This window comes from Sciurus vulgaris (genome assembly GCF_902686455.1).
Source record: "Sciurus vulgaris genome assembly, chromosome: 10".
Lineage (NCBI taxonomy): Eukaryota > Metazoa > Chordata > Mammalia > Rodentia > Sciuridae > Sciurus > Sciurus vulgaris.
This window is the reverse complement of record NC_136470.1, coordinates 39,802,118-39,874,206: the sequence shown is the minus strand read 5'-3', so window position 1 is coordinate 39,874,206 and position 72,089 is coordinate 39,802,118. Positions and strand designations below refer to the sequence as shown.

General features: G+C 32.5%; 1 long non-coding RNA gene across 6 annotated transcripts; it reads left to right on the top strand.

Annotated features, from left to right (window-relative positions):
* Positions 1 to 17,401: 17,401 nt before the first annotated feature.
* Positions 17,402 to 65,233, top strand: LOC306637751. Of its 6 annotated transcripts, XR_013757253.1 has the most exons (7): positions 17,402 to 17,589; positions 26,216 to 26,251; positions 29,806 to 29,925; positions 33,422 to 33,464; positions 34,102 to 34,190; positions 40,558 to 40,686; positions 42,169 to 42,652. It is a non-coding gene; the product is annotated as an uncharacterized lncRNA (long non-coding RNA). The 6 variants fall into 6 exon arrangements; XR_013757251.1 differs by lacking the exon at positions 33,422 to 33,464; XR_013757252.1 differs by lacking the exon at positions 34,102 to 34,190.
* Positions 65,234 to 72,089: the final 6,856 nt, after the last annotated feature.

The following is a 72,089-nucleotide window of genomic DNA, read 5'->3' as shown; positions in this document are numbered from 1 at the left end:
ACCTGCCGTCTTTACTGTTACTTATCAACTTAGCTGTGCAAATGAATGGAAAATTTTGTTATAGAGCAGTTTTAGAGTTATTAATTAGCAACAAAATTCAGATAAACAATTAGAAATGACAATTTGGGATCCAGAAAGTAGAAAAGAGTTCAATCACACATATTGACTCAGGCACTCCTTTAACATCTGGATCAGTGAGTCAAAAAACATAAACCAGAACAATGATTTCATTTTTCCATAATCAGTTAGCAGTATTTCTTGAGTTACAATTGCTGCCTTTGTTTGCTTTCTTTTCACTCTTGAACATGTTGTGACTTTTTATCCTCCTGATTGCATTATGAACATTGTTTAGAAAGGTAAATACACTAACATCAAATTGAAAGGGTAGTGTCTTTGAATACAATGGCCAACATCCTTCTACCAATTCCTGCTTCACAATAATGACAGAAAACAAATAATTTCTACACTGAAAAGTCTTTGCAAAATACAATTGAGTCAGGTGTGGAGGCACACGGCTGTAATCCCAGAAACTCTGTGGAGGTTGAGGCAGAAGGATTCAAAGTTCAAGGTAAGACTAAATGAGATCATGTCTCAACATAAAAATGGAAAAAGATTGGAGATGTAGTTCAGTGATAAAGTGCTCTCCTGGTTCAATCTCTAGTACTGTAAAAACAAACACAAAAACGTAATTGATAAACCACTGATAGTTTTTGTCTATATTGGTAGTGACAAGAAAAAGAAGACGCAACTACAAAAATACCGTTAATTTATTCTGCTTATTAGCATATATATTTTAAAATATGCTAAACTTTGATGCTTTAAATGAAATGAAATGAAATTTATTTATTTGCTCAAGAAAAAGGAATTATGAAATATAGTCATTCATATGTCATTTGACTGTACAGAAAGCATTTTCAACTGGGGGATACATGTTGATCTCTAGAAAATATAGTTGATCCTTTTTATTTTTTGCATGAATCAGTTAAAATCCAGAGAGGTTAAATGACTAGTCTGAAGATAATTTGTGGCAGAGTCAGAGAACTGCACTGACTCTAAATTTAGTGTTTTTTTAAAAAAATTATGAATATATATGTATGTATGTATGTGTATAAAACATTTAGCTAACATTTAGGACCTTGTAGATACCAGAGAAAAGTTGGGAAGTCATTTTAAAACTGTTGAATGATTTGATAATTGTCTTATGTATTTCAAGTATTTTAATTGTATTTACATATTCTATTTTTTAAAATCTGTACTTGAGGTACATGTTAAAGAGAAGGGAAATGTTGTAGCTTAGAATATCACATACTCAATTTTTGTATGTAGCAAGTGAACCAGTTCATTAAATATAATGTCAAACTTTCATAAAAGAAAATAGTGATCCACTCAAACTATTTTTTTTTTTTTTTTTTTTTTTTTAGCAAGGTACTGTAATTAGTTCAGTACAGAGTTATAAAATCCTAAATCCCAGGTACTATTCATGGTATTAACTGATAGCAGAGATAAGATAAAGAAAAATTTCTGCCCAAAAAGAGCTTACCTTTTAGTAGAGGAAGTTAGATAATAGATAAAACATTAAGAGAAAGCATAGTATGTAATATGCATGAAGATACTAACCTTTCTTTCAAGAAAAGACTTTAAATAACATGAAGGTACAGTTTCAGCTGTTTTGCTGTATCTCAAATGACTTTCCATTCTTCACACTTTATCCAGTTTTAAATCTTTTGGGGCTCTAATCCATATGCACATGTGAAATAAGACAAAATTTGCTCTAAATTAGATAAATTAAGTGGAGATATTAAGGCAAAAGATAAAAAATAGGAAGTACAGAAATAGTGTGGGATGTATTTAAAACTGAAAAGTCAGGAGGATACTTGGAAACATGTAAAAGATGTGTGAGAGGAAATCATATGTGTTTCTTGGGTATATGTGTTTTTAAATGAATAATGATAATAACAACAAAAATGCCCCCAGGAAAGAGAGGACCTAGTGTGTTCAAGGGGCAGAGAGAAGTCTGCATGGCTAAAGGAGAGGAAGCCAGAGGTAGTATGGAAGATGACATCAAAGAGGATTCCAGCCATTACTGCCTTTTACTTTTCTCTCCTGGACTCTTCTTTTCCCTTGAATTAATTGTATATAACCATCTGTCTTTCCACAACCCAGTTGGGATCGATTGTTGAGAGACAAAGGAAAACAGAGACAACATAGGAGGAGAAGGCTTTACTGAGAAATGCTTATGATCCAGTGGTGATAGGCTGAACAGATAGCACCTACACCCCTCCTGGTGTTTTATCCAGTGGTGAATGACTGGCTGAGTGACAGGCATCCTTTCCACAACGTCCTCAGGTCTGCACCAGTCACCACTGCGTGAGGGGTTTTATCTAGTAGACTTCAGAAGCAATAGCTTGCTTAGTTTGCTTGTGTGAGCAGCACCCCAAGGAGCAACTGTTATGGCTTAGGTAAAAGCGACTTTCCAAAGACAACGTTAGCTTGCCCTGGTTCCTAGTGTGCAGGAGAGGAAGTCACTGACCTTCAAGATAACATTTACCTAGTTATTCTGGCCTGGGTGCTCTCATTGTTCCACTGGCTTGGCTAGGCTTTTGGGAACTGAGAGGGGAACACGGTTTTTCACTGCCTTTCTTTTCTTTAAGGATGACACAACATTATATCAACTCATGCACCTTAATGGTCATACCTCCCGTTGCTAAGGTAGGCCTGGAAGCCTAAGACATAGATCAGATGAAAATAGCTATGGCTCCAGCAAATTCCCCAGGTTCTGCAAACTTTCAGAGTTGACCCAGAAGAATTCCTGGGGTTGTTTTCTATTTAAACTACATCATTTTACTTCTATCTAATTTTATTCCAGCATGTAATCCTTGGACTAATTTTTTAAATTATGGATTCTGGGTATTAAATTAAAATTTTGATCTACACAGACAACAGATTCAATGCATATAGCTTCCCATGATAAGCTGATTGCTGATTAATTTTTTAAAAAAAGTGTTGGAAGTGTTTGTTGTAAATTGATGGTAAAAGTCAACTGATACCTGCCATATAGAAGTCACAGGAAATAAGGTACATTCTCAGAAATGCAGCTAACCTCTGTCCTGACTTTTTAAAATCTTAAATCTAACTACTTATTTTTGGGTGTATATGACTAGTGCACATGACCTTAGCTTTAGATGTAATTAGGGGCTTTTGAATCACAAATACCTACATTTAGATTAAACATTTGCCTTATAACCTCAGGAAAGTTGGATAACCTCTGTACATTGTAGCTGTTGAATTCATTGAGTTCATACAAAATTAAAATGGAGTGATATAATAATGCTATCTACCTTTATTGTATATGACAAAGATTAAAAGAAAAACTACATTTAAGTAATCATCACAACATACATGTGTGGTGAGCATTTTGAAGTGCTGCATGATAATTAATAAAACATTGTTTGCTAAATACTGAATTTCTTCTAACATATTAGACATGCATTTTAATTGTTAAACAGATATACATGTTTTCAGAAATGTAACCTTCCTTTTAAGTTCTTTTTAATTTAAACCAGGTAATTTCCTCTCACAACATCCTGGCCCTTGAACTCCACCATAAGTTTGCAGAGGAGAAGTTGACTGAGAGTGACAGTGACTCAACCTCACGGAGTAGAATTTGTGACAAATCTTAATATTAGGGCAACATTTACACTTTGGGAGTGTCAAGGGTTCTAATTTTCCCAACAAATTATTGCACTGTTAATAACAATGAATTAATACCTCTCAATAGGAATTTAAGAACTTTGAAGGCACTTTCATTTGTGCCTTTATTTTTTTCCTGACAGAAACTCCAATGATTTCCACTGCTCAAGTGTTTTCAGTTTCTCAGTTCTTAAGTTAATGGCCCCAAACTGAACAGCAGCAAGTTTAGCTAACACAACTCCTACCTGCCAATTCCCAGTGAGGGACTTTATGCCATGGTATCCTTGGACTAATTTTTAAAATTCTATGGATTCCAGGTATTAAATTAAAATTTTAATCTACACAGACAACAGAGTCAATGCATATAGCTTCCCATGATAAGCTGATTGCTGATTAATTTTTTTTAAAAGGATGATAACTTTCACAAAAGACAATAACTTTTTCTTATATAAGCACAGGTACTGTGGTCTTCATTTATGCTTGGAAAAAATCTGAGAAAGGTAAATCTTAACCAACTGTTAAATTTTATTAGTTATCTCCAAAGGATATTGCTATGTATGTACTGCAATTCTCAGGTTAACTTTGAATTAATGAAGGATAATAAGAACATAGCAAATTAAATAGTTGGAGTCATAGAAATCCTTAAGAGATTTGTTAAAATTATGATATTTCTAATATTTATCTGAAAAAATATATACATATCACATATATGCATATAGTTTTACATAAAATCATATTGAGATGAAAACAAATTATAAATATCATTTCCCCTTCATAAAGGATCTTCCAACTTTCACTAATTTTGCTAGAGTTAAAAGTTCAAACTTGGAATTTTAAGTATAGAATTTCTTTACAGAAATATGTTCAGAATCTTTATTTAGGGTAAAGGATCATCTTAAGCAAGATGATAACATATGTGCATATTTTTGTCAGTTTGTATGGGTGTGAATACAGCATACATTTGTCATAAAGGTGGGGAAAATAGCAAATAATTTAAGGTAGTTGAAAAGAGGTGTCCAGAGAAATTAGGCATGATTGGTCCAGATAGAGAGGAACCAGGACACAAGTGCAGCAATTGCTTAGTGCTCTAGGACAGGAGAATTCACAGAGGTAGACTGAGGGAAGAAGAGAACTCTCTTGCCAGCTGAGGAGAGGCAGGAAAGAAAAACAATAGAACTAAGAAATGAAAAGAAAAAAAAAAAAAAATAGGAAGGAGAACAGAGTTTGGTTGAAGCAGTGACTTCTGAGGGACCCTTCCTTTTCATACTGTAAAAGCAGTAAGCAGTTGACTCTTCCCAGGCAGTTCTTGACTACACCCACACAGATTATTTTATTTATTTTCCCTTCTTAGAATTTGTTTGAAAATACTCTAAGTAAAAATGCACATAAAAAAGTATAAATAAATACAGTTCAGGTTGAATCACACTTGGCAGATAAACAACTCATTGAATGAATCAATTACGAGTTAGCCTACTGAAATTCTTAATTACAACTACTTTTAATGAAACATGATCATCAGAGCTTGGGTACATCTCATCTATTAGAAAGGAATGGAAAAAATATAAACACTATGGACATTATATAAATTTTTATAATTTTTATGTTTTTTTTTTAATATGAATCATAATGCCAATATCCGTTAGCTGGCTTAAAATAGAGCAAAACCTTTCAATAAACCAATTCTTTAAGCAGCAAATCTTTAAAGATACTCATCAACAAGAATTTCATCAAATAACCCTTGAAAGAATAAACTGCATAATGAGAATTAAAAGTTCCAACAATACCCACTAGGCTATTCTACTGCACCATTGATTCCACTGTATCAATTGCTTTCAGTTAGTGAACTCTTGAGTGGTTATAGGGAAGGGCTAATAAACCACAATCAATTTTCTTTTTAACCTCACAAGGGTAGCTTTCATAAATTAAATGATCTTCTCTGCTTTCCATTTGAGACAAATAACTAATAGGAATATCTCGAATAATAACTATTATAAGTCTCTTCTCTCAAAACTGAAAACAAAGAAAAACACATGAATTTAATTGGACTGTGATTCAAATATTGACACTTTCCCCCACACTTTAGATCATTATGATTCTTGTGAAGCTCTAAGCATGTGACTTCCTTTTGTTTGTGGTTCAAAGAAACATCAGAGTCAGCTATTAAAGGCATTTTGTGTTGCCCGATAACAAATGCAAATTGCTTCAATTAAACTGAGGTGCTTATATTCATAAAAGCTAAAGAATAGATAGATAGTAGATAACAGATAGATAGATAGATAGATAGATGGATGGATGAATGGCTCATATTCCAAGACCAATGCTCTTAAGTGCCTATAATTTCAGAGAAAATTTATTTTAAACTAATGATCTCAACTCTTAAATCTTTTCTTTCAGGGTGCCCTGTCATCACATCAAAGGACAGATCTATTGTCTGTATTTATAGATAAATATTTATAAAATGAAATATAATAAAGATAAAAAAGATAAAAATTTATAAAATGAAATATAATGTTAGACTAAAATTTGTAAAGAAGAGTGATGTGTAAAGATTATAAAATTATCAGTGTTTGACTCTTGATTTTCAAACCAAATTTACTCTAAAAAGTATTTAATAATTAAGCCCAAAGCTTAACACATATTTTAGAAAATACTGCAGAGATTTAGAACAGAATTAATTGGACATTTTCATTTTGTCCCGAAGGATATAGTTTGTTTGAAAAACTTATAATTTGAGTTCAATTATTTTCTGCTCCAATTCAAATGATGGCATTTTGTTGAACTGGAGTCATTTTCCAAATTTACCTGGAAATATTTCTATTATAGGCAATTTTGAAGAATATTAACACAGTATTTCTATATTGTAAGTGTAACTACAAAATAAAACACTTTCTATTATTAACTTAAAAACAGAAAATAATGACTTACTTCAATCAAACAAAAAGCTTCAGTCAAAATCCCAGCAAACACCTTCTGTTAAAGGAGACAAAAAATTTATACATCATTATTGGAATTTGGGATGGATAGATTTCCATTCAGAACTATCTGAGTTTAGATAGTTCATCTTGCAAATAGGCACCCTGTGAATTTATTAGAATCCTGAAGTACATTGAATTTGCTTATTAAAATATCAGAACTTTGTGAATGAGTTCAAAATTTTGTATTCCTGGGACCTAGAATGTGTCTGGTCCATAGTAAATTCCTGTAATTGCCCTTGGCTTAGACTTTCAAAGCACTGATTATCAGTGATTGTTTTATAATACTCTGAGTATGTGTGGTGTAAAATGGTACATTTACAATAATATGTAATAAATCATTAAAAAATATAATGTAATAAATTGAAATACAGTTTGATTCTCAATCTGGGAAATCTTGATGGGACACATTCATTTTTGTGTTAGAAATTTTTAACAACTGGTTCTCCCTATTTACCTCTTCCCTCTGATTTCTTGGTTTTATATTCAGTGTCCTTTAAATGAAAGATATTTTTTCTAAAATTCATGATATATGTATATATCTTGATATATATATATATACATGTAATGTATTGATATACATATACATGTGAATGTATGTGTGTCCATATATATATATATATGTATATGTATATTATGAATATATATCCAAATGTTGGCACTTTGTTGAATTGGAGTCCTTTTCCAAATTTCAATTTGGAATATATGTATAAGATATATATGTATATATATATAAGAAATACATGCATATATATGTATTATATATTGATATGTTTGTCTATCCATGTATGTGTGTGTGTATATATATATATATATATCCAAATGATGGCACTTTGTTGAATTGGAGTAATTTTCCAAATTTTAATACATATATATATATTTATACATTCATAATTTAAATGTATATTTAAATTAAGAAGTATAACATCAAATGAAAGCATATTAAATGTGTCATTGATGTATTATTAGGTGTGATTTAAGCTTTCACTAATTATCATAGAGAATATATATGAATTTTTATAATCCTGAAGTATAATCACATGAAGTTTATATAATTTACTAAATCTGTTGGCAACTAATTCCAAAGAAAACTTTCAAGGACAGTAAGCACCACACAGGACAAGGATTACCACTGAGAATTTACTCATTGAAATTGAGAGACTTCATCCACTTTCCATAAATAAATATCACAGTGGTGACTGACAGAAATGTAAATTTCTATCTAAACTGAATGATAAATTTTTAGGAAAACTGTCATTTGGTAAAATGTAAAGCAGTTCATTTAAAGTGAACACCGTCTATGAGCTGATAACTTTAGGGAAGTTGTCAACAACTTCTTCAAAGATGAATTTATCAGTCTTTAGTCCTCTCTAAAGCTTTCTTGTTCTCTGCAGCCCCATAGTTTGCTTCTGCCTTTAGGGAAGAATATTAAGATGACTACAGAATCTTGAGCTCTTCAAGGAATGGCCACTATAATAAGTGGATGCCCATGGTCAGCCCCTCCTGCAGTGGATGCAGAAGACTGAATCACAGTTGCGATAAGATAATGACTCTGCCTTACATTGTTTCAGGTCATGCCCTGCATGTGTTCCCTTTTAATTCATGCAGGCCAGCAACCCATGATCCACTGTGGTGTCACACAGTTTTTCTGAGTTTGTTGAGGAGGGCCAGATGGAAATAGTAACTAATGGTGCATTTACTCTAATAGAACTGAATATTTAATCTAACCTCAATCCATTTGACAGAAACTTGCATTCAGATGAGCCATTTAATCCTCTGTGTGTGTGTGTGTGTGTGTGTGTGTGTGTGCACTGTGTGTGTGTTTGTAGACTTTTAAAAAACTACAAAATATGCACGAAAATATTTCACAGCAAATATCTCTGCTTCCTTACTTGTTTACCTTCTTTCCTCACCTTACACACAATAGACCCGTGAACATTTCCCCCGACTATTACTTGAAGTGGAAAATTAAAATCATAGATTTTCTCCCATATTGCTACCAAGGCAGTAATACCTTTGGTCTTAAAAACTGTCTCAGAGGACGTGCTGGTAATATTAGTTTGGTAAGTTAATACAGTCCTCAGCATGTAAATTTTTGAAGGCAAAGCGTTTGAAACAATGCAATTTGCATTGTCAAACCAGGAGTGGATTTTTGAAAAAAATTTTTCCATGGATTTAAGCAAAAGAACAAGCTGTAACCACTATAAACCATTTGTGATAGTTTAATAAAACATTCATATTTTATATAAATAAATGGAATATATATAACAAACATAATTTATCCAGGTGCATTTTACATTTTAATGTATATTAAAATACACTGATGTTTTCATTCATTCTGTAAATATCTGACACCTATTTATTATGAGAGTGGTTAATAGACCACAAATTTTTACAGAGGACCCATGACAGAATTAGATGCACAGGGCTACTTATAAAGGAAAGATACAGGAGATTGGGAGGTGTGCTGCTACAGTTTCTAAAAATAGTTGGGAGTGTTAAAAAGAGCAATGGTCAGAGAAAATCTCACAGAAGAGGTGGCATTAGAGCTGAGGATTTAAATAATACCTAACAGAACTCCAAATGGTCAAATAAAAGATTACAGGTGGTCAAGTTACACAAGACTGGAATGTTTATGCCACATTCAGAAACTATAATTGATTAGCTGTCATTGGAGTTGGAAAGAGAAGTTCCAATATGATCCAAGTTTTGTACTCAATCCTGTGGTCATAGAAGAAAGAGAACATGTTTTTTTATAGGGAAATTTAGGTAATTAGTTCTTTTTATTTTAGAAAGATTATTTGACCCACAGGAGAAGTAAGAACCGAAAGACATAAAGCATAGTTAAAAAGTTATTTTGACAGCTCAGAAAGGAGACAATGAAAGAAGTCCATGGAGGTGAAGAAGAGTCTAGCGCAAGAAGGGGAAATGCTGGAAATAGTGAGGTGTAAAACGATAGCAGATGTCAGCTTGCTTTTACTAGCAAGTAGGCGCATTCCAGACACACATGCCATATGACTGCACACATGAACAAACCAATGTGTGAAAGGAACAGTGAAGGAGTTTGAGCATAAATTGGTTTTTGTTTCATTTTGCCCTACATATAGTCAGGTTTTCTGTCTTAATGGTGGATTCAACCAAGTAACAAATATTTATGGTAAGTTGTGTGCAAAGATCCATTCTAGAAGCTGAGAGTCAGAAACTTAGAATTCCCTGCCAATATGGAATTTACATCCTAGTAGGATGTCATTGACATTGCTTCACTTTAAGCCTAGAAGATAAATCAATGGAGGAAATTTAATTTAGAAGACTTTGCTCTGTAATAACAAATAGGATCTACTTTAATCGGACTTTTCCCTAAGAGAGCAATGATTTCCTTGTAACTATAAATAAATAGTATCCCATATCTGTAGAAAAGACCTGCAGAAGCAAAACTCTTAAAATTTTGACAAGATAGGAACAGAAATAATAACCCTATTAAATTACTTTATAACTAAAATTCATCTTTGAAAAATTGACTTGATAGAAATGAGAATTGTAAAGGAAATTTTATTAGACCCCTGAATAATCCAGCTTGAATGTGATCTAGAAAACAAATGGCCTGAATCTACAGGTTCTATTGTAAATATTCTAAATAAGACCACCTGCATTAGAAATATACAACCAGACTTCTAAATTCCCTTTCCTATACATGAGTACTATATGACTAAAACAATTTTTATATACTTAGTTTAGATAAATCTATGTATGCATATATAGAGATATACAATTTCTCTTTCCTGCTCCTACAAGTTTTTGTTGGATTTCCTTTGTTCAAGTATACCAAATACAAAAGAAAAAAAATCATTTTTACAGACCTCAGGCCAGTGACCCAGGTGAAAAGAGAAATGAAACAAAGCTTCCTTGATGGAAGAATAAGAGCTTTCTCATCATTCTTGGTCAAGCTTTGAGCCATTTATAAAAAGTGATTTATTTTTTTGAGAAAAAAAGCATCCAAATTACTCAGTGGAGAAAAGATAATTGAAGAAGTAGAATTTGGGAAGACAGACACCCAGATATGTGGCCTTTTGAATCATTACACATGACATGTCTAGATGCTAAGAAATTGAAAGGAAATTTGAAAGGGTATATGGAATTCCTGAAGGTACCTCTTATTTCTCAATTGTTTTCACTGGTGAAATATATCTTTTCAAATCACACGGTGGGGGCTTTCATATACCTTGAAGCTAAGTGAGAAATTTTACAACAAACTGTCATTGAGTACTTCCGTAAACACACCAAATGGCCTATATGTTTCTACCCCATTTGAACAGCTTACTACCTGGATTTTTGAATTTTGAGTAATTAATGAATTTGCTCATAATTCTTTACTCATCTCCTGTCCTCTCTTCAAGAAGTTCCAAATCTGCTCTGGATCTCTGAGGATTATCTACTTCATTGCCACTTCTATTCCCATGTTTTCAGTGAGTACTCTGTCAATACTTAATCTAGGAGATTTTACACATGGTCAAATGAGGTAAACCCCAAAATGTCTCTCACAGGGGGTTCATTGTGCAAGATAAAATGTCAAAATATCAGAACTTATGAGATGTTCAAGTTAAAAAAATCTTGGAATGGTACTTTGTATTTCATACATATTCATTACATACAATAAAACATAGCTTTGTGTAATTGGTATACAGAGGAATTTGTATGCATTAGAGAATGAGATCAAAACACAACAATGAATGGTATTGCATTGATGCCCCTCCAGCTTTGTCTCTTTTGATTTCAGTGTTTAAATAAGTTTCCTCCCAGTAAGTTTCAAAGTGAAACATGAAGAATGAGCACAAATGTTTTTGTGCATTATCGAATAGATTTTCAGATTAGTTTTGGATGAATGCTTTTTAACATGAATACTATAGTTAGGTGCTCAGTACAAAAGGTCAGTCCATAAGCAATGCTTGACACAATGATTTGTCTTATGCTTAGAGAATGCAGAATTCTCTTGCTATCTGAAATGACTTAATTTTGACTTGTAATTCTATTGTCAGACAAAAGGAAATTATACACTTCTCATAATATCTTTAAGATGCTAAAATTCATCACAGCCATGTTTTGTTTGATTTTATTTAAGGACTGAATAGTTTAAGTAAAACCATTCACTATCATTTTAGTTAGCATTTATTTAGATCTTGTGCATGTTTTCATAATTCATGCAATGCCAATGCCATTAATAACCAGTAAGAAACCTAAATTAGTATCACAGTCTTTTTATTTAATTTTTTTAAAAAAATTTACCAATAAAGGAAACAATAGCGACAACTTGAATTTTGAAATAAATTTTGTAAGGATAAAAATAGAAAAAAGTTACCATGTGATTTTGAATGTAAATAAATGGTAGCAGTTAAGTTTTTTTTCATAATAGGAGTTATGAGACAAATATGTCACCATGTTATTTAAATCTTGTGTCTGATATAACTTCCTATCTGATTTTGAAGAGACTAGAGCAAATAGAAAGGTCAAATCTCAAAGTGCTTTTTAAGTCAAAGAAGAGCAAAAATGCAAGGGTCTTGAATCAAAAAGAACAGGACTACAAAATTTGTGGCCTAATATTGATTGGCTATTTAGAATTAGACTGTGATAAATCTTCAGTTCACACATATCCAAGGCTCATTCAAGTCTTACTTGACAATCTTAACTGAGTAGTGGAGTCGTCATAGACACAAGCTGTTTTTGTATAGATGGTGTTATTTATGTATGTGTTCTTAGTGTTTAAGCAAAGTGCCTTGCTTTGTATATTACTGATGTCTTACTGAAGAAAGAGTGGATAAATTTTTGTTTCATCAAGAAATAATTAAAATTAAAATCAATTTATGATAAAAATCACAAAACATTATCATCTTTTAAAATCAATTCATAATAGTGGTAATGACCAGTGAATTCTTAACTCTGTAATTAAAAGGACCTTTCCTCCATAGGTGTGTCTGTGTGTGTACATGCAATAATACAAAAAAATTTTTACTTATTTGTTACATTTTATAAAGTTCAATCTAAAATGATATTCTCATTTTATTTCAGAAAATTAAAGAAATAAATAAAATTCTTTAAAAATAACATTGAGTGTTTCTTATTATGTTAATAATGTTAAGGTTGATAACATTCAAAAAACAACCAGTTACTGACAGAACCAGATACTCTGATTTACAGGATCAATGATTGCATTCAAAACCCTATATAATTCTTTTAAAACTTGTGTCTTTTAAATAATCAAAGATTAATCTTTTATTTCCTCTTTCTAATAATAATCATATCTACTTTTCCCAGGGGTTTAGGCAATGCTAACTGACTCTTTTTCCCCCATCAGATATAATATGAATATTCATGCTAAAATGAAACTATTAAAATAAAGCATGAATTATTTACTGCTGCCCAGAGATGTATTAACTTCACGGAATATTACTAATTCACAAAGGCTTTGAACATCTACCTGAGGTCAGTTGCACATTCATAATACATTATTCTAAAAATAATGTTCCCCAAAGTATGCAATTTTCACTTGAAAAAGTCAATACAAATATACTGTAATGAACGGTAAGATTGAATCTGGGTCAAAAAATGTATTTCTATTCTCTCTGTAGGTTAGGAATAAAATGGTGGCTTAGATACACACCACTTGTGGAATGGAAACAATGTCCCTGATCTGGGGACAGTGTCCTCACACATATGGATATTTTATATCAACTGTGAAAGGTTGGGATTATGTTTTGTGCTGATATGCTAATAGCACTAATGTCTCATCAAAACGCGGAAGAGAAACTCCAGCAGTGTAAGGTTAGAGAACTTTGCACAATACAATAGAGGAAATCTCTTCTACTGGTTCCCAACCAATTCGGAAAGTTGTAACTGTGCCAGAAATCTTCCCTTCCCTTTAGAGTTACTGTAGTGCACTGGGAAAGGACACAAGTCTAAAGCAGACCATCTCATCATTTTTTCAAATTAATAAGTGTCTCTCAATTCTCACTTCCATTCATTACATACCTACATCCTAGGGATGATGAGTGTATGAATGAATTAATGCATATTAATCACCGAACGTTTCTCCTAGTGAGTTAGTGTGAATTTAAGGAATTCAACATTGGGATCATAGAATCAATCTGCCTTTTGGACAATCTTATAATTTGGGGAAGCTACTTCAACTTTCTCCATCCTAGTTTCCTCAGCTATGAAATGTGGACTGAGTGAGTGGTTCTTTGCTGTATGATTTAAGGGAGTGGACACATGTGACGTGTTCAGCATGGTGAATAGCATACCATGGCATCCAATCCAGGTTCTCTGATGAGGATATTAAATGACTAGCTAGCAGTCAGCATTTCAGCTTTAGGGGGAAGAAAGAAGTTCTGTCTGATAAATGAGGAATGACTACTTGGATGAGTGAAACATAATGAATAAATAGGATGAATGATGGAAAATCCACATTAAAATTAAAGTACCATTTATTTCAATTTACTGGCACAAATATGTGTCTTTAAGAGGCAACAAAACAAAACAAAACATGGTGACTATTTTAGAGACTTTTACAAAATTTTTAAGAAAAGCATGGGACAAATTGTCTATTTTCAATTTTACCAAAGAAATAAAAGGTAAAATTTATATGGAGCACTTTTGTGTCAGTATTATCAAATTAACTGAAGACATACATTTGGAACTACTATGAATGAAGCATAAAATCCAATTCATTTATCCCATCACATAAAACTATTAAATGTCTATCTATATATTTATCAGGTACTTCTAAAAAAAATTAGTATATTGCACAGAACAAAACAGACAAAATATATTTGCATAATATATTTTTGTGTAAGAGTATAATAAATAAGGTAATTAAATATGCTATAAGTTAGACAAACTTAGTTTATTAGAGGAAAATCTAAAAAAGAAAGTTGATAGGATATGTTGTAGCAGAGGGGGGCTGCAATTTGAAATAGCGGTGCTGAAATGGCCTCACAGAGAAGGTTCCCAGGGACATGAAGGAGGTGAGGGAAGAGTCTGTAAATCTCCAAGAAGTGTGTTCCAGGAAGAGAGTGCTGCAGATGCCAAGTCTTCAGGGCAGTGTGGCTCTGATTGTTGAGAAGAGTGGCTAATCCTGGAGAACAACTTGGATCTGCAGCCTTTGTGGGAGTCCCCAAGCTGCCAATCTTTGTTGTCTGCCCTGTTTAATTGAGAGCTGACCACTGGTTTTGGAAGTATTTCTCTGGAAATCCCATTCAGCCTTGGCAACAGGTTAAGACCACATGGGGGCTCATCCCAGGACCTTTGCCATAACCAGCCCAGGGAAAACTGTTGTGTTTCTCATTTCCCTATAAGCATACAAAAGTCCTATTACCAAACCATTCCCAGATCATTTTGTTCAGGAGCTTCTCAAATTATTTATAGAATCTTCCTTTTTTTTTTTTTTTTTTTTTTTCACAGAGAGAATATTGCCTTTTAAAGAAGTGAAGCAAGAAAAGGAAATAGAAATAGCTCCTGAGGGCCACAGGAGTGAGGTTGTTTGAAAGCTTTTTCAACTTGATGTTAATGTAGTGATATAAGGATTATTTATTATAGTCTTATGTGGCCTTATCATAAGGAAGGAAGAGGAAGATGAACATTTTATCTTAGATAGCATAAAATAGCTCACAAAACTGCAGAGCAATAGAGAATTGTTATCAGTGGTAGGAGCTTGCCTTCTGGGTAAAATGCCTTATTAAGAAATCCTCCTGATATTATTATAATTAGTATCCCATTTAATAGGTTCCAAAATTCTAATTCTTTACCAAGTATATTAATGACCTGTATAATATGGAACTTTCAAATATGTTTCCTTAACTAAAGAAAAAGTCCAAGTAGAAAAATAATGTTTAGTTAAAAGTTGTGAAACGATAGAAATAAATAAAAACCACAAAGAGTTGGCTGCCAGGGGGTGGTGGAATTTGGAATGCTTTTCTTCCTCTGTAATTTTCTGCTTGTGAAATTTCTCCAAAAGGAATGATTAAAAAAAAAGTATAAAAGTATTTAAAGAACTTTATGTCAGAGATGTGTATTACATAAGTAAGTTTAAATCTAAATAAAATAAAATAAAACAAAGCCTTCTACATGATTCTATTCCAAATGGCATTTTCTGTGCATAGGATTTGGAAACTACAACTTTTTACATAAATTAGTGTTAATAATATTCGTGGTTACAACAACAATCTCATGAGTCACCTGATTCCAACTGGGTGATTTGGGAAGGAGCAAAAGCAAAGCCTGCCTGGTGCAGTTTGGGATCAGTTCGGGAACCATTGTTATCGCTGCAACAACCAGATGTCACTGCAGACTGTGAAAATGTCAGAGAAAATGAAGCAAATCTAAGTAGTGGTAGAAATGAAATCACACCCTTCAAATGTATTCTTTCCCACCCTGAAGATTGTCAATTTGAAGTCTCTTTTGTTCATTTTCAGCATTTACTCTGACTGCAATCCGTGGTCTGAAAATATTTCCATTTATCTCGACCTAGTATCACACTCCTCCACAGGCTCATTAGGCTCTGAGGGGTCTGACCAAAGCAAGGTAACTTCAATCTGATAAAAAAGGAGCAGGAAACCTCCTCAGGTACTGAGGGTTTGGCAGACAGGGGAGGATGCAAGGGGGGGAAATGGGGAATGTTATTAAGTCGCAGCACCGACTGTGGCATATCATTTTCTGGGTAGATGGATAGAGTAATGCATGTGCTGATCTCAGCTCTGCAGGAATAAGATACTTTTAGTGCAATCTGTTTTTCACCACCATTACAAACAAGCCTTCTGAGGGCTTTTTCATTAAAAGTAAAAGCCAACCATCTCTAAACTTAAGCTTGGAATTTGAGAGTACAATCCTCTAAAATCAGACACTTTATAATAGGGGAGTGGAATCCTCTTTCTGGGACTAGTTTTCTATCCACTCAGGCTGGAGGGTATTTAAATTACCACAGTGAAATACTGTGACCTGAAAATAGAATTCTATTCTTCAAACAAAAAGAGCTCCATATTACATCCTTATGATACCTTATTATTTTAAGACTAAAACCAATCACATGTGCATGAATCATTCTTGTTAATTTATTTTATCACTAATTAATTCAATTTTAAATACAATTTAGATATAAGCATTATCATAATATCCCTGTGCATCACATCTTTATTGATTTATCTTATTATGATAACTCCAATCATATTTTGGTGGTGCTAAAAAAAGGTCATAAACTTATAACTGTGAAGTGAAAACAAAATAAAACCAGAGGACTGGTGAAAGAGGAAATTAATAGAGTAATTTGAGGCAATTAAAGGGTTCATGGAAAGTGGAGATATAGAAATCAGAAAGAAAATGATTCATTTCCTCCCATGAAACCACTTATTCATAATTTCATCAGAAATTGATTAATTGTAGATGCAATTTTTGTAAAAGCAATTCTCTCTCAGGACACTTCGGAACTGTAGTTTTAGAGCGAAAAAGTATTGAAAAAGCACTGGATTTAGGGTCTCAGTTCTTTCATGCCCATTACAAGTTCTTAGGTCATTTCTCTGTCTTTGCCTGCAGGATGGAATAAGAATACCAGCATGTTAATATGAACACATGCATATTGTAAACTGTTAACATGCTAAGAATGTAAGGTCTGAGTCACCACATGCCAAACCATCAACCCACTGGCAAAAATAAACCTGTGTTTTAGTGGTCATGTGCTGAGTCACAAGATGTATAACTTGGACAATCTGCAGATGCTGTCATGTCTTTCAAATTCTGAGGAACTTAAACCCACCAAGAAGCTGTTTGCCCTTGTGTCATTTGCCAAGGTTAGAGCATTTTCTCTTACTATCGTCTTAATTCCCTGCTATAGAATTTTGTTTTTCTCTTTTAAGAAAGCAAGGATTTTCTATGGCAACTAAGAAAGGTAAGTATGGGTTTATAATTAAGTGCTCTGACCAGCTTAGTTAGGTTCACTAAAACAAAGAATCTGAATTAGGTGAAAGAAATTATTTCTCTCTTATAATTAGGAAACCTATTCCCCAGAAAGGAGGGCAGAATGGGAATGAATATTTCTGATTCCTCACTTTTTCCATCCTCCTTACCTCTTTTACTGTATAAATTAACAGATTTGCATATATAAAATATACCTCAAAAAAACTCAATAAGAGCATGGTTTAAAAATATGCAGCTAATTATATGAGAATGTTCATCTCTTTTCCCTATAAGGCAAATGAATATTTATCAAGTTAAATTCCAAGATACTTATTATCTCGCTTGCATTTTGAATATAATTACATTGGAAGGCAATTGTTCTGATGGGTGTAGGCAGAGATTAAAAGATTTGTATGCACTTTTTAAAAATGCAAAATAATCATAGTTGTTTTATCATTACCAGTAGTTCAATCTTTCTCTTCAGCTGAAAAATGTTAGCTCTAAAACATAGTAGAGACAAAGATATTACACTCAATGAAAATGATCAAATGAAAGTTAGATTGCAAGGTTATCTTTTGGAACCTAAATATATAAGTACTAGAAAAAATGTCCAAGATATATATTTATCTTGGATATATATGATATATATCATATACATATATGAGCTATTTATATATAGGAGTTATATATATATTTATATATATAGGAGCTATATATATATAGGAGCTATACATATATATGTAGGAGTTATATATATATATATTTATATGTATATAGGAGCTATTTAGTCTGCTATTTTTTACTTCAAATTTAAAAATAGCTGTTCTTTAATTATTCTACTAATATGTAATTTAGATAAATACTATAAAAGTGAACAAAATTTATGAAATTGCAAATAGTCAAGATTGTCCTTAAATTAAAGGAATTTAATTATTCCAGGGAAAATAAAGTCAGAATTTCATGTTTATATGCATATAATTTTATAATTATAGAAGGGGTTTATTCTGTGCCTCTCACATTACAGTTATCCATATGCTTATTATTTCCCCATCTATTTTTAAGCTTTTAGATATTATTATTTATTGATTGATTCAAAGCTTCTAACAGAAGTGCCTTATATCTAGTTGATATCCAATGTGTCAACTCTCCCAGTAGTTGGGGAAAAATAAAGAACATGAACATTTGAAGAATTTAACAAGTTATGCAGGAGAGTGGATTTAATTATACTACAGAGCAAATAGCTGACCTATTAGGTATGCCTTGTTACATATAAAATCAATTTCTTTTTATCCTACTTTTGTTTTCTCATATACTTACCTGTTGTAGCTAATTTTGTTGGTGTCTTTCCAGATGAAACGTAGGATGTAAATGATAAAAGAAAGATGCTTAATTCCAAGCATGCTAAATTTACACTTTAATAATTGTGAGGAGTAAAGCTAAAATGTTGGGCAGTGAAATTTGATAGGAATTCACCGACCAACAGTCACTGAAATAGGGAAATGTTCAGTCACAGAAAGACTGAATAAATTTCAACTGAGATTAACTCTGAAAACTTTGTGGTCAGATAGGAATAGAAATACATTACTGCTTAGAAATGAGTTAAGCATTCTTATAAAAATACTATATGTACATGTGGTTTGGTTTGAACTATGGGGAAAAGAAAACAATCTTTTGGACTCTGGAGCCCTTTTATGAAATTTCTAATTAATTTTGATAAATCCCTTTTAATATGGCAAGGAGTTCCACTTGGGTTTATCAATTTAAGAGTTATACTTGTACTCAGTGGACTAGAATCTGCCCTAAGCTAGTTATGCACAACACCTGCTAGAGCTAATAGACGTTCCACATGAGTACCTGATTTTGCCATAGAGTCATGTGGAATTAACTAATAATGAAATTTGGCTGACACTATCTCTATTTTTTTCATTTAAAGAGTATTTATTACCTTGCATTGCTCCCTTTATAATTAACTATTTTCAATATGCACTCTGTACCTTTCAGATATGTCATCATTTTTTCTCTGGCATTATGTAATCAGGCAAGTAAAATATAAAGTTCTATCTCCTAATTTTAATTGCAAATGAGCTGCAGCATATTAATATTAATTTGCACAGAGTATAGGTTTAAGAAAACTTGGAAGTGGATAATATATTACTTCTGCAAAATCCTTATAAAATATGAAAGACAATGATTTGCTGTCTGGAAAAGGAACATAGTTATTGATTTAATGATAAAATTATCAAAATATTGGTAAAAAAATTGATAAAGGAAGGTAAGCCTGCCTGCCCTGCTTGAATTTAGTCACTCACTGTGCTGCTGTCCTTTTTATATCCCATTCCCATCCACACGGCTGGTCCCTGTTGGAATACCCTGTCCTTGATTCCTTGTCCAAAGAAGTTTTAGAATCTAGATCTTGCTCAATCTCTTGATGTAGTCTTCCCTAACCCACAAACTTACTCTTTTCATCAAATTGTTACCTCAGTTTTTATGGATACTTTTCTCAGGACAAGCTAAGAGTATTTATTATGTCCCTATGGCTTATTTTCTTATTCAGACTGAGAGATCCTCAAGCAGAAGATAAATTCTTATATTTAGGGTTTCTTTTTAGGATTTTACGCACTCGTACATGCTCAGGACATGCCTAGAGGCAGAATAATGCAGAGTGATTTTTAGCTTGACAAAAATGAAGTAGTATGAATGTGATTTCATACAATGTATTAGCATGGTACATTTGCTTTGTTCAAAAACACTGAGATCCATTTTCTTATAAGAGCATAATTCATATAGGATGGAGAATACTGTCATGCATATTCATCACACAATATCAATGTACTGAAAGAAAACTAGCTGAAGATAGAGATATTTTGTATCATTCCTACTACTAAAGTACAGTGTTTTCAAGTGAAAAATTGTCAAGTGCTATTCTATTATGTCACTTTTCATGTTCCATGTTTGTGTCATTGTATTTTACAGTTATTAGTATTTATTTTTTTTTTTTTTATAATATGCTAGGTATTAAACACATTAAAGTCTAGAGAGAAATGAACGTTTTTCTTTTCCACAGGAAATTTCAACTTGTTAGGTATGATAGAAAATTTAATATAAAAGAAAATATTGCAATTATTTAAAGCACAAAGATAGTGAAGGATTATTTGTGGGTTTACAAATAGTTCAGGGGAATGTGCTATGTGCTGAGATAAAACTGAGGTTTTTTTTTTAAAGGCATAAAAAAACAAAAGGCATGTTAGCTATCAGCTGTGGATGAGGGATCTGACTAGAAGTCCTAGACAGATGTTACTTATTCTCTGAAGAGAGCATCATAACAAAGGAGATATAAATTGGAGAGTCATCAGCATACGGGTGGTAGTTAAATCCACTTGTATATACACAGCATCAGAGTGAATGTAATTGAAGAAGATTGGAGAGTCAAGCATGGAAAGTTCCAGGACAATTACTCTCAACAAGCAGAGCAGGATATAAGAAAAAGAAATCTAGGCTGAGAGAACCAACAGAGAACAGAGACCCAAAAATTAATAGAAAAATTTAAAGATTTTTGTCACTAGATAATTCTTTTTGTAATCAAGGCATTTTTCTACTCTATACACTGTGTCCCTGTGTGTGTGTGTGTGTGTGTGTGTGTGTGTGTTTCTGTGTCTCTTTGGGTGGTCTCTTTTATTCATCTCCCTTTAACAATCACATCTATTATTTTAATCTCAGGTATCTTTTCCGACTTTTGAACCTATATGGCCACTCTCAGGAAATCTTGTGCTTGACTTTAATAACTACTGAACTTATTGGTTGTAGCAAGTAGTCTCTTATTCTTCAGTAATAAAATTTCCAGAATATTTCTGAGCATGTACTCTGCTACAGGTTAGTCTGGCCTTGTGATTAAGTATTAACCAATGGATGGAATAAGAAATTCTATGTAACTTTCTGTGTCTATACATGGCAAAGGCCAGCAAAAGCAAACTTTGTCCAACTTTGATTTTTTGTCCAGCTGCCAGAATGCAGACATTATAGCCGGACCTGTAACTGAATATATGATACTAAGCTATGAAACAGTTGTGGGAACAGTGGCTCTACAAGCAGAGAATAAGGTCAAAAGAAATTTGGTCCGAGACCATGTGAAGAACTCAACCAGCCAAGAATACATTATTGCATTATTATGTGAAACAAGCCTCTGTCTTATTTAAGTCACTGTTATTTGGAGTCTTCTGTTACTATCTGTCAAAAAATAATTCTATGTAATATAGTGCACCCACTACAATTTTCTTTTACTCTTATATTCCCTGTTTTTGATGAGTCCCATCAGTAATCCAGGTATGCAAAATAGCACCTTGCCTTTTTCCTTTATCCCTCAGGAAAACAACACAGGTATTGTCTCTGATTCTCTTGTCATCTCTTGCCACGATTATTCCAAAGTGGGTCAGCTCCTGCCTCCAGTTTTGTTGCCCCTTGATCCAGTATCTACACTTTGCAGCTAAAATGATGTTGCCATAAACTAAAAGTCTTGTCATCTCACTTTTAAAATTCATCGAAACATCATATATAAATTTCGTGGTATTATCTTTCAGCTTCTTCCTTATCTGCCTCTTACCTACCTTTCTAATCTCATTATTCACAGATCCCGATATATTCCCTGCATTTCTACCACTTAAAAGCTTCAGAAGCTCATCTGTATTTCTTGCATCCTTGTAACTATTTACATCCCTGTGGGAAAATCATTCTCCCCCTCTATTTCTTCGCAAAATTCCACCTGCCTTCAAATCTATGTTTAATATTCTCTTTCTTTAGGAGTCTTTTGAGGAGGACAAGTCCCTTGTGCATTCCCCAGTGCCCCACCAGAGTCTGGGTGACATTTCCATTCAGCAGATCTCATTCCTCTGTATATTCTATATCATAGGGGCTTTACAGAGTAATTGATGCTCTACTTATCCACCTATTCCATTAAGTTTTAGGATTCTTTTGAGCAGAGATTTGTGTTTCACTTCTAATTACTACTATCTAATAATTCTTAACCTTCACTCATTCACTTTTCAGAAGTTATTTATTGAAAAAAAATCATGAATATATGAGAGATTACATACTGGAATTCAGCAATTACTATCCAGTTTGAACTTTAGAAAGTTCACACCAAATCTTAGGGACGGACATAGTCATTACACATGAAGCATAAACTAAGAAATCAGCAATCGAATTCTGTGTGCATGAAAAAGGCATTTTGGTGCAACTTGATTAGAAGAGAAATCAGACCATGAGAGATGAGGAATAAGAGAAAGAACTAGTGATATAGCATTGTAAATGGGAGGTAGTTTTAAACCTTTGCATATATATGTGTTTTAGAAAATGGGAATCCTGAGTACATTTGAAGACAAACTTATTAAAAAATACACCAAGTGAGCTGTAAAGAGAAACAAACTGAAGTCTTCCTTCTTAGAGGCAGCTTTAAATTCTAGTAGTTTTGTAGAATGTACAGTTTACAAATCTGTATCATATACTCCACAGTATTTTTATTTTCACAATAACATTAAAATAAAATATTGTTATTATTTGTTTATAAATGCAAAACTGAGGCTAAAAGAAGTCATTTACCTGTGCAAGTTTATTAACTGCATATGCATATATGAAGATGTTATGACATTTTTTAAATTGAGAAATCTGAAGACAAATGAATAAAGGATTGAAAATTACCAACAGTAATATGTGGTTTTTCTATTTAAATATAATTTTTAAAGTTGCTCACTTACATTTTAAAAACCTGATTTGTAAAATTATAATTAAACTAAGAATTAAAGAAATTGAGATAACTGAATATTTGTGTGTACTTATCTCAGTCATTTTTAAGTGCATAATCTAATCCTTATTCTTTCTCTAGGTTTGAGGAAGACATAGCCATTTAATTCAACTTGTACTTTTCTTAACATTGAAAACATTTAGGTTACAGTAAAAAAAAAAAAAATGTGTCAAATTATAGTGAAGGTTTTGTTCTGTGTGAAGAAATCTTTTTTTGTTATGGTCCTGTACTCACACTTCCATATGTGGATCCACCCTTGGTCCTTGGAACTTGAGGGCATCCTGGTGTCAAAAGCCCTTCAAGATCCTTTTACTTAGCCTTTAATCTTTTCTCTAGCTGGAGAGATTTGACTACTTCCAACTTAATAAGCATGTTGGATTTGGTTTACTTTATAGTTCTTCCAATTAGCTTTCTGAGTGCCTTTTTGAAGCCTTTAATCTGTCTAAACTTGTAGGAAAGTAGATAGGGGAAGAAAAGAGGACACTCTTATTTAAAAAAAAATCAAAACTAAACTGTCAGTACACTTGACTAAACTTATCTCAAAATTTAAGTATGTGAAACGTAGTTTAATTATATGATATCATTTTATATTATTTTAAGTGAGCACCATTTTATTAAAGATTGGATAGAATTTGACATTGGATTGCAGGAAAGTTCTATAATGAGACCAATGAGAAGAAAGTTTCAATGGTCTTAATATAAAATACAATATATTTTTAATATTTTCAAAATCCCTCAAAGTTAATGCAGATTTGCACTGATTCCACTGCACCTTATTTAAGCTTATGTGTAGCTATACGTAAGTGAACATATTTATATTACTTTTTAACGATCAATAGTAAGAATTACAGTTTGCTATTCTCTTTGTGTTCAGTAAAGCAGAGTACTCTTATGGCTAACATAACTAAATAATGTTATTACCTATAGCAAATTCATCAACTTTTTATAACGTCTAGCTTGTTTCGTACTCCATTGGTCTAAGAGTATCAAAACAAATTTCACACTATCTTACAAAACTGAATTGATACAGAAAGGACTTATGTAATTATATAATTGCCTCCTAGGACATAAAAATGACCTTATGAGTTACATGTCAGAACTTCAATAAGATAACTGCTTTAATTCTTAAATTATGTTAATTCTTATTGGTTAGTAAATAGTTACTAAAGTAGCTAGTAGCAATGTATAAACAAAACATCAATTTAATTACCAGAAGCATTTTACCTACTGGAGGTAGCTCAAAAAGTATATGAATTAATAAAAATCCACAGTTTTAGGTTTTAGCCGCAAGAGTAATTGTACCTGCTGCAAATCTGCCAGTCTATACACATATAGAGAAAGACGTAATAAGTCTTTAAAAATTCAAAATCAATGTTTAAATACATAAATGGAAATACACAGCTATCAAAAAAAAAAAAAATGAAGAAAAGTGTTCATGCTAGAGAGGTCTGAATGTATCTTGTACTTGAGTCCAGACCCTGTTGGAACTATTCCAAAACAAGATATTCAACATCAATTTTGCAAGTGGCTGTCAGATTTTAGCAAGTCACTATACCTTGAGGAGCTGTCCCATCAATGAAAAGTAAATTGCAAATCTCTGCCTGTAGGTCAGGTGAATGGTAAGGACATTTGATATTTGTCAAAGCCATGAGAAGAGGAAATAAATTACTGATGAAAATTTGAAGTTTCAGTCCTGTGTTATAAATACTTATGGGTTCCAAATTAATACTACATCATGGTACAGGAATCCAAGCCAACAAATTAACATAAAATAGAACAATTTACATCCCTAGCACTCTTGAGAAAGCAAAGTCATCTGTTCACAGCCTTTCACAACTGATGGGTGATAGAACTACTGCCAAAATAGAAGAGCTAAGACCTAAGAAGAGCTAAGACTATCATTTAGGAAAATATATGACATTTAAAAAAGTAAATGAAAGTAAAAAATGGAAGAAGAGATGATTAATAAAAAATGAAAAAGCAACAAAATATTTCCATCCAAACAGTTGGATATGATGAAACCATTTCAAAGTCAGCTTCAGCAATGGCGAGGCACTAAGCAACTCAGTGAGACCCTGATTCTAAATAAAATACAAAATAGAACTGGGAATGTGACTCAGTGGTTGAGTACCCCTGAGTTCAATCCCCAGTATCCACACCCCTAGAAATACTAGAACATGGATATGTTTTAGATTATTTAGGAATTAAAATAATACGTGTAGATTAACAAAATAATAGAATATATGAAATAAGAACGGGTAGCTTTGAAAAAGAACTAGCACAAATTATATTTCAGAAGCAAAAGGGGACTGTTGTGATTAAAAACCCAAAAATTTCATTACAGGCAAAAAATGATCTTAATGTATCCTTAATGGCCATTACATTCAAAATGAAATGAAGACAAGGAGACATAGGTATAGAAAATGTTAAAGAAAGATTAGGAATACAATGAACAAAGAAGCAGATCTACTGCATTTTTGTTGGAACTTCCAGATATACAGTAAGGTGAGAAATGGAAGTAATATTTAAAGAGGTAATTATTGGTGATTTGAAGAGCTAGAAGAAAGAAGTATGTCTTTACTTATAAGTAGCACATTGTACCTCAGAAGGTGTGAACAAGTACCAACATAGGCAATTAAGTAGAACTTCTAGCTGAGGGTGGTGGTACATGCTTGCAACCCCAACAACTTGGGAAGCTAGAAAGGAGGTAGCTCAGAGGAAAAGCACTTTGGATTCAATACCTAGTACCTAAAAAAAAAAAAAAAAAAAAAAAAAAAAGGTTTTCACTTATTCTCATTTCTTTTTCTTCTCTTTTCTTTTGTAGTGTTGGAGCTTGAATCCAGATTCTCATGCATCCTAGGTAAGTGATCAACCACTAATTTATACCCCAGCCCCAAATACACTTTTAAAATAAATATTAAGGGACAATAAGTTATCTAAGGAGGGATTGAGTATTAGACTCAAAGCAGGTATCAGCAACAAATGAAAAGAAAAAAACAGAACATTATCTTGTGGAAAAGGTAAACAACTGTCATATGTAAATATGCAATTCTATCAATCATTTAGGAATGAAGGTGGAATATAGCCATTTTCACAAAACACACAAGATAATGGAATTTGAATTTTAGGAGACTCTTAAGTGAGCAAATTGAGTTTAGAATCAGAGTATATGTTTTTTTCTGTTTGCTTATAAAATACTTGAGCTTAGAAATAATTTGTATCTTATTAATCTTGATATTTTCTAAAGTCCTCAATAAATTCAGAATGAATGGAGGGATAAAAGATTGCATGCTATATGGCAAAACTATATGCCAGTCATTAGTATCATTCCTTATGATGGATTTATTTTAATGGGATGATTTTCAATCCATTTTATCATTTTTCTTCATTTCTTGCCTCTATGTCTAATTTGCATCAAATTCTTAAATTCACTCATTAAATATTTCCCTTAGCGGCCCCATTACAAGGTGTGCCTTATGACTCCCAAATAATTTTTATCTTATAAAACACACTTTTTAAAGCATTTAAAAGAATATAAAAACTTTTGATAAAGCAATGTAGTGTGGTTCCTCCAAAGTAAATATTTGATAAAAACATTCAATTCTACTTTGCTCAATAAAATTCCCAGCTAAAATCATTACATGATTGTTCTCAAAATTACTCTGAAGGTGGAAAAGCTTCATTGTTGCAAGATACAGTGTCACAATTTCTCATACATCCCCAGGGGCCATGACTATTCCCCATGAAACAAAGATCAAGTGTCACAAACTCAAAACTGTAGAGGAAAAACAGGTCATATGAATATATGAAGCAGGCTGACTGTGAGATGCAATTTCTTGGCTTATTATCCACTTTTATTAGTAGAGAAATGTGCTTTAATGTTTTTCTTAAGACACATGGCTTTTTTGGTCCACCTTTTATTTCTCTACTTCGGAAGAGATTTTTTTTTCTATATGAAATTATAGATGCAAAAAGAGATGTTACAAATAGCAGCTGACACAAATCGCTGCAAGAAGAAACAACTGGAGCAGTAGGTATTCAGTGGAAGCGTCTGTGTCATTGGAAAGAAATAGCCACCACTCAGCTCTAGTAGTCTCAGAGAATTGCAGGCAGTTATACAAAAAAACCAAGAAACTTGAATGTAGAAGTGTTAACGGGACCCTACAAAACAGGTTTACTAACTCCTGAATAATGCACATCATCCTTTAGATCCCCAAAGTTTAAGAGTTATATTTAACTAATTTACCCCAGAGGAATGGTGGAGAACATGGACCTGTGTGACATGGTCTCACACTGTTGGATTTCAGCTGTGCAGTTCTCTTTCCAGATGACAGAGCCCTGGTAATTCCTGCCCAGGGTTGTTTGTGCTTTCCTTGGTTGTCAGATTAGTGGTTTCCCACCCACGTCCACATCAGCATTCCTGAAATCTGTGAGTATACTGTGCTAAATGAAAAAAAGGAGAATTTAAGGTAGCAGATGGAATCAGGGTTGCTCATTATAATCTCAAAATTGGTATATTATTCTGGATTATCAAGAACAAAAGTAATCACGGAATTTTTAAATGTGGAAGAGAGACATATTAGAATAATCAGAGGTGATAAAGAGTCAAGGCGTTGCTATCTTTGAGGATGCAAGGAAGTTAAGAGCCAGAATTCAGGCAGCTTTTAGAAGGTAGAAAACACAAGAAAATGAATCCTCTTTTGTAGTCTCCACAAAGAGGGAGTGCACCCCTGCCAACACATGGTTGTTGACTGTTGAAACCCATTTCAGACTCTGACACCCAGAATTTTAAGATAATGGACTTGTATTGTTTTAGAATATTTATATTTGCAGTAATTTTTATAGCAAAGGTAGCAAATGCATTTTTGACATGATATTAGTCTTCTTGTTGACTAATTCTTAATATTAGCCTTTCTGTGCTTTCTTCTCCATTAGTTAAGATTTTTGAAAACTGACACATCCATTTGAACATCCCTTTTTACCCATACATGTCCTAACGCATATTGGATGGTTTGGAGTCAGATTTTCCTTGAATATCCATTCAACATTTATCATTTACCTACTGTGAACTTCAGTTACATAATTTATAAAGTGCTGACTTCATTGCCTTGCAAGAAAGATAAATTTAGATATTGCATGTAAAGCAAGTAGTTAGTACAGTGACTGACTCAGAGTGAGATACAAAGAAACAACTAGGTAATACTGATTTCATTAGTTTCTCCTTGTTAAAATTTCAGGAAGTTTTGCCAGGTGATAGAGCTCCATAGTTACTTCTTTCCTTCCTTATTCCAGAATTAATAACGTTTACTTGTTTAGAAACATGCACATTCTTTCTCTACTTTCAAACTGACATCTGCCAATAGGCCAAAACACAGGAATCTCAGGTCTGAATATTGTCCATGTGCATTTTACCAAGCTTGGGTGCAAGGTTTAGAGAACTCTTGATAAAATTTTGGTAGAATCTTAAGAACATAGGATAGGAAGTGAGGCTAATCACTTCCTTTTTTTTTTTTAATCCTAGGTCACAGTCAAGAAAGCAGGTAAAAAAAATGAGAAATAATAATAATAATTATAAATATTTACTGAGCACTTCTTTTATTCAATTGCATTGCTCTAAGAACTTAATTCATATTAACTCATTTAATAGTCTTCTCTTTTACAAAGGGAAACTAAATCACAGAGAGGTTAAGTATCATGCCCAAGGAAGGCCAAGATAGTAAATAAAAAATTCGGATTCTAAATTCAGGCAGAAATTCTAAAACACAAGGTTTAAATATTGATGCCTAATAAAAACAAACCTCAAAATGATATTTATCTCAGGCATTTAAAGATATTATAATATACTACTTATTAAAGGGAATAATCTTTATTTATTTGCTTTAAGATTGAATCATGTTATTAATTTCTGCCAGGAAAGAGGAGATGTATTACAGAGTTAAACCACAACAATTATGATTTGTTGAAATAGTAGTATCTTATAAATAAAGAGAATAATTAAATACATTACAGAGCAGCATGATTATCTAATAGAGTGAGGTGTTGAACTTTATTAGTTTTATTGAAGTATATTTAAAATGTCAACCTAGAAGATGAAAAAGTTAGAAATTGTAAAGATATTAGCATTGAAGATAATGAATGTTTGTAATAGCTACATAGTAAATTTTTAAGAAGTTCTTTTTCTTTTTGATTAGGATACTAATGCAATTTTGACTCCAGATATTGTGAGCAATGGGATTTACTCATCAATGACCCATTCTGCTCTTGATTTTCTAAAAGTTCCATTTTTCACATTTTTTAATTAATTGCAATAAAGAAAACATGTTCAAAATCCTAGTTGAGCAGAATCTTGGAAAAATTTCTAGTGTAATCTCAAGTACAGTAAAATTTTTTCCTATGTCTCCTTTATTTGTATAGTCATCCATTTCTGGAGAATCACTTGGAACCGATGCACATGTGAAACTATATACATATATTTTTATATGATAGTCATCCTGTTGAATTATGTAATGCTTCTAAGTAACACAGAAAAGGTAAGTTTTACCCTTGATGCAATACTAGTGCAATTTGATACATATTTATAAAGTTATCTCCATGAAAAGAGAGTTTTGGTATGTGCATGTGGATAATAACTATGCAGTTTGTCACCCTCTATCATGTGAAATGGCTAATTGTACAGGAAATAATTACAAACAGGCAGTAAAAGCTACAAATGGCTTATCATTTTGGTAACCTTATTTTGGCCATCCAATTGTAATGGATTTATGTTATATTTAATGTTTTAAATGTTTCTTCTGATACTGTCTAAATATCTTAAGCATGTTATACTTTAAAGGCAAAATCTTTTAAAATTTCTTTTCCTCATGCACCATATATATGATTTGCACGTATTAGCAGGCAATATTATAAATGAGCCTTTTGAAGAACAAGTAATACATAATGCCTTTAGGGAACAGAAGACACAGAATATGCATGAAAAATGCTTAATTTATAAGATCCTAGAGTTTCAAAAGTCCCTTTTTAAAACATCACAGAATGACACTGCATTTTTTGGGGCTACGATATTTCTTCTTTAAGGAGTTAAGACCAAGAAGTAAAAGTTGAGTATCAAAATAAAAAAACCTCATAGCTCCACAGGCTTGAGTTTAAACCTATCTGTTGAAACAGTTAAACTAACCGTGTTTTCAAACCAAAGTTTATAATGTTGACAATATGAAGTCATTTAAAATAAGAGATCTTGGACTTTATAGGTCTCATTTAATAATGTTCTTGACCCTTACTGAATAGGTGTGTATGTATAATATACTTTACCACTTGGAATCTGTTTTCTATTTGCCAAATGAATATAATGCCTACAACATCCAAAAATAATAAGTTCAATAAAATCAAATTACATGTTCGTTCATGCAAATACTGCCTAAGTTCTAGTACAAGAAAAAATGACATTTTATTGACAATAGAGAAATGTTTTCTCATATGTTCCTAAAACTATGCACACAATTACAAACTCAGTGAGAGTAAATACAACATAACATAAATTTCACAGAAAGATTTTAACATGTTTTAGTATTTTAAATTATTTTAAAATTGTTTAAACTGCAAATTGTGACCATAAATATAGTATATGAAAAGTACAATGCATGTACTCTTTTTAACCATTTCATGCAAGTCACATTAAGTAAACAAGTGGCACCAGATCTGTCACCCTGCAGTTCTCTGTGAGGCAATGTGTGTTTGAGAGTCAGTCAGCTTTTTGAAGACTTTTTATCACTAACTCTGACTCAGAAATACTGGCAACAAATAATAGACTATCTCTCTGATTCTCTTAATCTTCTTTTTGTCTGGTCTTAGAATCAAACATAGTATGCTAGACAGAAAAAATGTATTTGGTTTGATTTTAAATGTTTCATTTATGAATAAAAAATTAAGACATATTTTTCCCTGAGCTATGCCACAGGGATTCTTAAATTATCTTGGTGGATTTGACCATAAAATGTGAAACGTCTAGCAAAGAAGCACATTTCATGAGAGAAAAAGAATAATATTGGAAATGTATTAGGACTAACATTAAAATCTGACAATTGATCAGATTGTAGAGAATTCTGAGGAATAAAGAGATTAGTTGGATGACCATGTCAGTAGAGAAATTTTGAAAAAATATAGGCAAGAGGATGCCATGGTGAAAAGAATACTCAAGGACTATTTATTGTATTGGGTTGGGGGCATTATCAATGCTGAGTATTATTTTCCCCATTCATTGTAATGTATAATAATGAGTCCTAGGAGTAAATCCTATTTTTAGAAAATAAATTTGCCTCCCATTCTAAGCCAGAAGTTATTCTACACACATGTATAACAAAGTGTGAATAGTATTTTAAAAGTAAAAACAAATATAAAAGTAGTATCAGGTATAGATAACTTTTATTTTACCTGAATATGATTGCAAATTGTTGTGAAAAATTGTCATAAGAGCCGCAGATAATTTATATATAAGTAAAAAGTATCCCCAAACATATGCACTCTTTAGAGATTTAATTCTGACATTTGAATGAATAATTATGTAACTATCCATTGCTAATTCATATTTACATGAATGACAGTCTATTAAAATGTACAATAGTTCAATTCAGGGGCACAAAGGAACCTGGCAAGTGAAGTCTGCTGGTCAGATTACAGGAAGTCTCCTGTTTTTGCTGGAGGGTTTCTAAGGGTTTCTGTGCATCAAAAACGCATGAGTATCTACTTCCTACATAAAATGCTTCAAACAGCAGCTTACTTTCTATCTATAACTTTCCTTTTCCATGTTCTTTCATTTCTCTGATTGCATTAGGGGAAATCCTTGATTAAAAGCCAGTGGTCTTTAACACCTGCTAATCTCCCTTTGAACAAGGAGAGTGTTTGCCAGGCCGGGCCATCTGCAGGCCACAGAGGGCTAGAGTGGCACCAGGGGGGCAGGATACAGTGGGTATTCAAATCCGCATATCCTGAATCTTTGAATCAAGAGGGTTTCCTTCATTGAACACTTGAGTGGGGTCTCCTAGCAGCTAAGGAAGCCCTGTAGATGTGTAATTAAAGGAGTCCATTATGCCCTAAACACAGTGAGACTGTAGCTACTCCTAATTCCCATAGAATTGAGCCAGCTCCTGTGCCCACTGCAGAGTTTGTGCTGATTCTCCAGGAAGTGCATGGCCACCCGTCCACTGTGGGAAGATGAGTGTGAAGGGCTGTAAGTAAGTTCCCCTGCCCTGGAAAGCAGCTCATATATTGTTGAAAAGAATGTGGAGTTTAAACCAGCAAGCACCTGGGCTCTCCTAATATCCATGCTTGTCAAGCCTGGCTTAAAATTTAATGAGATCTTTTGGGAAAGGACGTTCTACATATATTTTTAATACATGCCAAGTCTTAGACAACACACGAAATAATGAAAAGTCCACATTCAAGTTGAAACTTAGAAATAATTTTTTCTGCCCTCCTAATTTTCTCAGGGGTGAAATGTAGCCAAGTTAAGCAAAATTAATATATCAATATTTAGCTGAAGTTCTTAATTTTTACCCAGATCTTTTTCCTTTTATTATGACTTGCAATTCAATAGGAAAGTAATTATTATTCATGCATTATAGGCTAGATACCATGTGATAGTTTGGAGAAAAAACGGAGACTAAGATAGAAATGACCCATAATCTTCATAAAATTTAGAGGTTATGGGTAAAGACAAAAATATGGTAGGTATTATGATAAGAAGGAGTTACTATGGAAAAATGTTCAAATAAAGGAGTATGAATAACCCAGATCAGAGCCAGGTTTTTATTACTTAAACAGTAAATTTTTAAATTAAACATATAGACATACTTGTAAAATTTATTTACAAAACTTTGTTGAATATTATTACTGAGACATTGTGTATCTCCTTGAAAGTATATTATGAAACTTCAAGAAAATATTTTCCAACCTCAGATTCTTATGATTAAGGAGGCATGTGTTCCTTAAAAACATAATCCATGAATGTACTAATTCAAAATGCTTTGTTCTTCAGAATTTACTATACCTGATATTCCTTTATGTGAGGCATATTAATAGTAAGTAAAGAATTTGCTTATTGTGGATTGTAAATGTAATACTAAAAACCATAACTTGGAGGAAGATTGTATCACACAGTAGATGGATTGGTTTTAGTCTATACCCAGGTCTAGTGACAATTCTGATAATATTAATGTAGATTTGAGCACTAGTTCTTAAATATATTTGGGGAGAATGATGTCTCCAGACTTATTTGAATTAAAATTTAGAATTACTACCTTAAAAATGTATGCATATTTTTTTTTCACAGAACTCATATTCTGATACAGGTCCTAATCAGCTAACTTAGGATTTTGTCATTGTCCTCACTTTATTTTTATCAATATATCAGATTGCCACATAGAAAAGGAAATTGTTAACATAAAGAGTAGTTAATGCCAGAAAGAATAATGTAAAATGTGATTGCTAACCTGATACAATAGACTCAGAAAAATGGTACGAAGATATTATGGGGGGGGGGGTAAAGGAAGAAATAATTCCACTTATTTCTCTGTGTGGTCATCCACACCTCAAGCTCTAGTATTAAGATTTAGTTTATATTTATAAATTATCCCTGAAGTAGAAAGTATGAAGGGAATGTAAGAGGCATGATGTGTCTGGAAACAGTCACCTGAGCAACTGTTCACTTGCCTGCAGACTTCCAGCTTAGAAAGCAAAATATAGCAGCACATATCTCTTCAAATCTCAGTCCTCTAACTTCAAATATTTCAGTCTTCTGTGTTGAGGTAAGAATTAGCAGCAGTTGGTGCATTTTTTTGTTTGATGACAAGTCCTTAAATGTAAGCTCTGTGCCATAGTTAATTATTTATCTCTAGCACCAGGCTCCATAAATATATGTTGAGTGAATGAATATATTGTACAAGGAAAAAAAAAAAACACCACAAAATAAAGAGCAATGTTCACATTATTAGTTGAGGGAGACTAGTGAGCTCACATGTCTGGCAGTGCTCTAGTGGCCACTGAATTGTCATTAATCAGGGAACTTGAATAAGAAATTCTTGAATTGGGAATGAGATGCAGATAGATGATTCTAAATCCCTACTCCATTTGTAGGAATAGTTTATGGCTCCTTCAAAAAGTAGAGTCTTTCTTCAAAGAATATGATAGGTGAACAAGGAAAATTAGGGATTTATTTGTTTTCTCTCAAATAATTTATATATTAAAAATATTGGTACTATTTTCCTATGAATTTATTAATGTCCCCAAACAGATAGCCATTCAAATGGAAAAATCTTATCTCATGATTCAAAGTAGTAAAATAAAATATTCTCTTTTTTGGGTTAGCAGCACCAATCACTATAAATCTTTTCAACTGAATGTTACGAAAACCATACAATTACAATTTCACTTTCAGATGAATCATTCCAATGGATCTTGGTTCTATTAAATCATAAGCAATCAACTCAATGGAAACAAGAGATTGCTGAATCTACAAAAAAAGATTGGAAAATCAAACAGGAGAAAAACATACCAAAGTCAAGATAATGCTTCTACTCAAAAGGATTAACAAATGAATTAAATTTTATGTAAAATGTTCTTCTGGTATATACACATCAAGTTATTTCTGCTTAAATTTTCGACATACAACAAAAATATAAAGAAAATACATTTATTGTGTGAATTAAGAAAACTCAACTAGTATCAGGCTGTTGGCACACACATTTTTTTTTATATCAGCTTTCAATTCAAGTACACATTTTTTTCTTTCCAAAATATAATTTGGTCTAAGAGTAACTGTAATTTCTGTGTGTCATTGTGTGTGTGTTTTTACAAATTTTTCTAAGAAGTGGTGTTGATAAATTAAGATGCAAAATCTAAGATTAATTTAAGGATAACAAAATAACTGTAAGAAAAGATTAAAGAAGATCATTTTGTAAAATTAATACATTCCAAAGGCAGACAATCAACCCAAACGATCTACTGTTTTTAATTTTCTTCTCTTAACCTATGTACCAAGGAAAAAAAAATGAGGTTTTCTTGGTCATGTTTTAACTTCAACAGTACTCATTGAAGAAGGAGAGTCCCTATGTAATCTAACAAGAATAACTGATGGATAGGATGAAGACTGACCATTCAGTGCACCATTATATTCCTCTTATATCTTTCCAGTATCTCATTTTTAATTATAGGTCTTATCAATATAGACTCCAAAAAGAGCAATCATTATCTCTGCAATCTACATTAATTAAAGTTCATTAAAATTTGCTAAGATTTACTAAATACCTTGTGTTAAAATGTTTTGGCTAATACTTAAATTCAGGATGGCAGATTGTAACTCATGATAGATAGTCCATCTTTCAAAACTCTCTCAAAACTCTGTCATTTTTTGTTTTAAAATCAGTTGACTCCTTAAACAATCATCATAGAACCAGTTTGTAAACTCCAAACACTAAATCATTGAATTGAGAACCAAGAACAATGAAAAATACTTGGTGAGCATCTGTTATGTGCTTGATGGTTGAGCATATACATAAAACAAAAGAAAAAATCCTCAATTTGAGTTCATAAATATTTACTGGTTTAACACTTTTCTTAACTTAATTGGGCTTCCCAATCAGAAAGAAGGGTATTTGCTAATGAGTTCTTGTAAATTTCTGTTCTACTTGGCAATGAAAGTTTGCAGAATGCATTAATCTATAATCCTTCTGAATAATTAGCTAGTCATTTATTTTTATATTTGATTTACATGAAACTATCCATCAAAATCTAGTCATGGTGTGAAATAGGAAAACACAACAGTAGCCTGACTGCTTTCTCTTGTTGTACTCTTAACGCAGAACACATAAGACAACAGATGTATGGGATCTTTCCCCTCCCACAAAGCAATTCTCCAGTGGGAACTGCTGGGGTGTCTTACAGTTTTATTCAGTTTTGACACTATCTGAGTGTGAGTCATCCACAAGTTAATGATTCAGTCTCCCAAAACTACCCTCAGACACTTTAAACGCCAAAGCAAAACTAGACCTACAGTAGAATGTATATGTTGGAGATTCCCATGCCCCTTCTTTAAATAGGATGAATTGTTCGGGGATCTCAAAGAAACACTGCTACTTAACATTTTTTTATATTAATAAAGTATATGACAAAGGATGCATTTGAACAGCAAGAAAAAAGAGATGTAGAGGGTGAGGTTTGGAGGAATCCTAAGTATAGGAGTATCTGTCCCCATGTAGGTGGGATGTACCAATCTCTCATCACATGAATGTGTTGACCAATTCATAAGCTCTCTAAACCCTGTGGTTCAGAAATTTTATGGAAGCTTTGTCATATAGGCGTGTAGTTAATAATGCAATTTCTTCTGATGGAGTAAGTGCTAAACTTTTAATCACAACTTGGTTGTGACACTAGCTTCCATGGAGAAGCCCAAGAATAGTTGCCTCATTAGAACACAAGACGCCCAGAGAATTCTCAAGGGTTCTGAAGCACTCTTTTATGCTCCAGGCCAAAGGAAAAATATTAGAACAAAAGATTCTCAGCACCCCTACCTAGAAAAGTTGTTAGAGCTCTGCATCAAAAAGTGGGGGCAGAGACCCATATATGTATGTTTACTACTTCACACTCTATAAACAAAAAAAGTGAATTTCTAATTTCTATTGTGGATTTCTATATTCGTATAGCATTTAAAATAGTATGCAAATAAGTGATGGAAACCGAAAAATAAATTCAGTTCAGAATAGAGAACAGTGACCTATAATGGAATTCCTTTCATTAATATCTATATGCCATTTAACATTGAATTGATTTTCAAAGCATTACATATCACAGCAGAAAATAATGACAATTCACAATGAATTCAGAAATTAAAAGTAACAACGTTTTCTTGGTGGATTATCTCCAGTGGAGGGTGTGGTTTTAAAGAGGAAACATAGAGCCGTGAATGTAGCTTACTTAAAGAACACTTTCCTTAAAAAAACTGTCCTGTCCTTAAAGAACATTTTCCTAGTGAAAGGGGGTTAAAACCTACAACTGTTGCTGAGGTGTACATCTAGCATTGAGCTACTACAGGGAGCAACAGGAAGAACAGGGAAGGTCACATGATCAAGCCAAGCACTGGCTAGAGAACAGAATGAAAGCTCTGTGTTACCAATACAAACCCAAATTTTGAATCAGAAAACCACACTTACTAGGTTAAGGGAAACCTTAAATTTCAGACATGAAGGAGTGTGTTGGTGTTATGGGGATAGAAGGAAAGAAAATTAAGAATAAAGAGGAACAAGGAAGACAATGAAGTAGACACACAATCAAGATGAGTTTATAGGCTAAATTTCACAAAATATCAGAAAAATTAAATTAATGAATAATAGCAATTTCAAAAAGTGGATTAATCCATTCCAATGAATTAGTTCCAGTGTATAATTTGCAAAGGACACTAAATAAGTAAATTAAAGAACCCAAGGAGATAAAAGTAGAAATAGTCAAAAAAAAATATATATATATATTTATATGCAAAAGAAAAAAGAAATCAAGACCAAAGGGAATTTTCAAAAGCAAACAAACAGGAAAGTATAGATATATGTGCATGTTCATGGTTAATGAGACATAAGAAACACAGGTTATGTTGGACACAAATGAACTCAGAATTAGTGACAAAGAGATATAATAATTAAAATGTGAAAATGAATTTGAGAAATGGAAAAGAGATTGAGATTATCCAACAGATATCTAACAATGCTTTGATAGAGAAGAGAACATGGAAAATAAAATCATTGTTCAAACATCATTAGTTGACAATTTTCAATAATTGATGGAAGATATTAATCCTGAAAGAGAAAATAAACATTCAGTGTTGAAGAGAAAATTACATACAAACTCAGAAATTATATATTGAAATTATTACAGAAAATAAAAGTTACTCAGTAAGTAAACTGGCAGTCTAAATGTGAATAACACGTAAGCAATAGAACTCTTTTTTCATTTTGTTTCATTTTTTGGAGAGGGGGTGGTTACTGGGGATTTAACCCAGGAACTCTCAACCCCTGAACTACCTCCTCAGCCCTTTTTATTTTTTATTTTGAGACAGTATCTTGCTAAGTTACTGAGGCTGGTCTCAAATTTGTATTCCTTCTGCCCAGCCTCCCAGTCATGGCTGGGATTATAGGCATGTGAAACTGCGTCTGATCAAAAGAACTTTTATCAGCAAAAATTGTCTGAGATTTTAGGTAGAAATTGGATTAATATTTTCAAAGGAATAAAGAAAAACTGTCAACTTAGAATTCTAAAAGTAGTTTAACTATCACCTAAAAATAAGAGAATAATTAATAGAGACACTTTTCCACAATAGAAATTATTCATCACTTAGAGATTCTAGCAAAATCCATAGTAAGGTATGTATATTTAAGCATTCAGAAAACTGTATTGAAACTAAAAAAACTACAAACAAAAATCAATTCAAGGAAAATAGGAGCCAATATTGTTAAAACATGCTGGCAATATGAATTAAGTAATGAAAATATTAAAAACAGTATGGAGTGGACTCAACAATACAATGAGATAATTATAACTCATAGAAAGGTTAACAAGTACTGAGGCTCACATCTTTTGAAGGAGAGAATTAACATACACAGCGCTGTTAAGTCTACAAAATTATGAAGTAATTGATAAAATGCTGAAATAATTGATAACATAATATAAATAAAATCTTAAATTTCCAAATAAACAGGAAGATACAATCCAGGAGGAATACAGAAAACAAAATAAAGAAAAGGAAAATCACAATAAAGACTAAAATATTAGATAGTAAAAATTGATTCAAATGTATCAATAATAACATTAAAAATAGATTATAAGTTACTTATTCTAATGCATGTGCTAGTCAGCTCTGAACAAAATACTTGACAAGAACAACTTTGAGGAGGAAATATTTGTTTGAGTTCATGGTTTTAAAGGATTTGGTTTATGGATGGTTGGCTCCAAGGAAGAAACATCATCACAGAAAGGCATGGCAGAAGAAATCTGCTTAGTTCTTTCCAGTCAGAAAGGAAAGAGGGAAGGTGGGGGAGAAAAGGGCCAAGGACAGGATAAACCCTTGGAGGACACACTCCCAGTGATCTACTTCCTCCAAGTGGGTCCTGCCTCCAGGTAGTCCTTCTAGGTATCAGTGGATAATCCATCAAATGGATTAATCCACTGAAGAGGTTAGAGCCTAAGTCTCACCTCTGAATCTTGCTGTAATGAGGACCTTGTTTCAACACATGAGTTTGGGGGGGACATTCCAGATCTAAATCATTACAATGCACAAGTTAGTTATGGTTTTAAAATTTGAGCCTTATGTTGGTTACCAAAGATAAACTTTAAATAAATAAGCAACAAAAGAATACAGAAAAAATGAAAATGTAAAGATGAAAAATAGTTTCACTTATTTTTTAGTAATTCTTACAACATACTACATTTTTAACCTGGCTCATTCAACTAAGTGTAAATGTATTATTGGTATATATTATGCAACTAGATAGAAGATTGTATGAAATGAATAAATGTCAATCAAATTTCTCAGTGACTTGTTGCAACTATTAACCACAATTTATTTTTACTAAGCAAAATGTATCATATTTGTAATTATATATTATAAAATGAATCCCCCAGGCATAGTGTTCAATTTTTATCTAGTGTGCCTAAAGGAGGGCATGATGTGCCTATTGCAAAACATACATGTGTTAGGTAAACTTTGCTCAGGTATGAGTAATAGCCATTTAAAGTTAATAAACAAATAAATATATATCAGGTGGCTTTAAACAGAAATCTACAAGAAAATGATTATATATTCATTGTCTGACTAAAAAGTTGTGACCAGACATTTGCAAGAACCCTAATATATATTCATTTATATATGAAATATATATATTATGCTATATATATTTTTTTCCAGGAGTAAACATGATTATAATAATTCAGTATTTGTGGTTACATTATAGAGCATAATTGCTATGATTAATGAGAATCAACTGTGTATTGTAGCAACCTTGTATGCTGGTGTTGGCCTTCCTTAGCCATCCAGGGTTTATTATTTTTATTTTGATTTATACTTCTTTAATGACTTCCTGGATTGTTTTACTGAACTCCGTTCCAAAATGCCTACCTATCTTTTCACTGCAGTGTTGAGGCCTCTGATGTTGGTCGCCAGGGGGCAAAGTCACTCTGGGAGGGTAGCGGTTTATCAGGATTCTCTTCACAAGCTGAATCTTTCCCTGAACACATCCAACTCTTAAATTCCACTGATTGAAGGTTGGTTGATTTGTCATTTTCAACAATGCCTTTGGACAGAAATAGACTCACAGAGTTCCCTTGAGAAGATAGTTTCCGAGGTCAGGGTTTAAGATTTAGTATGAACTCAAGAGAGCTCTTCCAATATGCCTCTTTTCCCCTTCTCTCAACAAACTAGCAGACCCACAGTTTATTCTAAATTTCCAACAAGTGTATACATCTGCTCCCACAACATTCATTGATATTTGAGAATGATTTTAGGTTTGATTTTCTCCATGCATGATTACAAATGAAATCATATCCTCATCCTTAAGGGCAGATCTTTAGTCTGCTTCTCCTAGTCAAATTATCTGAGCCACTGCCCTGGTGCTGAAGTGAGGAGGATGGCGTACTTCTCTCTGAGTACCATCTACATTTTGGGAGCTGACTGCTTGGTGGATGAATAGCACAGAAGTCCCAGTTATCTTTTGCTTACCTCTTTCAATGTGTCATCTCTACGCCAAAAATAAGGGCAGGAGAAATTAGAATTCTACTATTCTCAGCTGTGATTCTCCAGAGTATAGACTCTAAACAATAAATGGTAGATGAAGAGAGTCCCAACTTGTTGAGCTTATTGCTATAGAACTTAGCCTCAACACTAGGTAACTAGGGACAAGATGAGAAATGCTGATGTCTTTTCTCTCTCGGAAAGATCATCCTATGAGCAGGGAATGGGAGAGACGGGGCCTCTGTGCTCTTATTTATATGAAATGATGTGGACCCTTTTCCTTGACCTGGAGGCTTGAGGGAGGTTGAAGGACATGGACACAGTCTTTCATGTAGACTCTGAATACTTCATAAAGTGCTCAATCTTATGCATGCTAGTTGTCAGCTGTTAGTGACCTCGATGATTGTATCTGCAATAACTTCAGGTATATAATTATATATAATCTACCAAATAGATGACAGCAGCAATCATCAGTTGTGACAACTAAATTGTCACAAATTGTCCATGCACCAACAAATGTCTCCTGGGGGCTAAAGGACCCATGATTGAAAATCCCTGAATTAAAGGATAATCTAGCAACAAGAAAAGTGAACCCAGGAGGAGGATGTGAGGAAAAAAAAGTATAAATTAATTTCTAAATTAGTAAAATATGTTGGTAAAATAATGATATTTTCTAGATTATATTTGACTTTATAAGAAAGCCAAACAGGGTGTAGACAACAATAACAAGGAAGATGTACAGGTGAGGGCTTTAAGGTTTGTATAAAGTTATTGTCTTGTCTGGAAGGAAAAAAGAAAATAAATACACTAAAAATCAGGTATGTGATTTTGCTAGGGCTGCTATTACAGCCAGGTAGATTTTCTGACAGTTCTGGTGGCCAGTAGTCTGAGATCAAGGACAGGGATGTCAAGGAAGGGTTTGTCCTCAGTCCTTGACTTGTAAGATAGCTGTCTTCATCTATTTTCATATTTTCTTCCTTCTATTCATTTGTGTCCAAATTTTTGCTTCCTGAAAGGTGTGAGAATAAAAGGAAAATCATGATAAAAGCAACATTGAGAAAATTTTTCAAAAATGGAGTTAGGAGATTATTAAGGAAGCAGGACTTTTTCAGGTCTTCCTGCTACTGCCTGATACGAACTTTGGTCACCTCCACCCTTTGACTGAAGGCACGTAGAAGGACTAGACGGAATGGCTAATTACATTGTGCACATGGAGTGAAGATATATATCAAGAGGTTATCAGACTCTTGTTTTATGGACATTTTTACTAAGTATACACAGTTTTTACTTATCTTAAATTGTTCATACAGTCCCTGTTCTTTCTCAATATTCACTTGAATTTTCTTACAAAGGAATTTGTGCTATTTGTAAGAAATAATCACTGCTTTCCTATGCAGGCTACAACTTTCCCTTAGTTCCTCCTCTGATTCAGAGCTATCTGCACCTATGGCTCCCAAATCAAAAGTTGTAAAACCTTCAGTGAAATAGTTTTTACCTTTGCATTTGTGAGTTTGAATTGATTGATTAAGGGCATCAGTCCTATTGAATTAAGGCCCATCTATGGGACACACTCAACTTTACTTCCTCAGAGGAACTTCAGATCAGGTAGAGGGAAATGAGAAAGGGGGGCAGGGGCATGAAAAATGGTGGAATGAGACAGACATCATTACCCTATGTACATGTATGATAACATGAATGGTATGAATCTGCATCGTGTACAACTATAGAAATGAAAAGTAGTACCCCGTTTGTGTACAATGAATCAAAATACAGTCTGTATAAATAAAAAACAAATAAAAAAAGAACTTACCTCTGAATATACTCATTCTCTGAGGTTTGAAGGATTAGAACACAAACATATGAATTTTGGGGGAAAACAATTCACCCCTAACACTAGGTAATGTAAATTATATTAAATTGCTAGGGAGTTTCCTTTAAATTTTAAAAACATATTGGAAATAGAAATGATTATTGGGAAAATACTTAAACATCATAGTTTAATATATTAAAATTAAGTAAGTACTATATAAAGTACATTGGGGGAAGTGGCTCAGTGATAAAGTGCTAGTCTTGCATAGGTGAGACCTGGGTTTAATCACCAGCACTTCCTGCCAAAAAACATAAAAAGCAAAAGAAAAGAAATAAAAAGTGTATTGAATAATGACTGGTAATAAAATCATAAAATTCAGATTAAGAAATTTGAAGACCTGTATTTTAGAGAAATATTTGAAATGATAATATTAAAAATCACTATTTTTGAATATTAAATCTTTAATTCTTGTAGCAGTGATCAAAAGCATAAGTCCTAAAATAATCATAAAGCATGTCACATGATTTTTTAAGAAACAGGTTAGAGTTTTCCTGAATCAATCAATAAATAACTTTCAAATTAGAATTTTAATATATAATAATAAATTAACTTGATATATTAAGGTCTAAGAATGCTTAGTTGACAATACAGTAGATCTGTGTCATAAATATAAATACTGACCAATTTTTCTACTGATAGTCTTCAAATACATATTAATGACTATTACTTCTATTCTCTTTCCTAATGTTAATATTTAAAGACATTATTTGTTTATATTTTCCAAATACTCAGATACTGTATGTATTTCTTCACTAAAAATCTAATAAATACATTTTAAAAGATAGATTTTAATACCACACACATACACATGCATTTTTCCAGCACACTGATTATACTTTTCAAAAATAACCCCTACAAGTATAACAACAAATATTATAGTGCTAACAGGTCAATTACAACACAGTTTATAATTGAATTTACAAATTGTTTTGCTTTGCTTTTTTTAAGACAGAGTCTCACCATGTTGTTCAGGTTGGTCTCAATTAGCATCCTTCATTCCTTGGCCTCTCAACTAGCTAGGACTACAGGTATATACCACTCCAGACTTAACAGATTGCTATGCTTTATTACAGATGCGAAATGAATAAATATAGTCAATTTTCCTACTGCTAAGTTATTCACTCTCTATTGATATGATCTGATAGTTTGGGCACTTCAAAATTTATAATTTGAATCCTAATCATGAATGTAATTGTGTTAGGAGACAGGATCTTTGGAAGGGGCCTAGATAATAAGGGCAGAACCCTCATAAATAAGATGAGAGTTATTATAAATACAGACTCCAGAAAGCTGTCTCCCTTTCTACCATTCCAGGACACATTGAGAAAATTCCATCTCTGAACCTAGAAAGTGTCCTATGACAAACATGAATCTACAGACACTTTGATCTTGGAGTTCCCAGTCGCCAACATAGTGGTAAATAAATTTCTTTTGTTTGTAAGCTATGCACCCTAAGGTAGTTTGTATACCAGTTCAAATGAGCTAAGATATTTATCATCCTCTTTTGTGATATATTTTTATTTTTTCCTTTTCATTTATTTATACTTCCTCCAAATTCACTAAACCAAGAAAGTTTATCAATCAATTTCAAAGAAATCAATCAACGTAGTCAAGTTTCTATTATAGCAGAATTCTAGTGCATCACCACAGTAGAATTTACAATAATCACCAATTAACTATTACTGATTTGCTCCATCATACTATAGGAAGCAGAGAGGGAAAAATGAAGCATGAATTATGTCCTTCCCCTCCAATCCCCAAACCATATCAGTAAGAACCATTTCTTTGCTCTTTTTTTCCTTCCTCTTTGTGGATTCCCAAGAAGTTATTGTCTAATTAATGAGCTCATTCCAAGTTTTCTCATAGTGCAGACACAGTTATTGTGAAATTCATTGGATCCATTCATCCACTGTGATGGTTAAGGTTTGATATCAACTTGACTGGGCTAAGGAATGCTTGAATATCTGGCTAAATATTTTGGTGTGTGTATGTGACTTAATACTAAGTAAAGTGGGTGGATGACCATTCCCAATGTTGATGCATGTCATCCAATTTATTGGAAGTCTAAATAAAAGAAAAAAATGAAGTAAGGTTGAACTTTCTTCTCTGCCTTTTTAAACTGGAATATAAAACACCTGTTCTGTTTTTCCAGATTCCTAGGCCTTCACATTGACCTAGGCATCTATACCATTGGCCCCTTGGTTCTTAGACTTTAAAACTAGTTCACTGGCTGGGCTTGGTGGTGCATCCCTTTAACTTCAGTGGCTCAGGAGGCTGAGTTCAAAGTGAGTCTCAGCAAGTTACAGAGGCCCTCAGCAACTTAGGAAGTTAGACCCTGTCTCAAAATAGAAACTAAAAGGAACTGGGCCTGGGGCTCAGTGGTTAAGTGCCCTTGGGAACAATCCCTGGTACCAACCAACAACAACAAAAAACTAGACCACTAGTTTTTCTGGGTTTCTAGCCTGAAAATGGCAGCTCATGGGACTTATCAGTTTCTATAACTGGAAAGGAAAAACACCTTATATTAGTTTTCTGTAAACATAAATTTTATTTCTCTGGAGAATGCTAACAAATACATCTAGATATCTTCTTTTAGAATAATATCAAGAACATACTTAATCTCATTTCAGAATTTATACATGGCTAAAACTAGAATTTTGGGACTTAGGGCTACTCCAAAGATATCCCAAAGTTTTATATTCTTTTACTTATAATTCTAACAGATCACCTAAATTTTTATTGATGTTTCAATTTTCTTTTGGCCATTTTCAATAATAATAATTATAATAATTATGCAATAATAATAATAATAATAAGGATCATTTTATCTTAGCTAAGTAATTTAGTGATGGCAATGGCTTTATTAAACAGTTTATCAGTTCCCTATATGCTACTTCTTTAGAATAGTTGGGTAGAGCACATAGCATTAATACAGTGGACAATGTCCGTTCAGCATTTAAAAGTCTCATGTACTTCATTATTTTCAGTAATGGAATAGCAATGAAAAGAGATCACTGGTCTCAAGTAAACCAAACAATAGAATATGAATACTTCAATCCAAATCCATCTCCTTTAATATGAAACCAAATAAATTTAATGTTGTACTAATGAAAATCTGATCAAATCATTTGTAAGTACCTGTAAATTAACCAATGAAAAAATTACATGTCATCAAACCAACATTATTTGAACATTGTTTAAACTTAAATCAATGTGTCTAGTGTAGTGTTTAGTACAAAGGATTTGGAGTTATATAAGATAGACTTCAAATCTTGTCTATGAAATTTACTAGGAGAACATGGAAAAAATATTAAGCCTCTTATGTTAGCTTTGTGGACCTTAAGACAAAACATTCGAAATTTTAAAAAAAATGATAATAAGCCAGGCATGGTAGTACATACCTGTAGTCCCAGCAACTTGGGAGGCTGAGGCAGGAGGATCTTGAGTTCAAAGCCAGACTCATCAATTTAGAGATGCCATAAGTAACTTTGTGAGACCCTGTCTCTAAATAAAATTTAAAAAGGGCTGGGGATGTGGCAGTGGCCAAATGCCCCTGAGTTCAATTCCTGGTACAAAAAAAAAAAAAAAAAAAAAAAAAATGATAAGGAAAAACATTTACTTTCAGTTACAGTTTCCAGGTTTCAGTTCAAGGTCATTTGACTGATTGCTTTGGGACCTGTCATAAAGTTGTGCATCATGGTGGTAGTATATGGCAGAAAAATATATTGTATGGCAGACTTTACCTCAAGGAGGTCAGAAAGTATATATATTTATATATACTTCAAGGACATGCACCCAATCATCTCACCTCTTTTCAATAGACCTTACCTCCTAATGGTTCTGCTACCTCCCAGTAACACCACAGGGTGGGTATTAAACCTAATTTAATAAATGGGACTTTGGGAGAAAGTTCATATCCAAACTATAGCACCTGTCTAACTTAGCATTTGCTAGTTTTAAAATGGGAATAATAATATCCACAATATTAACTTGTACAGAGAGATATGGAGTTGGGTGCAGAGAGAGAGGACTTCATGTATTTCATATATCATTTTTGAGCATATTTTCATTTTAAGGATTAGCTTTATATTTTACCATTCATTTAGAAATACTTTAACAAAGACAATATCAATAAAAATGGTAACTTATTATATTAATCACATGACACTCTGTTCCAAATAATTTAAAAACAAGTTGCTGTCTACAACAGCTTTATGAAGTAAGGGATAACAACAATAATAATAGGGTTTTTTTTGTTGTTGTTATTTGTACTAGCAATTGAATCCAGAGGTGCTTCACCTCTGAGCTACATTCCCTGTTCTTTCTTTATTTTGAGGTAATCTTGCTAGGTTGCAGAGGGTCTTGTTAAGTTGCTGAGGCTAGTCTCAAATTTGCAGTCCTTCTTCCTCAAGCTCCCAAGTCACTGGGATTACAGTCATGCACCACCATGCCTGGCTTAAAGAATGTAATTATTTTAGTCTTACAGAGGAAAAAATTGAAGCTGAGAGTGGTTATGAAATTTCTGAGTTCATACTGAAAGTAGGTGATGGAGTGGAGTTTCAATGCACCTCTTAACAATCATGTATATTCCATTCAATACTACCCTTTCAACACACATTACCTCTGCTTGGTTTTGTTGAAATTTAGTTTGTAGAACTCATAATCAAAGTTCCAATGTTTACCTGACACACAGTACCTAAAATACTTTAAAAATCTGGAGGGTGTAAAAGAGAAAAACAAAGAAAGAAAGAAAAATACTGATCATAATCAGCAGTCAGCTACTAGCCATGGTGATTATTTTTACCATTATTATTTATCATGATTAAAATTGAGTCATTTACTCTGTGGCATGGAAATATGTGTCAACATAAAATATGCTCTGAATTGTTTAAAAACCAGCTTTTATTATGAAAAATTCAAATGGTATCAAATCATGAACAAACTATTATTGAATAAGAATAAAAAGGAGGAGACAAAATAGCTCAATAAGCTGAAATTAGATATGAGCATATACATGACCATAGAACTGAATAGTTGGTGAAAAACTGTCAATACACAGTATAAGAATTGAATCAACTAAGTTTTAAATATGAAATAGCTTCAACAAGCAATTTTGCTTAGTTTTTATTTTTATTTCACATTTTCCTTAAATTAATGCAGACAGTCATATACTTAGGGAAAAAATGTACTATAAATTGTTGCCCTAAATGTGACAACATATTTGCAAGTTATTAATGTGCTTATTAGACAACATTGTGTATTTCCTTTGAAAATCTTATAGTGCTTTTTCCTTGTTAAGAAAATCTTCAACCTTTTGCCTTAAGCCTTGCTTTTTCTGGGTGATACAATCCCAAAGAGTATTGGTGATGAACAATTTTAATAGATCGTATAAAAATACCTTTTTAAAAGGATACACTCCAATGGAAATCATTTCTTTTTCAAAAGACAATGTGTTCTCAGTCTCCTTTTTTGTTGTTGTTGTTGTTGTTTTTTTTATTCAAGATGAAACAAATAAGTCTTTTGCACTCTCCATCTATAATTATGTAGAATTTTTGGTCAATATAGGCAGAGTAACAGACAAATTACCACTCAAAAGCTTCAAAAATGGTTACCACACAAGCCCATGGAGCCACACATACAATGACACTATAAAGTTACAGACATAAGACATAAGGGTTTTGAGTCACTCTTAATTAATTTTCACTCCTTTAAATTATTGAAGTTTCTGAAGATTTGCAGGTGGTTTATTCATGGGTAGATCAAAACAAAAACACTAATTATTATATGATTGCCTTTCAAACATTACCAGGTTAGGGTAAATAATTTTTATCAAGCTGAGGAAGAAACAACAGAATACAACAGATATGTTAGTTGAAGTACATCTTTATTAATAGATAACACTGTGATATTACTTAACAAATATCAGTGAAGGTACTATCTGTACCTTCATCCATCTATCTTCTCCTTCCAAGTTAGTCTTAATTTAGCTATAATTTTTAAGTTGGTTGTTCCTCATTCTCCTTGGGGGATTGATTCCAGGACATCCTGTAGGATGTTTAGTATTATGGATGCTCAAGTCCCTTGTATTAAGTGGCATATATATTTGCATATAACTTATGCACATTTTTCTGAATACTTTAAAATCACTTCTAGACTACTTATAATACTAATACAATTAGATAATATATAGATATTTGTTGCACTATATTGTTTTGGAAATTGGGACAAGAAAATATTCCGTTCTTCCTTCAAGAATTTAAGTACTTTCATTACACAGTTGGTTGAATCCATGGATCCAGAACCCATGGGTAGGAAGGGCCAACTACACAAACAATAAATTTCCTTTCATTTCACAATGTCTATATGGTAGAATATGTAAATGAGCTTTAAAATCTCTAAAGAAATCTCATAAAATTGTTACAAATGTAGAATGGACTAAATTATTTGTACAATTTTAGGTTATCTTAAACAAAGACCAAAATGACTTTTCAAATAACTTGGTATTCTTTACAGAGATATGGTCTTCATCCAATATTTATAACTTCCATTATATTTTGTAATACTTCTGGGACTTTCATAAAAACAGGATTTTTTAAATATGTGATACATTGTCTTTTGAATTGCTATATAAATAAAACCTATGCTTCAGTAGATATTCAACCCATCTCAATTCTTGGAGCATTATTAAAGTGGTAACACACAGTAGACTTAAGCAAAATAAATAAAAGTTATATTGAATAAGTTTTTTGATAGATCAGGGGTCTGTGTTAGGTCAGAGATATTCATCTGATAAAGTGCTAAAAATATTGTTTCATAAGAGGGGAATGGGAAGAGTGAACTAGATTTAATGACTCATGCAATTTAGACACATAAAACTAATCCAAATACAGGACACAGGAAACCCATGTAATTCAGTTACTCTCCATATTGTTTCATTGTAAAATGCAAAAACATAATGAAAAGTCAGTATTATTATTGGCCTGAACAAGTGGGAGGTAAACCACACTTTGACTTGTGTTTCATGTGCTGCTTTCAACAAAGATATTGGGGTTAAGTCAAATTGATAACAAGCTATGCACCTTGAAGGGATGTTAACAATGAGTCCTATGTTTAAGGAAGAAAAGAACCCTAGAAAAACAAAAGCACCCAGGTAGAAGATTATTTGAATGGACTACACCAAAACTATTTTTTTAATAATGTCACAGAGAACAGTTCGCACTCATGTGAATATCTGCAGATAATACATAGAATCTGAGTTCTGTATATATAAGAGTGAGACCTTCATTAAGGATGGGTTCAAGGTAAGGAAGAAAGGGTCTGCCAAACATGAGTTCAAAGTACCCCATTTGTGTACAATGAATCAAAATGCAATCTGTTAAAAAAATATGCAAAAAAAAAAAAAAAAAAAAAAACCCTGTCAGCAGGAACCACACCCAACTTATCAAAAATTTTTTCAGGAAAAGGTTTTAATATTCTATACTTGCTGAGTTTGACACAAATTAAATTTGTGACAAAATAATATACATTGATATATGCAAATTTTATTTTTATATTTTTTAAATACCTAGATTTAGTTGCCTGAAAGTATAGATTTTGTAACAATAAAATTTATATAAAAAAATCAAAATCTGGTGCAACTCAGAAACAAGGACTGATCACTTTGTGTTTGTAATTTCAAGTAACACAGCAGCAGAATTACTCTCCATGTGTGCCCTGGTGACTTGCAATAGGTGACTCATATGTTGGGAAAGATACTGTACAAGGGACATATTTAAAGATAACAAATATAAAAATAAATTATGATCTCAGAGTAATGAAAATGGATAACAACTCAAGCAACAATTAAACATTTGGGGATCTTCCTGTTTCCAGAACTGCCCCAGGCCACACTGAGTTCCAGAGGCCAAAGAGGCAAATCAATAGAGAGCAATGCCCCATTTATTCTGTACTGCTGAGTAATGAGGTGGTTTAGCAAAGAGAATTTTCCACTGAAGTTGTATCCCTTCAAGAAATTGTTTTTATGGGAGCTAGTTTCTTCCACCGGCATTTATAACCTTGTGGTCTTCAACGACCATGTATATATTTAATACTCAGATTCTTATCTGCAAGTTTGAAAAGTTCATTTCTATCTCAAAAGACAATGGTTCTTAAACATTTTTCTAAATGGTATTATGCTTTCCTCCTTTCTTAAACAGAGTAAATGACCTCTTTTTTTATATTATTTTGGGGATCAAACTCAGGGTCTTGCATATGCTAAGTAAATGCTATACTACTGAGCTACACTCTAGTCTCCAAATTGAAATTAGTAAGGTAGGTAACACTCACACATAAAGAGAGATGTTTCTATATTTTTTCAAATTGAAATATTTAAAAAAACAGTATACTGAAAATTAGCTGCCTAACTCTAACACTAAGCTTGGAACTGTTTCTAGAGATCAACTCTCTTTGGACATCTAGGAAAACAAAGCTGGAGAGACCTTCTGGCTTCTGTCATCTAACCTCCTAATGTCCTTATTTTAGCCTGGGGAAATTGAGTACCAGATTGGTAAAAGTTTGGTTCACACATTAAGCGCCATCATGGTATCCTGTATCAGGAGATGAAAAGCCATGGCCATAAGCCAATTTTAGTCTGTCTCCTGATTTTGCAAATAATGTTTAATTACAGCACATCCAAGTCTGATAGTTTATATATCAATAGCTATTTTCATGCTACAATTACAAAGTTGATGAACTGTGACAAAGAACAGAGACAGAATGAGTGGTCCACAAACCTGAAAATATTTACAGTTTGTACCTTTACAAAAAACACTTGCTGACTCTTACCTTAAATCAACCAGTTCACTGTCTACCTCATTCCCAACTTTTCCCTAGTGTGCATTATTCATATGCAGGATTCACCTCGTACATAAGTACCAGCAACATACATACCTAGAAAACTTGTAGGGAGAAACATGCATTATTGTTTTGTTATAACAACAGCTAATTCTATAACGTCAAATATCTAAAGATCACACAACTTTATATGATCCTGTTTTTAAAAAACTCTATGCCACATCACTCTACTCCAAATGAATGAGGTGGGGAGGAAGCAGAAAAAGTATATCTCCCTTTAACTTTCTTCCTGTAGCTCAGGTTTAGATCATTTAATCTGATTATCAGAGTGTGGGGGTGGAAATCTCATGGGTTAGTTACAAAAAAATGCAGGCACACTGTTACAACGAGAAATTTTGGTAATAATATTTGTTGGGTGGTGTTTATTTAGAAGAGCAAGCATAAATCACGCCCTCTTCAGAACTGAAAATTCATATAAATTAACTTAAAATGAGGAATTAAGAAAGGTCTGCCTCCCCCAACTATGGCACAAGTTATCTATATAGAAGCATGGGTAATGAGAAACTCCTGCTCAAATTCAAAACACTTCAGACAAGAGTTCTCATGCACAAAATACTGCTTTTAATTGGTTCTTAACTAAATTAATTAAGCTGGTATGACTCACTCTCTAGTCACAACTCAACTTGAAAAACACAAAGGAATATGGCTGGGATAACAAAAGCTAAGAGTCCTGAATTACTCCTGATTTTCATATTAACAAGGGAGTTCAGCCTAGAGAGAAAAGGTTAATTTGTTTTTTAATAGGCTTTTGAAAGACGTGATCCGGTCTAGTGTGATAATTTATGGTTAATCATATGTTTAGAGGCAAAAGGGATTAATCTTTTAATATTAGAGCCATTTTTGTGTAACATAAAACAAAATTCTCTTCATAGTAACTTTAAAAGTCAGGTCAGACTTTCTTTTTGAACAAAGGTAGCAAGTTGACAGCAAGGAAAGGTAAATTCTGTGTGAGTGGCAGCCTAGAAAAAGACCAGAATGGCAGAAGCAAGCCCAGCACAAGCCTCGTTTCCAGTCTCTCTCTTCCTCCATTTTGCCACATGTGCTAACTTAAACATTATTTCCACTGACTTGTGTGTTGGTGCTGTTGCACACTGAACAGCTAAGGAAGGGCTGTGTTCTGGACCTTCACACACCAAACGAAAGGGAAAACAATCTCCATCCAGTCCTTGCCCCCATGATATAATTCCCAGATCAGCAGTTTACTAAATTTAACCAGCTACTTCCCCACATTGGGATGTTGTTGAAAACTCCTACAAGGAGAATCACCAGAATGAAAAAACGTCATTCAACAATGGAAGTCCTCACAACCTCTTATAAGTTGATTTATATCCCCCAAATGCTCATGTCCTTACCCCAGTACCTGAGGAAATACCATTTTTTTAAAAAAGAGGTAATCAAGTTAAAAAGAAGCAAATAGGGTGTGCCATAAGTCAACATGACTGATATCCTTATGAAAATGCAAAATGTAAACAGAGAGAGAGCACAGAAACAGAGGAAGAAGTGTATGAAGACACACAGGGATGGCCATGTTTCTGGAGTGAGGAATCAAAAAGTCATTCCAAAGATTCCAGGCAAATACAAGAAACCAGAAGAAACAAGAAAGCATTCTCCCCAAGAGTCATCAGACAGAACATAGCTCTGGCAATTCCTTGATGTCAGACTTCTAGCCTCTAGGAAGGTGAGACAATACATTTCTGTTGTTTTAAAGAACTTGCTTTTTGGTACTTGGTCACAACAGCCCTAGAAACTCATAGGAGATATTAAGCACTATCATTTTCTTTCACAGCCTAGTGTCGGCCCTTCAGAAGAAGAGTAAGAAAGGTAGATAGAAATAAACAATGTTATATTGTGTGAGACACTCACAGTTTAGAATTTAAAAATCAATCTCATGTGGCTGGAGCAGTAGAACAATTTCAGAGATGGGATACCTTATTTTGCCCATCCCTTCACGTTGATTACACCTGATGAAACCTGATGCCTTTGGCGACTTTGCTCCTGTGAAGGCATGAATCTTTTATGAGTAGATTGGATACATGAAAGCTCAGATATAATGCTGTCCCTTTTCTCTTGTCCAGCATTGGTACATGCACAGAGATAATAGGTGAATCTGATCATAAAAGCTCCAATTTAAAGACCTTCCTGATGTCAAGTTGTGTTTTAGAGAAAAAAAAAAAAATATTTGGAGGAATTATTTATTTTTGATAGGGACTTTATGTATGTGAAAGGATCTTTAAATTTAACCTGTCCAACCTTTTGCTCAAGATTATGGGGCTTACTATACATTGAAAGTGTAACTTAATTTGACATTCAGTTACACTTAGGCACTTCCGTTAGCACTGCAAAGGCCACTCAACTGTAGATTCAGCTCTACCCCAGAGTCAAAGATAGGATGATCTCCTACGTCCCACCCCCTCATACATTTGACTCCAGGTTCCTGTCCTGACTTAGTTTAAATTGAACATCTTTGGCACCAAGGATTTATTTTATCTTCTATTGTGTCTGAGTTTTCAAGAAAAATTAAACGATTTATAATAAATGGCTCCAAAGTCTTTTACTAAGGTTGATGTGTTTTCTCAATCTATCGTGATCACCCTAATAATATACAAGCTTAAAGTAATGTCCACCACCACAGCAAAAAATCATATTTTTAATCCTCAGTGTCAAATCAATCTTTGATCTCCACCAAACTTACTGGTTTTTCTCCTTCACCATTTTGAGAAAAATTATGAAAATTCCATTTCCTAAATTGCAATCAGAATTTTATATCCTTTTGTTGCATTTCTCAGCTCCTATCTTTGGGCTCATGTACTCAATGATGAAATAAAAATTTAGACCATTAAGGGAAGAAGACAGATTTCATCCTGAAAGGCCTAATTGGTAACTTTATTCTGTTCCAAGGCCAGAGGCTATACATATGTTAAAAACATTTGTAAACATTACCCAGTTTAAAGCTCACTATTATGACTAAGGATAATTTCAAGTACATGAAATAGAGAGGAAAGACTAAGGTATTTAAATCCTTCAAATCGACCCTTTACAATAATAAAATGATAAAACTGCCAGAGCTTACTGAAATCTCTCTTCTCAGTGAGTAAATAGTTATATCTAGGTGTATTAAAAGACTTCCTTATGAAAATATTTAAATATGTATATAAATTAATGTCATAGTTTTCAAAGCACTTTGATGTAGTAAGTTTATCTATTCCAGCTATTTAGTCAGATGGAAAAACCCTACATCCAGTGAATTAATGGCATCCCCAAAGTCAAGGGGAAATTGGTTGAATCAAGATTCAAATACAGAAAATCCATTGATTCAATAAACATTTATTTATGCCTACTCTATGTTAGACTTGTGCTAGGGGCAAGGACGAGAATTTTCTTGTTATATATTTATATCTTTGAAGCATATGCTGTAAATGGAACAGAAAGATAATCATTTTTAAAAGTCATTGTTGAATATTTCTTTTCTTTCAAAACAGTGTCACATTTTTTATTTAGGCAATAAAATTCTTTCAAGTTCAAAACATTTGATCAAAAAGCATTAGATGTTCTTGAAAAACAACTCTGAAACTGTTAATTTTAATTTGTGTCTAAGAAACAGTAAATATAAACATTATGTTAAAATGACTTTACCTTATGACCAACACCTGTACTTTTCTAGTGGTATCTGTAGTTACACTCAAAAGTTAACTTTTTGTCACTGTGACCAAAATGCCAATAAGGACAACTTAGAGAAATAAATGTTTAATTTTGGCTTTAAGCTTTCAGAGGTGTTAGTCTATGATTAGCCAACTCCATTAATCTACGTCCAATAAGGCAGAACATCATGGTGGAAGGGCATGGTGGAGAAGGAAATCTGATAAGGTCATGGTAGCCAGAAAGCAGAGAGCAAGCACAAGAATTCAGGGACAAGGTATGCAATCCCTTAGTGACCTACTTCTTCCAACCATAACCCACCTGCCTATTTTACCACCCAGGAATGAATTCAAATTATTAATCCATGAAATGGATTAATCTACTGTTTAAGTTACAACTCTCAAAATCTAATCACGTAATCTAATCATCCTGTACATTCCTGTATTAACCAGGAGCTTTGGGGGGATATCTCATATTCAAATCATAATACACACATAGATTAGATTTTGTACTCAATAGAACATTCTGATTTACTTTGTAAACAATGTCAATAACTGTCAGAAGAGATAATCTATCAATATTTTCTTTTGTAATCAGTGTTAAAAAGAAAAACTTGTTAATTTTCAATGATCCAAATAGAAAGTATAGGTGCAGAAAGTGGGTTTTATCCCAGGGATGCAAGGTTGGTTCAACATTTGGAAATCAATAAATGTAATTCATCATATCAACAGACTTAAAGTCAAGAATCACATGATTATTTCGATAGATGCAGAAAAAGCATTTGATAAAATACAGCATCCCTTCATGCTCAAAACACTAGAAAAAATAGGGATAGTAGGAACATTCCTTAACATTGCAAAGGCCATCTATGCTAAGCCCATGGCCAATATCATTCTAAATGGTGAAAAACTGAAAGCATTCCCTCTAAAAACAAGAATACCTTAAAATAAATCACTCTATTAAAATCTAACTGAATAAGATGGGAGCATTTGGTAGGAACTTATGAGTTTCCTTCATTAGGGAATTGAGGAAAAACCATGTCAAATACAGATAATTAAGGTATTAGAATGCTGTTGCAACCAAGTCAAATTTCCATATTATTAAGTTATGAATATACTACTTTTCCTTCTTTGAACTAATCCACAGACACTCGAGTGTTTAATATTTTATCCTATAAAATATTACTTGAATATTTATTTTTTATTAATTGATTCTTTCCAGTCTCCATTTCACTCATTAAGTTCTTGGCTTTGTAATTCCGTAGGATTCTGGTTTCCTAAGTGTACAGAGCCTATGATAGATTTTACTACCATTTTCCAATCCAAGAGTGTGGCTCTGAGATTTGCAGGTTCTCTGTGTCTTTTGAAGAGAATGTGATGGGTGAACCTGGTTGACTGCTGTAGGCTGAGCTTTGTTGGGAAATTACACTCTCATAGACCCACTGTGACCTACCTTTGTAGGTTCAGATGATCACTTTTTTCCAGAGCATACAAGTGTGACCAACCTCTGATTCTCAATGATTATTCTTAAAGAAGACTGCTCTGTAAGTCTGGATGGTATTAATTTACAGTTGGTAAGAAACACTGGTATCTGCTTACTATTGTCTGTTATAAGTTAGTAGGCCTATTAAATAAAATAAAGAAAGATCAAGAGATTGCCTGTTGAATATCTGTCATGGAAAAGGAAGAGATTACTTTCCAATTATTTCTGCATCTTAATTGTTAACAACTTGCTTTTCTGTAGAGAGATTTTAGTTTAAGGAAAGAAACTAACCATTATTTATATCACTTTCCCCCAAAGATATCAAGGAAATGAACACAGTTCTAATTCGGCATTCTTTCCTAACCCCCTTTTGCTTCATTTTGCATTATATCTCTACTTTTTTCAAAACATGTAATGTTTACTTCTTCTCATCTTAGATAAATTTTAAATAAGGCCATTTTATAAGAGTACTTGGTCAAAATTATATCATGAATTACTTCTGCATTTTTTCAAATATCTAATTTTAAATATTACTTTACATGCTTCATTCTTATCTATTCAATTCATTCATTCACTCAAAAATGGCATAATGTGTATTTCCAGCTTAAACCAATGAGAAAATATATTTCTTCTTTCAGAACTTTCATTTAAGTGATTCCTTCAGTAATTATCTTGAATAATTATTAGATTTATGGTACCTTGAGTTTGAATTTTCATCCTTCCAAAGTTTGTTTTGGTTCTGATTAACTTCAGTATTCTAGAAAATACCTAAGTTGATTCTAGGTCCATGCCCCAAAGTTTTGTTTCATAACAGATAATATTTCTGGAGGTTTGAATTGAGTTGCCTGTCTTTTGGAAATGGATATAATGAATACATTAAACACCTCAGACTTTTACAGTATTAAGTTTCTGTACCATTTATATGCCTTGAATTAGGTCAAATAAGTTAGTAATATAAAGCATTAATTGACTATTGATCTAAATATTCTAGAACACAACAGTATACATCACATAAAAACCACAGAGAATTTGAATATTCATGAATATAGAAAAATCTAGATATTCCTCAAATCCTCTTATCATAATTATGATGAGTTTTAATTATTATATTTGTTTTACATATTTTTATCTTATTTTTATACTAGAATTTGATTTTATTTTTTAAGAAAACGGAAAGTATCAAACAACTTTATATCCCAAAGTTATATTGGTTCCTTATTAATATAGAAGGATCTAAAAAGGCACATTTTGCACCTCTGTTTCAATGTTGCGAAAAGATAGAAATGCTTTCTCTTGATCTGGATGCAAGTGATTCATCTCTCCCTTCAGAAATTTTAGAGTATAATTGATGTCTCTCCATAGTCTGAAAGGTGAGTCATTGTTCTCACTAAATGAGGGAAAGGACCAGACACCTTGTTCTAGATAATATCAAGAATGGCTTAAATATTATGCAAGCATCTTCAGGGCATAGTTTCACTGTGAACTCTCGATGATGAGATCTAGATTTATGAGTCATAGGTTTAGAGATCTGACAAGATGGTCAATTTCAAATTGCAACTTCCTAAGAAGGTTATCATGATAATGAAATCACTGGGTATATATAACAGCAAATAATTAAACTAATATACTGAGATAATGCCTTTAAATAACTAATATATAAAACTATTATGTTACATAGTAGGTACAAAACAGTGCATAGGTGTATTCTGTCTTTTTTAAATGAAGCCTAGCATACAAATGCATTCATTTATTAGTAAAAATAAATTAAGTAATAATTAAAAATACAAAAAGATTCCTACTAACTTCTTGGAAAAAAGAACCGTAAACACACTAAAATATAATTTGTTATAAACACTTTCTTTTTAGAAATCCACTAATTTTACAAATATAATTTGCAAATGAGTAGAACACCTGCTTGTCCGCAATGTTTTTGATTTAGTTTTTCTTGCAATTATATAAGCTCCTGATTCTTAAAGAATAATTAATAATTAGTTTTCTGTTTGTTTTATATATTTTGGGGAAAATATTTTATATCTTTTGGGGGAAACTTTAGATTTATAAATACAACTATCAGGAAGGTTTCAAATGATAAATACCATAAAAGGAGAAATATTGCTTAGACTTTGCAAAGTTCTTGTTAAATATTTCTATTCTACTTTGTACTGGTTTGGCGTTTTCTGTATCTGGTAGAGGAAACTTACCTACTGAACTTTTCCCAAGCAAGGTAACAAAATGATGATTAGATTTTGCCTCTGTTAATCATTTAGGTCCAAAAAACACTAACAGAAGAAATGGAGACACCCATTTTGAAGCAATCTCTGATTTACATGTGACGCCCCTCTGTCTGTCCACAGTCAACTGGAAGGGAAGAATACTTGGATGTATAAGGAAAGAAATTAATCTTAAGAGTATAAAGATAAATTCAGCACGTATGTTTCATTTAACTTTCCATGTCCTTTAGACAGGGAATAAAGAAAATGGCTGCTTTTTTTTCTCATGGTCCTTCAAACTTCTATCTACTTTCAAAATATGACTCAAATCTTCAAAAATCAAAGCAGTTACTCATTCTTTCTCTAATCAAAACTCATGGAACGCCTTCAGTTGAGTCCATGTACAACATACTGACCCATCTACTGAGGATAAAATAGTGGGTTAAAACAATCTTCAAATAAATAATTCAAATTGTTAAAATATGTTACACTTTTAGTAATTTTAGAGTTATTTAACCACTTGGCTTTCTACATTCAAATTTTAGGAAGATCCTGCTTCAGGATTTGAAAAGTATGAGATTCACGAAGAAAAATAAATATACTGAGTATTCTTTAGATAAAATACATAACTCATTTCTCTAACAATGCTAGGAAAAATTGACATCTTTTAGTGGAACTTAATGAAAATGCAATCATCTGCCTATTGTGACATTATTTTATAATAGCAAAGGATACTAGGTTACAATTTGTTGCCATTTAACTTACTGTATCATAATCTAATTTTATTTATTGTGAGAATCCAGGTAGAGAGTAATGTGAAATGGTGAATAAGTAACTGTTCAACACTTACTCATTCAGGAAATGCTTGTTGCAGTTGCACTAATCCAGTGAAGTCAATAGAGAGGCAGAATTATTTGAAAGAAAGAAAGAGAGATGTAAACTTTCTAAGAGTGTATGAAAGTGATGCCCACGTAATCTCTAAGCATAAAATCATTAAACAGCCAAGGAGCTTGTATAACCAGGCACACAGGAAATGTGCTTCCATGTTTGTGTTTGGCTTAGAAACTATTCACTTCAGATTCAGTCTGAAAAAGTACTCTTTGTGTAAAAAACTGGCAGGAGAGAGGCTCTTCCTTTACAGTGGCAAAAGCAGACCATAGAGGCAGAGAGAGAACAGAGCAATAGCAAAAGGAAAATGGAAAGACAAACTCTTCCTCAGTTTGAGTAACCAATTGAATACACTTTGCCGAACATATTAAAGGAAGGCAAAACCCTAGCATAGAGTGGAAAATAGTCTGTGCCTCACATGAGTGTTGAACAATTGTGTAAACACAGGCTGGGTTTTTGTAAATAATAAAAGAAAGCATCAGTGCCAATTATCCTGGGAGAAGAGTGGCAAGGAGATTTCATAAAAGCATTTTAGAAGAACTTGGGATATAAAGGACTGAGAAAAATTTCTTAGACCCACAAAACAAATAGAAAATATTACCTGATTCCTTAGTGAGTGTAATTAAAATTAATTTCTGAATTTTAATGTTTGTTGCTTATTGTTTTCCAAATACTATCATTTTTACATTATTTCTGTTCCCTTAAACTGTATAACATTCTCTCTTGAGTACAGTGTAATCATTTTTATTATATTCATAAACATCTCTTTTATATAAATCTGGATTAGTTTTCACTGTGATCCTGAGACTCTATGTCACAGAAAGCAGAAAATCAAGTACAAACAAGTGTACGCATACCTCTATGTAAGAATTATCAAAGAAACTACCAATTTGGGGACAATCAAGGGGTTGTCTATAAGAAAAGTTTAAATAAATTAGCTTATATATACTGCACAAATATTATTCACCCTAAAAATAACAAATAAGATCTGTAAAACTAAAGAGTTCACTAGAAAGTGTTGAAAGTGAAGAAGCAAAATGCAGGAGAGCAGGATATGGTTATATTTTTGTAAAATAATCAATGGATGCCAAATTCTCTGGATGATATTTATAAAATATCTATACAAAATTATATATGCATGAAGAAAGTAGAGAAAGGGTCTATATTAGGTAGTTAACAGGGGCCAGAGAGGAATAGAAGGACAAGATGATGCTGTTATAAAAATAAGGGTAAAAAGGAAACCAAAGTCAAAGTCAAAGCCAAAAAATAAAAATAAAGAAAATTTAGTTCCTTAAAAGAAAAATCATTGACCTTACAATGTTGTTTATATACTTAGCATCACTAGTTATGTGTCTTTGTGTAATGAGTCTTAAAATATTAGAAAAAGATTCTGGTTGGCAGAGTTAAAGACCTCATGAATGAAACACCACACAGATCATTTCTTGGTGCTTGAAATTTGAGCAACAAAAGGAACATCTATTCAATCATTTTCATCTATGTTTCATCTACAACATTAATGGCTAATATAACTTTTTAAATAATTTTGTCTGGAATACAATAATAAAGAATCTGTATATTTTTCTATGATTTATTCTCTGGTTATAGTTTTGATTATGCAATGAAGAACATATTTTTGAAATAATTATCAAAGAATGAGAATGCAATTACATATATTTTTTCAGAAGTTCTGAGTTATTTTGTTTTAATGAAAACAAGTAGATGTAATATTTATAATTGACATATTATTTTACCTAAATGAATTTTTTAAGAGTTTGAATAGATTTTTAATTCCTGAGAACTCATGTGATATCTTGAATGAATTGAAAATTTTTTTTCAATTTTGAAAAATACATTTTAATTAAGGCCTAGCAATTTTAAAATTTTAGGTCCAAATTATTTACATTCAATAGTTCACAAACATAGGCTACAACAGGAGAAAAAATTATGCTTTCCTAAAACCAATATGTGCAAGGGAAAAATAGATACTTGGACTAACAGCAAAGTATAAATTTCAAATATAGGCAAGTGTGAGTATGCTAAAAGAAAAAAATAAAAAGAGTTTAATTGTTAATGGTTCTTTGCATTTTTGCTGAACTCTTATTGAAATTTTAAAGTGAGTTGTTTTCCTTGATGCCTGAAGTAATTAATAAACAATAAAAGCTAACGTTTATTGAATGCTTTATATATGATAACAGGCACTGGTCTTGATAATTTATATGGGGACATACTTAATCTTTATTGCAATTCTGGGAAGTAGCAAGTATGTATTAATATCATGGTATATTGATATTATTCAATATTCCATAGTATTAAAATATAAAAATTCTGATATTTATATTAATGATACTTACTCATTTGTGTATGAAGAAAATGAAGCACTGACATATTTTAGTGATAAGAAGTTTCTTTATGTCATTCATCCAGGAGGGTATGTAGAACTGATATGTAACAGATAGCTTATACTATTATAGAGAGATTCTCTACTGTAACATTATTAATACTTTGGATCAAATTATTTTTGTTGTGGGGAGGGAGAATTTCCTGTGTATTATAGGATGCTTGTTTTTACTTTGTAGATGCCAATATCACCTTTGACATCCTTATAAAAAACAATGGCCATGATGTGCTGCCTTGGCAAGGGTCTAAAGCAATGTGCCAATTCAAATGCAGTGGAACCTCCAAAACTGAGCCAAAATAAACCTTTTTCTCTTTATAAATTGATTATCTTGTGTATTTTATTAAAATAACAGAACGTTTCCACCATAAGTGATTTACAGTATCCGTTAGCTGTATTCTATTTATTTGTTTATCCCCTAAATAGAATGCACATTTCTTGAGGCCTTGTTTTGCTTTTTTTTCACTAGTACCTGTCATAGCCTGAGTTCTTAATATATTGTCATTGAATGAAATATAAATTACCTTTGCAGAAGAGATGTTTTCCACTATACTTAACAATCAGTAAAACTGCCTCAGATTAAGAAGCATTGCACTGGACACTGCCTGTCACTTAAAAGCTAATCCATATGTTTACATAAATTTGGTTATTTACATCTTTTTCAGACAGATTGTTTTTTTCTTTTTAGCAAGAGTATTAGGACCTTGATGAGAAACACTCATCACAGAATATATTTAAATAGCATTGCTATCTCATTTCTTTCCCATAATACCACTGCATCCTCATATCATGTATGTCCACCTTTAAATTCTGGGTTCCAGGCAGCCTAAGCTACTTGTTCTCTGGATGCAGGTCTTTTTATATGTTATCTCTTCTCATAATGGTTTCCTCTCACAGTCTTATCTAGCTAATTCCTACAGCTCCTTAGGACTTATCTCTCAGAGCTGATGTTCCAATAACCCCCAAACTGGCTAAGTTTCCTCACATGCTTTGATATATGTTGCATGAACTTCTGACACAGTATTTATCACACTTATTGTATTTATATCATATTTTTTTCTCAAAACTTCAAGTTCGTTGAAAGAAAATTTATCATTATCATTCATATTCCACTGCATAACCATAGTAAAACTACTTACTGTATGAATGGAGATTAGAATGGAGTCATTTTCCTATCTTCATATATGAATACACCACCATTGAAACTCCACATCACATACAACCACAAGGATGAGATCCTAATTAGAATAAGTTATATTCCATGTATATAATACATCAAAATATACTCTACAGTCATGTATATTTAAAAAGAATGGAATCATTTTGACACTCAGTGAAAGCCAATTATTGAATATTCTATTCCCTTGATAAAAATTATATTGATTTATTTTTTAATATCAGGTTAGTATATGTTGCATAACATTTTAGAGCATACATTCTTGTGGAGTTGCTTGGTGACTATATGACAACTCAGAACTCTAAAGTTAACACACTTGGAAATCTATATAGCATAAAATGAGTGTCACATTGTAACTTTCACTTTTATCATTGCCATTGACCTTTATTTTCAAAATTTAGAATCTGTCTATATTATTTTCATTTAACAATACCCATGGATTGAATTAGGAAATTACTGAGATAATGTGCCCAAATAGCTAAAGCATTCCCTAGTTTGTGGTTAGGCAGACCTCACAATTTTGTTGGATAACTCAGGATATCTTTGTGAATGGAAAAAATCTGGGATAAAAGAAGAAACGTGCATTGTCTTGAAAGTAGTCAAGTCACAAGAAACTCAATAAAAAGTAGGCAATATTATTTGAGGCCAAAACCAGCAGTTGTTCCTGGGGAAGTGATCATGTACTGCTTTGTGGTTACAATTGTACATACACTATACCATTGAAAAGAAGAATATTTATGTCTCTTCCCATAGCCTTCCAATGGCACAATTTTTAAGTTTTATAGCATTGAATTTACTAGAGATAAAAATGAATTCTCAGTTACACCTTCTGTCATTTTGAAACCTGTCATATTTTCTGATAGTCTAACCAGGCCTTCTTGAACATTTAAAAAAATATAGCTTGGTTCAACAGGTATGTAGAATACTGTCCCTACATGGAGATACAATTAGGAAAGACAAATGGCTTCCACCTTTCACTGTTTATATATGTGTTTTGTTGAAAATGTTAGACTACATGTTCTGAATAATTAAGATTTTCTTGAGCAGGTATCTCTATGATTAAAATGTGATATATATTGAAAGTGGAGATAATTAGTTGATTATATGCTGCATTAAGTGGACACCTTGATTTTTGCTACACTAATTAAGCAGTAAGTACTTCTTAGAGATGTTATAGATATGGTTAAAACTTATGTCAATCAGAAGCTGAGAGGCCATCCTGGGTTATCACAGCCTTGTGTTAAGAATAAAATTATTTTCTAGTATCAGAAGAGTGTAACCAAAATTTTTAATATAACCCTTCATAAATACAGTTTACATGAATTTTTTAATGTCTGTAACTTAATATAGCTTTGCTGTGCACTTTTATCTGTGTACAGTGTATGAATATGTCAATCCATGTACATATTTGTTCAGGCATTGTGGACAGAGGCAAGCTAGACTGCAATTCCTTATGAACCCAATGTGGATAGCAAACTTCATTATTTGAATTTTGTGTGGATTCATCGTCACAAGTTCAAGTTTTAGAAAGATAATCCATTTAATGTGAAATAATAGAGGTTACATTTAGTGTTTCTTTTCAAACCAAGTTTAAAATTTATATATAATATTAAGTATAATAAAATATATCATGTACATTGCACATATGTGAGTGAATTTGCTCTTTTTTTTCCTATGTTACTTCAGAAACATAAATTTTAAAAGAAAATTTAAAAATAGCTCTAAACATGTTTAAGGAGTTGACTTTCACCAAAAGATTTCAAATGGCTCTTGATTGGTTTAGTCTCCTTTCAAACATAAATTTCCTCACAATTATATTACTTGGGAGTCAAAGAAAAGAGTTGAAGGTGATGGATATTTAAAGTTGCTTAAAAATGTTAGCAGTGCACCAAATCTTCTGCATTTAGAGGTGAGGACACTACTCACAGCTCAGAAAATTTGTGCACATGACACCGACAGTCAGAGCCTCAACTTTTGGCCTGGACCAGGGTGTGCAAAACTGCAAAAATCTTCCCTTTGTGATCTACAATGGAGTGATTCTGAATAGGGATATTGTCTTCCAGGAGGAAGAGTTGAAATGGCAGGTGAGGTAGAAAAGGAGAAATACTGCTCACATTCCACTTCTACCTTTGGGCAATGATACCCAAATCCCTTTTATTTACTACAAGTAGAACTGGTAAGTAAGGGTTATTGTAAAAAGAAATCACATTTAGCATTTTCAGATCATAATAAAATGAATATCTACCCTATTATTTGAATGGGAAGTAGATCAAAGATGACATATAACTAAAATATATCATTAAAAATATGACTTTACAACATTCGTTCTTATAGCCAAATTTTAGTTTCTATAGATGATAAAAGTAAAAATTTTAATGACTGGTAAGTGGATATCATGTTGTAAAAATCATTTTTAACAGAACGGCAATAAGCAAAGAATGACATTTTGTGGTTAGTGATGAAAATAACAAAGATTAAATCACTAAGGGAAACATCACATTAGTTATCAAAAGAATAAAGACAAATGTGATAGGTTTTTTTTTTTTTTTTTGCAATTTTATTACATGTGATCAAGGCTTCTTTGTTTTCCTGTTACTTAAAAAGAGCACACTGTGTTCTCACTCCACTTATATAATGAAGAAAAATTTAATGACTAAGAGTAAAAAACCTCTCTTCTTAAGAAAAATATTTTTGATCATTTCTTTTAGACTGATATGTGAGTTAACTATAATATATAAATAATAATAAATGGTCTCCTCAATAAGATTCAATTTATAAAATACACATTAATTTCATTGCTATTAATTTGCATGAAGCAATTTTATTGGTCAGGCTGCAATCTTCATACAAAAAGAAATTCCCAATTTCTAGTATACTAATTAATGTTCCTTGACAATACCATGTACACTACAATTCTTCTGGATCACAATACGGCTTAAGGCAAAAAATACTCCCATTTAAAAAAAAAAAAAATGGGAGAGCTACATATTTTACAAAGGTTATAACAGATGCAACAGACCCTAAAAAAGGCTGAGGCATGAGGATCACAAGTTCAAAGCCAGCCTCAGCAAAACTTAGCACTAAGCAACTCAGTGAGTCTCTGTCTCTAAGTAAAATTTCAAAATAGGGCTGGGGATGTGGCTCAGTGGTAGAGTGCCCCTGAGTTCAATCCCCAGTACCCGCCCCCCCAAAAAAGAGCTAAGCCTCACAAGATTGAATAGGGAATGCTTACTGTTTTTCAGTTTTACATACCAGTGTGGCAGGTATGCAGATATGCAGAAATAGTACAGGTTTCGTTTCAGATCATGGTTAAAAAAAAAAAAAAAAATTGACTATCACAATGAAGCAAGTTACATGATTTTAAAAAATTTCCTCCTGTATATAAAGTTGTTTGTACTACACTGCAATTATTAAATGTTCATTAAATTATTAAATACTATATCTAAAATAATGTACAAACCTTATTGAAAAATACTTTATTGGTAAAATATGTTAATGATCATTTGAGACTTTAGTGAGTCATAATCTACACTTGGGGGGAGTAAGAGGTTTTACTTTTTTTGTTCATAAAAATTAACTCTTGGTTTAAAATTAAATTAAAGAATAAAATTAACTCTTGGTTTCGAATTTGTTTCAGTTATTCTAGTCCCCTTGTTTTTATTCATTTTTATTAGTGTGTATTAATTATACAGAATGATCAGTTTCATTGTGGTATTCTTGTACATGAATATAATATACTTTAATCATTCCACCCCCGCCCCAATTATCCTTCCTTCCCCACCCTGTCTTCCTCTCTGATTCCCTACTTCTTTTCTAATATTCTTCACACCATCTTTTTCGCTCTAGATTCCACACATGACAGAAGATACATGATACTTGTATTTCTGAGTCTGGCTTATGTCACGTAGCATGATGTCCTTCAATTTTATCCACTCTCCTGCGATGACATGATTTGTTCTTCTGAATGGATGAATAAAACTCCATTGTGTTTATATAGTGTATTTTCTTTATTCATTCTTCTGTTGATAGGCACCTGGGCTGGTTCCATAACTTGGCTACCATGAGTCGTGCTGCAATAAACTGGAGCAGCACTTTATTCAAGAACTTTTCCTCTGCATTCACTGCCTGGCTAATCATTTGGTGTGAGAGGCCTAGCTTTGGCCCTATCTCAGCTCTAGACATGCTTTCCTCACTAAACTTAATCATTTCTAGCTTCTCAGTTAAATTGAGGGACTTGATTCTTTCACTTAAACACTTAGAGGCTCTTTCAGGGTTATTAATTAGCCTAATTTTTTATACCAATGCATTTCATGAGTTAGAGAGGCCTGAGGAGTGTAAGAGGGATTTGGTTCGTTGGTGGAGCACTCTGAATACACAGAATTTATTCATTAAATTTAGCATGATACAGGTGAGCTTTGTGGACGCCTAGTACAACTACAATAGCAACGTCAAGGATGATGGATCATGGTCATCATAACAGATAAAGTAATAATTAAAAAGCTTTAAAATATTGCAAGAATTGCCAAATGTACCACGGGGACATGGAATGTGTACATGCTGTGAAAGAAATTGCATCAATTGATTTGCTGAAGGCACCGTTGCCACTAACCTTCAATTTGCAAACAACGCAGTATCTGTAAAGTGCAATAATGTGCTTGGTTTTGTTTTTGCCTTGTTTTGCAATAATGGGAAGCACAATATAATAGATATGTCTCTAATTTCTCAAGTAATAAAGCCAGTTAAAGCAAAAAATATTCTTTAATATTGTAAAATAGTCTTTTCTACAAATAAAATGATCTTGCAGTGTTCGGAATTCTGTAAGTTGAGATATTTGAACTTTTCTCATTGGTGTTCACAAAATACTAACAAAATAATTTTAATTTATTAAACTAAGTGAATGCTTCTGTAAAAATAAATACTTAATATGGTAACATATCATTGAATATCTAAACTATATGTGCAAGATAAAGTTTCAAAAATATTTTGCTTTTTCCTTTAAGTCTTTTTGAAAAGTCTTTTAAGGCCATGATTTAGCTAATTTTGAATTTTACTTCAAAGACTTTTAATGTCATACAGGCAAAATAATGACTTCTATTTGTGCTGCAGCATTATTTTCCCAACCTTCTATCAGAGTCTCTACATGAGTGTATTCTTAAAATATAATTAATGTATCTTAAAATATGGCTTATTCTTTTACATAAAAATTACGTGTGCCAGAACAAAAAGATTAATAAAAACAGTGTGCTATGGCATGGTTAGCTAAAATAACATTTTAAGGAAAATATTACTGCCTTCATCATTATTAAAGAAAAATCATTTTCATAAATTATTCTCATCAATGTCTGATTCTCATTTTAAAGAAAAATCTGAGGAATGAACGTATCCATTTGTTTATGATCATCATTGTCTAAATTTAGGACTTCTGAGTTGTAACCTTTTGACCATTTCCTTCCTTATTTTTGAGAAAATATGCATCTCTTCCCCATGCTCATAAATGAGATAATTATTATCATCCTTTTATCTTCAAATATTTAAAAAAAACTTTTATACTCCTGTGAATATATGATATACAATGTTGTTTTTAAAAATTGTACACTTAAGTCCCCAAAAGTGTAATTTTAAAAACAGGCAAAAAAAAAAAAAAAACAAGCACAGCAGAGGCTGAATACTTTTTTTAATTGAAAAATTTGTCCTACATATAAATATGTCAAATAAGTGCATGCACAAACATAACAAATCTCATTATTATGTATAATTATAATGTGCCAATAAATTTTTTAAGAATTATTTATATATGTGAACAGAAAACAATCTTCAAGCAGTCACTGCTTATATGCAATGCTGAAGTCGGACACGACTATTTTCTTATTGATTTCATCTTCCGAAAGTCAAAAGACTTTCTGGGTTCCTATATATCTTTCTACAGAGCCCTTTAAATTTACCAAAAAGGGAATTCTACAAAGTCAATGTTCATTTTACCAATGGAATGGGCTAATGATTTAAATTTGAACAGGTAATATACATATGTCCATAGTTAATATTCAGGCATATCCCAACTAATGCAAAATGCTGATGAGTTTCAATCACGTGGAATTAATTTCTAGAAAGAGGCTAGGGAGTGACACCAGGTTTCATGAGGAAATAAGCTAAAAAATAAAAAGAACAGTATATGAAATCTTTTCCTCAATTTAGCACTGGAATGGCCTTTGATGATCACCTAGGGCTCTGCTCATATAAGGAAAGTAATATCTAGAAACCAGGTTATCCGTACTGTGAGTGAGATAAATCATGTAAAGATAAGCAATATATGAGGTTATTGTACCCTCTTGTTCTAAGCTGGAAATTCTGAATAATAATAATTAATTAATAACTTATTAATATTTACCAGATATTGAAAACCTCTTTAAAAAAGCATTTTTCTATTTCAGGTATTTGGCTAGTCTACCACCAACATACTGAAGTGTCTTATCCTATACATAAGGAACTTTTATTGAATCAACTGACAAGATCTTAGTGATAAGTTTGCATGAAATGTTTACAAAACAACAGTGACTTGGTTTCTGGGTTATTGAAAAGATAACTACAAATACTTTCCTCTGAGTATTTATTAGTCAATAATTTTAGATTTGTGGCTTATTTCTTGTGCACCGGGCACTAGTTCAGATATACAGTATTGGGGTAACTGATCTCAGACTATTCTTCTGGCTCCTTCTAATTCTGGACCATTTCTAAAGCTTCTGTGAGTCCACTTAGTCTACAGAGTTCTAGCCCTCATCTTTTATGAGTACCCATCATTTTCTAAGTTAAAGCATAAGTACTATTTTTTTAGGTTATATTGGACACACAGTTGATTATATCCTTAAGGTAATGTAAAGTTATTAATATAATATTTTCTTTTGCCACCACCTAAAAGTAAAGTCTCCTTCAAAGGGCATAATGGGCTCAAAATTAAATTATTTTATTATAAAATAGCTTTTTCCATCCAGTACTGTCAACAGTGAACAACTGTCTCACAGAATTTAGAAAATAAAGGATAAGATTACTCCAATTACAAGACCACCATAATAACCTGCTATGGGAAAGTTGTAAGTATGCCTGTTTAGTTCTGTTCATTGGCCATAGCATATCTATTCCCTATGATTTGTACACATGATGCATCAACAGTGATTAAAGTGTGATTTTTTTTTTAAATCTGTTTTATTGATGTTTTTCTGGTGATTACTTAGTTTGACTACCAATGATCTGTTCATTTGAGCATAAAAACTTGGTGTAATTAGTAAGAACTGCTTACAAATCCTATCACCTTACTGGTGGAAACCTCACCACTCCTTCCATTCAATGGCATAACTTCCAGTTTTCTCTTTCTTCTTTACCTGTGCTTCATATAAAGTCCATAGGATTACATTAATATCAGACCTCCATCTAGCATAACATTTGCTTACTGGAATTTAGAAACATGATACACAAACCATTATTGGAATGTGAATTTTTAGAAAAGATGATAATAGCTATGTGAAATTCTTAGTAAATAAAGTGGTTTTAAAACATACCAAAATTATGCAAGTATCTGTTTTGTTCTGCTAGTATTTTTATTTTGCATTTTCAAAATCTTCTACCTTAAAATTTATTCATTTTTAACAAATTAATCATAATGAAGTTACTCGTCATATAGCTGGAATAATTAAAAACATTAGTGTGTATGTGTGTGTATACAGATACAGAAATGTCAGATAATATTATATATAACCTAACAGAAAATAAACCTTCACTACTAAGTCCCAGAAATCAAGTTGTAATTTAGAATTTCATGTTGTAGCAATTAATGCGGCTTCTCTTTAGGATATAAAAATGAATTAATATAGAACAAAAAGTGAAGATTTTTTTTCTATGTTTTACTATTTATTCAAGAAATTATGTTCAACAATTATTTAAGGGTAAAATCAATTCAGCAAAATGCATTCTATATAGTACATATAATCTTTCAGAGGATATAGTTGTGAGTCCATCCACTCATTGTGAAGTTTTTATTACTTTTCATGAAATTTCTGCATCCAAGGGCATTCCTAATATCACAAAACAATCAGAGGAATAAGTAAAGACATCACAGCACTGACAATTTAGATCTAAAAACCCATTTCCTATAGAAAAACTATAATCTCTATCAAATGATTAGTTTGTGAATCAACTCATACTATTTGAGAAGAAAATCTTTAGAATTGTTGACTGTAATATTTTGAAAACTCTATAACTTCTTTGAACATTTTCCCAGCAGGAAACAGATTTATCCTTACCATCTTTGAAACTAAAAAGGCTAAAGGGCGAGCATCCTATTTCTTATGTACATGAAATCATGAAATGTCAAAGTGAAAGCAATTTAAATCTCATAT